Source organism: Schistocerca nitens, chromosome 3 (genome assembly GCF_023898315.1).
Source record: "Schistocerca nitens isolate TAMUIC-IGC-003100 chromosome 3, iqSchNite1.1, whole genome shotgun sequence".
Lineage (NCBI taxonomy): Eukaryota > Metazoa > Arthropoda > Insecta > Orthoptera > Acrididae > Schistocerca > Schistocerca nitens.
Genome location: NC_064616.1, coordinates 226,784,315 through 226,856,403, shown reverse-complemented (window position 1 = coordinate 226,856,403; position 72,089 = coordinate 226,784,315). Strand labels below are relative to the sequence as shown.

The window sequence follows — 72,089 nt, the reverse complement described above, 5'->3', positions numbered from 1 at the left end:
TCCAAGATTGTAGTAACTTATTTGTGACCAATGTATTGCGAACTGCCATCACAGCGTTCAATACTATCAACTAGATTTCCGCGTTTGTGTTTATCTTTTGTTAGACACTAACACGCCGTGACACCTAGGAAGGTAGTCAATTCGGCGGCATGATCACGTCACAGCACACGCGTTAAGGCTTTCTTTTCTGAATGGCGATGGCTGAACACAGCCGACTCCACAACAGTTCCGTGCATCGCGACCGGAGATTGGAGACAAATCTTATACAAACTGCACTTCATCACCCAAAATACTGCTTTCACAATCACAGAATGTCAGATATTCGAAAGGACCGTCATAACCGACAAGGCCGTCATTGGTGAATTGTACAGAAGACAACAGCCGATTTAGCGTTGAGCCATGAAAGTCAATCGGCTACTAGACAGCTATGTACATCTCTGGAGTAGCTGTCAAGTTCTTTTAAATTCCTACGTTGGTTGAGTTAGTTACTGCGTATTTCGAGACCACGTAAAAGCTGCGACAATATGGAAATATTGTTAAAAATGGTTCAAATGGCTCTGAGCACTATGGGACTCAACTGCTGAGGTCATTAGTCCCCTAGAACTTAGAATTAGTTAAACCTAACTAACCTAAGGACATCACAAACATCCATGCCCGAGGCAGGATTCGAACCTGCGACCGAAGCGGTCTTGCGGTTCCAGACTGCAGCGCCTTTAACCGCACGGCCACTTCGGCCGGCGGAAATATTGTTACAGGCTAAGTTTTCACTATCTGCGTTCATTTCGATATTACTTAATATTTAGCACAATCGCCAACTACGTCTATAGAATGTTTCATGAACCTGAATAGCAACGTGCACTGAGGCTACATCTGATTCCATCAGGGACTACGGGAAATACTAGCCCTGTAACGGACTTCTCTCCTCATAAGTCTCCCTGCAGACATCACGAACGCTCGTCTCCATCTGGGGCCAGGCAGATGTGTCAATGAATGACAGCCGTAACTGATGTGTGACCTACAGCGCGTGTAAACGTGCAGCTATGAAGCACTGAATTATTCACGAATACTAACACTTCCTGCTCAAGACGGTGGCCGCAGCAGCTCCCAAGACCTGTGATGCCACGTGCTGTGACGTACGCACCGCAGTCTGCTTCGTAGGCCTCTCGTTCCAGGCGATAACTTCCCTTGCAATACGCGACACATTGAGACGCATGGCATCACCGAGCAATAGAGACTTACAATGCACGTGAATCAGTGCCACAATAACAGTCTATTCGATGGTACTCATTACTGGAACATCACATTGACTTCACAAATTCTTAAGGGGATTGATAATATCTAAGACAAAATATCAGAATTTGATACAGTTTATGTACCCTGCTACGTTTGGGCTGTTTCACCTTCACGTTCTATCTTCACGAACATACCAACATATGGCATTCTCAGATGCCAGAGGAAGGTATTGTGACATCCGTAACTATCGACTCATTTCACAATGAAATTTCATAAATGTTTGTAGAAGGTAAAAATTTAGAATGACGTAACCTTAGCGCAAGCTGAAATTCGTAGTGGGTTCTGGCGGGTTTCTCTAGAACATGCCATTCACTGTTCTACCCGCTCTGTATTAAGACTTCGGAGTAATTGCTCACTTAGAGAATTTTATGATCGGTGATTCACTCTGCTTTTGAAATTGTAAAATTCGTTTAGAGGCACAAACTGTCTTTGGAGGCATCTACAGTAAGACGTTTTCAAAGTGCGTCTTCAGAGTGGGGACAAATTCCTACTGCCGTTTCACAGGGTTTAATAGACTACTTGTATCCTTTCTGTGTATGTACTATTTCTCTAACAGAAGTCTTTATCCCTCCTGATCCTCTAACTGTAATAGCAACAAATACAAGGCATAGAACTACACAAAGAATGAATTGTCTGTCACTGAGTTGTTCGCAATGTAGATATAACTTGCCCATTCACTTCTGTGCAGTGAAGACTCATTACCAGCGTAGTATTGGGTAAAAGAAATTAGTGAAAGAATCTAAATGTGAGGATTCTTACCAGAACTAGATAGATTATTGCACTTAAACCTATATTGTCCTTGTTAGCTCAACGTGTAATATCTGATTTTAGTAATTTAATTATGTTGTTGGCTTACTCCCCCAATTATGGATTAAGTGCATCATAAATTTGGTATGTTACGCGCTACTCATCCTTTACCTAGCACATTTGTTAAGCATATAACGAAGCAGCGAGTTTGCCTGTAACAGCATCCATAAATGTTAGGGGCAAATAGCGACGACTATTACAGGATCAGTAAAATATGCAGGTACAACGCCGTTAGCCTCTTTAGGGAAGTTCTGGCAGACAAAAACGCAACAACGCTTTAATCTTCCTTGGTTGGCATTACTTCCGTCATTTCGCATCTAGTATCGGTGTAGTGGTTTTCCATTTCTGTACATCATTATTGTGAAACATTTTAACTTCGAAACTTCCTGCCTGATTAAAACTGTGTGCCCGACCGAGACTCGAACTCGGGACCTTTGCCTTTCGCGGGCAAGTGCTCTACCAACTGAGCAACCGAAGCACGACTCACGCCCGGTACTCACAGCTTTACTTCTGCCAGTACCTCGTCGCAGGAGAGCTTCTGTAAAGTTTGGAATGTAGGAGACGAGGTTCTGGCAGAAGTAAAGCTGTGAGTACCGGGCGTGATTCGTGCTTCGGTAACTCAGTTGGTAGAGCACTTGCCCGCGAAAGGCAAAGGTCCCGGGTTCGAGTCTCGGTCGGGCACAGTTTTAATCTGCCAGGAAGTTTCATATCCGCGCACACTCCGCTGCAGAGTGAAAATCTCATTCTGGAAACATTTTAACTTCACTAAAACATTACCGTAATGGTAACTTACTAATAGTCTCATACGGAATTCTACATATCCGCAGAACAGCCAAGTATACTACGCAGAACGTACTTCACTCTTATTATTCAGTCACCAGCACTAAACAGATGGCTCAACACCACGTAACTCTGCGCTCGTTCTACATCACTGTTCATTTACTGTACCGAGCAACACCACTGCTCCTGTATCAGTAGCCTCATTTCTCTTACCATTGACAAAATTAATGCTTACTAATGCGATGTATTTGCACATGCTGAGCAGAAATGCAGTGAAAATATATTCATAGCTACAACCTCCGACATAGGCTCATTACGTCGCATTTCTACATAGTGGGGTTGTCTGGGTCAAGTGCCCTATGACGAAGGCGATGTTTTGATTTCCTTTACATGAGGCTGTTTTGCGGGAGTTCGCAGTAGGTTGCGTGTTGCTTAATATAGTAACAGCCCGTGTCTTGGTAAACCAAAATCCGGTAATCACATAGTGACTTACGTAAACGCGGAGAAAAAACCTACTCCACTGAAGAAACGAACCACGATTAAAAACCAAATCAGCATTGTTACACTGCGTTGTATCACCGTGTTGCTACCCGACAATCAAGGGAAACAGCCTTCTCTTAAGTATTACCAATCAATATTAGAATTCTAACACTATGTTTAAACTTTTAGATACTAAGTTCCCTGCGTGTTCCCGCCCTGCCAGTTACCCCAAACAGTTTCCTAAATTCAATCCATCATTTACCGTCCTATAATATCTCACGGAAGAATCTCCAGGCTCCCTCAGTTAAGTTTGATATATAGTGATACACGTTCCTCAGTTGCAAATTACCTGGGAATTGCTTTGTACGTAAGATTTTGTGGTGTTGCTGAATCTTAAATGGAAAAAGTGGAATGCCATCTCGTTAAATTTTCTATTGCCTTCTGTCCAATTTAAATTTATTGGAAAAACTTTACACAAGTAATTGTCAACCGAATAAGTATGCAGCTGTTTTAGGGAATACAAGTGAAAGACATTTTAAACCGCAACCACAGGCTAGTATCTTTGTGCAAGTCAGATTGGACACGCAGTTTCTCGGTGTTTAAACATTTCAAGAAAACGAAGTAGTTACGATTTATTCTTCTTCGGATGTAAGATTCACCCCACGGAAGCAGTTGAGTTACTATAGAAACCAGTGGCCGTGTTCGAAGAACGGAAGCTCTTCCTGTAACTATCATTTTCTTCCTAATACAGAAATGTTTGCAGAGTTCGTGAGATCGCAAAGGTCTTTCACCAACAAAAGGCTCAAATTAATGATTTAAGGAATATCGGCATTCCTGGCAACTTAACGTCCTCCAAAATGCTTCTTTTAGCAAGGAAGTAGAGCTAACCCTTCCAGCATCTACCATAATCACATTTATGAACTACCATATATTCCTAAGTATTTGTCTAGGAAACAGTTCACCAAAGGTGTTTGGCTTGGGCACCTGGAGCAGCAAAAATTTCCCAGCCGCGAAAATGCTGCGTAGATGTGTACATGCTAACCACGGCAATTAGAATACATTGTAGTGTCAGCGTATCTGGAACATGTCCTCAGTGCCAGTGCCATTGGAGAATGGGGACCGCTTATTGCTTTCCACCTAACGCGATCTTTGGCCTCTAACCAACTGATCAAATACGGGTAGCACAAGTGCTTCGAATTAGTTGACCTTTACTACATATGGCCCAAAATCCCAGTAATACAATTTATGACAATATAAGCCGAAAGTAATCAGCTTACGTAGTACAGCTGATCTAGTCTGAAATTTTCTATCCAAGATTTTCTCCCGAAGAATCTAGGAAAGGCTTGTTACTGTAACGATCGTTTTCGAAACACTGCTTCATGCAGGTAATGAAGAAAATACTGAAAAATCAGTTCACAAGGAACTAGCTATTTTGACCTGTTAAAATTGTGTACCCATTAAAAAAGTCAAGTAACTAACGTTACTAATGCTCCAATTGGGAACAGTTGCTAAAGGCCATAGCATACGAAAACTCGAGTTATCTACCACATGAAGTTCGGAAAAGAATAGCTTGAAACGTTTTAAACCTTAACTATTTCCTGAATGGTCGTGTTATCCGAGCTGCTTCACAGTATTTGTCGGCTCCGCCAACAACCAATCTTCCACCTTTGTACAACCTCTACCCCAGACTAAGATAACACCACATCCTGCATTCTAAATACAAGCGAAATTAATATTTCGTCTAATCTATTCACTTTCCAATGCCCTAAGAAAAACAATGTGAAGTTCACTTATTTGAAAGTTTACTGATAATGTTGCATCATTGCCACCTAGTTTCTCGAACCTAAATCGATTTAAGTCAACGCAACAGCTAAATCAACCAAGAAAAATTCACTGTATTACAGTTCGTGGAAAAATTCAGTTGGCACCGTTTCCTAGTACTACGGCACAAATTTTTAACACCAACTGTAGATCTCCCTCAGTTCCACTGACCACCGCTGGTCGGAAAGTGGTTACTACGCCGAGCAGAACAGCGAGTGCCGCTTTGGATCCTTCCAGCGTGAGCTGTCATTACGCTGCAGGGGGTTCTAATTTAATTTGTATTTTATTAGGACTGAAAACAGTTAAGCGAATCATTTATGAAACAGTTATGAATCAATATACGAGTTAGGCGACTCAATACAACAGTGGCCTTAATGTGGGTTTTACAGTGATTTGGGAGAGGTTAATTCAAATTTACTTACTCCACGGTTACAGTAACTTAGCGTCCATTTGTCTGGTACAACCGAGAAAAAGTCTAGTCTTGGCCAGATGAGTTTATTTACGGTCCCTTACAAATCACTGCCAACGAAACAGAACAGGCCAAGAGATTCTTGTAACTATCAAATCTTTTTCTAGAACAGACCCGTTTAGTTACAAGTAACTGAGAAAAAAACTTCTCACTACCTTTATGGAAAGCTATTACTGCAGACCCTCTTGCTGCATGCCATGCAGAAATTAGGTCTCTTCACGAAGTAGAGAAAACGAACAATGACACCTAGGAACTACACTGCTTTACTTTCACATTATCTGCAGCTTCAATGAAACTTGGAAATTGACACTACAGCGACGCCTTCCATTTCACGACCTAGGAACAACATATAAACTGATCTAAAATGCCTTTGAAATCATTCAGGGTTGTCTCAATATATGGCTTCCTTTTCTTTCTAGTATTCACAGCAATCATTGATGGAAGAAAAATCATTTTTGATTATTGTTACTGTAATACTCCCCAGCACATTAAAATTTCGTTAAATTGAACGCTGTTTTACCTCCGGTATTAAAATAAGAAATGGCTATGTTGGTTAAACATTTAACCTACGCTACTTAATATTCTTCATGACAGTTGGCACATCATGATAGGTAATGAACATTTACTATTTATTTTTCATTTAATGCTTGTTCAGATAATCCACGCAATTAAAACATATCGGCGTAAAGGGCACCATTTCCATCGTTCACCCAAATATATGGAGATTAGTTCGAGAAATAACACCGTCACTTACTGAGATACAAGTTAGTCCACAAGTACGTTCACCTCGCATTCCGAAGATATTACATAGTCTTATAATGAACAGCGAAAACTTTCTACGTGGAATAACAGTGAACCTATTTTCCTGTAAACAGGACTTACCACTACAAAAACTAACTTCCTCACGAGTAAGACGAGTCTCCAACTCCGCCTCTGTAGCAACTGACAACGTCTCCCTTGTTGACTAAAGGAAGGTATTGCCAAAGATTACCTTAACGAGGCGCCCTTGAGGCAAAGATTATAATTTGTCTTTTCAACACACTTGATTTTATAGTGTAGTTTATCTTAGGGAGTATGATCTAATTCGTAATTACAAACAACGTAACTACTGACAAACGTACATAAGTCAGATTACTTATTACTTCAATATTACGGAGTCGATAATACTCGTATTTACCACAACCACACTGATATGCCAATTTGTTATCAAAATACTTTAAAAAGTCACTGGTAATTTCAGGAAAGGTTGAAAAGCTTTAAAAACATCCAGACAGTATTTTAGATTATTTACAGAAGTCGTTCTGACATTATTTCTTATAAAGTATAGCCTTCTCTCTAGCGATGGGTGATGAAAGCTGTGCTTTCGGCCCAGAGGTGTTAGTAAGGGAGAGGGGAGGAAGGTAATGGGCACTACACACGCACTGGCCAACCGACCGACCGAAAAACGGAACGAGTGTAGGCTTTTTGACCGACTAGCCAACTGACGGACTTTCCTTAACTCCCCACTCCACGCAACAAATTGTAGTGTGTATAGATCTGTCGTGCCAAACGCCCGACAAAAATTCATCTTCTGTCCCTGCGCGCGTGATTAAATGACTGTTCTACTATAGGCCAACAGTACATGACAAGATGTGAGGCGGATGAAACTTCTAGGACAGAATTTCTGGAGAAATTTAAAGACTGCAGATGTTTGTGCGACATGTCGCGAGAGGAGTATAACAGGAGTATAACAATATAGATGCAAGATATCAAGCACTTTTTTTAAATTTTTTAGCGAATCCATAAAAGTTTCGTGTGGCACATAGAGAGAATTAAAGTCCGTTGATCTTCTGTACTTCTATTTCTACGTTTTATTTCCGATACTTACCGAAAACAAAATTTAGAAACCGAAATATCGACGTTCAATGGACATTAATTATAAAACATACTTGCTTCTCTGTTATAAGTGTTAAAAAAAGTCCAGCCTATACTAAGTCCTCTTCTAGGAGGAGCAAAGTATGGCATTTAATTACAGCTCGAACACTTGTTAAATGCTTAATTTCTTATGTATCTGTTGTTCTGTTTGTTAGATGATGTGCGCTACCACTGTGTTAGTCGTTCTGCTTCGAATCCGAAATGCATTCCTTAAACTTACAGGTCATCTTTTACGCTACATACAAAAATAAATTAGTAACGTTTACATGAATGTCTGTTTTATTTATTTTGTTTACCATGACATATTTCACAAGTGTTTTCCCCGAGGCCTGGAAACTGAGACAAATTAAGCCACTGCCTAAAAAGGACATCGCCACAGCACCCTCTGACTACCGCCCCATCTGCCTTCTTCCTGCTCTATCAAAGTCCTTAGAATATATAGCCCACGACCAGCTCACCGACTACCTAACTACTAACAACCTACTAGACGAATACCAATCAGGTTTCCGTAAAAATCGAAGCACAACATCCGCACTGATAAAGGTGACATATGACCTGAAACTTGTCATGGACAGAAAAGAAGCGACCATCATTTGCTTCTTAGATTTCAGCAAAGCATTTGATACTGTTGACTTCGACATCTTACTAGCCAAACTTAGCGGTCTAAATTTCTTACAAAGTGCAGTGCAATGGTTTCGCTCATACATGACGTCTCGTCAGCAACGAGTCCTGTCTGGGAATATAAAATCACAATGGCGGCAGGTAGTGTCAGGTGTTCCCCAAGGCTCAGTACTAGGTCCCATACCCTTGTCTCTGTATGTCAATGATGTGTCATCGGTTCTGACCTATTGCAAATATATGTATGCTGATGACCTTCAGTGGTATCTAAGTGCGAAACCAAGCAATCTTAAGAAACCTATTGAAAATTTCAATACTGATCTCGATGCACTATCAAAATGGGCACAGGACATAGGACTAAAACTAAACCCATCTAAAAGCCAAGCGGTACTTGTTGGTCACTCTAAGCCCATTAGCCCAAAACAACGGGAATCCGTACCATCTCTTATCCTAAATGGAACAAATATTAACTTCTCTCCTTCAGCAAAGAGTTTGGGAGTAATAATAGATGAAAATCTAAATTGGACAGAGCACGTAGCTGCAGTGTGCAAAAAAGCAACAGCATCCCTTCATGTCCTACAAAAATATAAAAAAAACTCTTCCCTTTCGATCTGCAAAAGAAATTAGTACAAACGCTTATACTCCCAAACATTGACTACAGCGATACTATCCTACAAGGCCTCTCTCAGGAAAATTCGCGACGTCTGGAACTGGTCATGAATGCCTGCGTCCGATACATCTGTGACGTTCGACTTTTTGATCACATTTTACCAGCATATGGAAAATTGTCCTGGCTGCGTGCAGACAAACGCAGAGATTTCCATACACTCTGTCTCATCTACTGCCTTATAAATATACACTGTCCCTCATATCTCTCCACGTCCTTAACGCTTATGTCGCAACAACATGACAGAAACACACGTTCCCATGATAATAAAATCCTCTCTGTTCCATTGCATCGCTCAGTCACCATCTCCAGGTCCTTTACAGTAGCGGGAACCCGACTCTGCAATAACCTCCCTCGTTATATTAGAGAACTTAAAAACATGTCCGGCTTCAAAAAACAGTTAATGACGTATCTACTTAAGCAACAGTAATTCCTTCCTCTGTACATGAATGTACTTCACCTCATTACTTCCCTCTTTCCCTCTCCTTAAATCTCCCTTCCCCAAAACTCGCTATACTAGTAAACATCTACTTTACACACCAAGACATTAATGTGCATCTGCAGAAATCTTCATTACTATTGCCAATTTTTCTCGTGTTTATCATTATTATTAGATTTTTTTTACTGTTACTGTTATTGCTTTTATCATAATTTGTATGTATAGCACCTGTTGTAAAAATACTGCCAGCACTTACTTTATTAGGTCTTAGTCATTACTCTTTATTCATATTGTCACTAGAGTAATCTAATTTTCTTATTTAAACTATTGTCATGATGTAACTATGATGTGTGAAATGCTGCATGTGTGAAACACTGATCCGATGTAAGAGAGGGCCTGGTGGCCCTAATCTGATCAGGTTAAATAAATAAACAAATAAAATAAAACAAATAAATATTTCCTCAATGTACTATAAATCATGTTGCAGGTTTCAGGAATCACTTTAGTTAATAATGTGGGGATACAGCTCCACTGAATTTGAGGTCCTCTTAGCTTCTGCTATCCTGATAAATGAAGAAACCGAAGGACATTTGCTGAATTCACAATATTTTATTGTGTACACGACAAGTTTCACAACACTTAAAGTTCAACCACCTGATGTAAAACATAAAATCACTTAATCACCTTAGGTCATTTTCACCCCAATGTCGTCATGGAACCAAAGGTTCTGCCAGTGGTTAGAAACCATAATGTAGCTATCAGCCTATCCTCGCAGCTTACATCCTCCGCCATGACAGCACTCTTTTTCGCTAAGAATGGTTTAATGATGTTCAGCAGCTCCGAAATGCATGATTCATCCAATCCTAGATAATTACGAAAATCGTCGGATCTCAGCTGCTTAAGTAACAGAATGTGGATCAGTTTCTTTCCTTTCATTGGCCACATATTTGCCCACAGATTACTCTCGGCATTTTTTGACCTAGGTACCTCCAGAACAGTCAAGGAAAACCCGTTTTTGTTTCTGCCTAAACGCCAAGCGGGATCTCGTGGAATATAAACACAATGAACGTAAGGCGAACAAATGACAACAGCAGGGCGGCGCTGTAATCACTGAGAAAACAGTCGGTTGGCCGGTAAACTGTAGGGGCTTTACGAGTTTAATTCCCATCGACGAAAACGTTACTAGAGATGGAGCAGACGTTCACATAGGACAATAATAGGGAAGGGAACATGTCGTCTCATTTTAATAAATTACTCCACAGAAGTCTCATTAACAGATTTAGGAATACCATGGAAAATCTAAATATGTTTGGCCACATCCGGATTTGAAATCAACTCCTCATGAATGTGATCACAGCACAACCCATTCTGCTGTCTCGTTAGCGGAAGACAGTATGGCTATTCACGGTGGAGGGAATGTCCTGCTTCCAGAGTCGAGGAATGTGTAGCTGCAGGTGGCATCTGCATTTACATATGAATCCAGTAAGGCCTTGTTTACTGCGTGGCGGAGGTACTTCGCCCCAATATTAACCAATTTCTTTCCTGTTAAACTGTCGTACGGCTCGAGGAAACATTGACCGTATGCTTCCGTATGCACCTTAATCCTCATTACCTTAACATGATTCCTATACGGAGTAATCGCTGAGGGTAGTCTGATCTGTCCACAGTGTACATCGATTAGCGGTTTTCTATTTATCATACAAATCTTCATTGTTCCTAATTTTCTCAATAAAGTTTCCCTTTTGGGTGGGCCACACTATTCTTTCATGCTACCTTTCCGGCCCTGAGTTCTTTCGACGTCATTTCGTTTTCCATTCCGTTACAATAATTCCGTGGCACTACGTTCCTGCAGACAGTAGCTTAGTCAGGCAATAATATTGGAGCGCTTCTGGCCCCAACTGAATATCCAATGTTACTTTCGTTTGCGTTGAACTTTCTCCATCCAATATAATACTCGACGTTACAGCTGTCAATAACTATAATTTTTTTTGATAATCACAGATCTTCTTATAACAGCATCTTGTTTATCAGTGACTGTCCAACATCATTCTTGTCAAAATTTTAGGAAGACCGAATCCAGCCCCCTACAGTTACTATCTGCAAGATAACGAGTTGTAACTCATCGCATTACATCTTGCTATAGCGGTGTTGGTTATGTCAGAAACACTTCTTGTCCAGGATAATTGTTCTTGTGTTCAAAGTTGATATATCCTTAGCAACAGATAAGGATATTGGAAGGTTGATTCAAGAAACATGCATTTTCATACCAAAATAGTCCAGTGACATGGGGCTAAGGGGTATTGTGTAAGTCCTTTATACACAGTGACGTTCACTTTGGACGGCCGGTGTGCCGCCACGATCAGCCCCAAAGTGATAACAAAGTGGATTACCCTGGGGTCACTTGAGACCAAGTTTTGACGACAGATTGTAAGAGGCTTACACATTTCATAAGCTGAAATCAGTTAGGTGATGTCGCTAGTTAAAGGAGGCCCCCTTAAGTGTGAAATACAGAGCTATCTTTCAAAGACCTAGAGAGTTTTTTTCCAGCAGAAATACGAAGAATCCCTAGTGAAGCACATGAACTGTTAATTCGCCTCGAATCTAAGGTATATACATTTACATGTACATGTAGTGTTTGATTTAAAGTGTTGGCTTGGTATCAAAACACCGAGAGGGCCAAATACTTAACAGTTGTGTAGGAGTGTATGGGTGCGAAATTAATTATTTTCATCTACAGCTCTCCCTTTCCAAATTGCAGACTCACGAACAGTTAGCATTGTGTTTAGCTCAGTCCTTTAAGGGCCAAGTCAAGTTTGTGTTGTGGTTGCAATATTAATATCTTCACTGGCCCTAAAAGGAGAAGAAATTTTCAGTCCGTCTAATTCAGTATGACAACTGATACAGATGGAGGGCTTTCAAACTACAATGCACAGAAACATTATCATACTCACAGATAACAAATCCATAGAAATTCTTTAGACGAAACCATTGTGTGAAAAAAAGTAACAGTCCATCACATTGTATTGTCCAAACAGTTAAAACGTAAAGCAAATAAAGCAAAAACAAACCCAAAATTGGAGTAACCAATATTTCGAGATATCAGTCCATCCACATTATGAAGGTTTAAGGGCAGTATCGAAAGGAAGACTTGGGCAGTAAGACCAAAACACAAAAAACGTCGATGGCAAATGAGAAGGAATGGAATGGGGATTCGAGATACAAATTCACCTTTGATTCTTGGGTTGGTTACATGCAGGGCATGGCAACGACGTCACAGTCCAAGGTAGCAGTAAGCCACTTCTCCCTTTCCTAAGCCAATGCCTATTTTTGGAATAGGCCAATTAGAGAGCTCCATACCCATAGATCTCCTCATCACTGTACACAATTTTGGCGGCGACTAAATGAAATACGTAATTCCATCTTAATACTTTAACTGTCACTAAAGTAAAAGAGCCAATTACAGCTCAGTTTTTTCTAGCTATTAAAACGAAACAGTGAAGCACACTGTAGCCCCAGAGCCACAGTTTAGCCATGTACATATGTGTAGCTATGATCTGAATTTAGCACCATGTGCAAAACTATTTGAACGACCTATAACATTTATCAAAAATATGTGATGGGTGTAGCGTACAGGCTAACATGCACTTGTCAATGAGCATAGTTCAATTATTGTACCACACTTGTTGTAAATACAATGGACTATCAAATTAAATATTTTCACGTATCAATTGTTCTATAAAAACAGAAACACATGCTTCTAAAAATAAAATGCTGTAGTAATTGTACACATTTGCTCCTAAGCCTAAGTAAGCTGTGATACCAGTAGCACCAAAACGATCGATTATTTATCAAAAAAGTTAAGTATACACGCAACAGTTATTCCAGTGTTATTACCAAGTCTAAAATTTCTGTATTACTGTTCTTTAAAACACATGTTCGCTAAAACAAGATGTCAGCCACAGGGAGAGTGTAGTTATGTGTAATTTACATTTGCCGCCTAAAACATGACTGTTGAATCTCAAATTACTTTTACCAATAATATTTCCACAGTTAAATTGTCCTCTAACACTAAAAAATACGTGCAGCTAAAAATAATGTGGTGCAGAAATAGTTGACACTCGCTCCTAGGCCTAAATGAGGCTATGTTACAAAAACGTATTGACTAAGGAACATTTTAGGAGGTTGGTGGAGGGGGGGGGGGGCAGAAGTTAATGCATCACAAAAAATATAATGCCAGTTGTTACCATGTACAAAATGTCAGCATTATTTTTCTCTGAATCTAATGTTAGCTAAGTAATGTGACAGCTACTGGAAGAGCGCTATTACTATATATCTTAAATTGATGCCTAAAACATTACTGTGGACTCTCAAACTAAGTGCCTTAACGTTATTTCCATTTCTTAAATTATATGTAAACGTACAAATACACATACTCTGCTAAAGTAACATGCTGCATTAATAATTTACACTTCATGTTAGGTCTAAATGAGGCTATGTTACAAAAAGGAAATCACTAAGCAACATCTTAAGGGGAAAGAGCATAACACATAAAGAGGATATTAATAATGTTTCCGATAAGCCAACATAGAAATATTTTTATTACTTTTGATCATGGATATACTTGTGGTAACATCTTTAATCTCTGATGTTATACACTCTGCCACTCTTATCACAACAAACTGTACTAAAAGTAGTGCATTTTACTGAGCACTTTCATATGTTGTATCACTTATAATACATGTTTCTGTAATACGCAAGTATAACTTCGAAATGTATCAAATATGAAATACATATACATTGTAGTCTTAGAAAAAGATGGATCAAGCTTCCACACAGAGAAGCAAGTTAGATATCTTGAAAACACTATCAGTGCACCAAAATTGAATTCTTTATTTAAATATATAATGATTTCGTGTATAAAATACATGGAGGTTGATTTTCGAATACAGAAGTCTGTCTATATTATTTATCAAAATAAAGATTTCGAGTACAATTCTGTGTGACACAGCTTATGTGTTCCATAAGATGCACATGGCTCTGATATTAACGCCACTGATGTAACTCATTGGTTAAGCTACAAATTGTGATGAGCTTATTTCAGTTTTTGTACTACATTGTAAAAGAATCAAAAAATATATGTGTTATTTATTATAATATTTAAAAATTTTATCTACAATATTAAAAGGCACACATGGCCCTACTGTCAATGTCACTTGCAGCTTAAAGTGCACTTGTGGACGAGACTAGTTCAGTCATTGGAATACACTTTAAAGTAACCACAAAACTAACTGTATTGTCGCAGAGGAAGGTGAATAGTCAGGATGCTGTGGCGGTTATGGTACTAGACTGTTGCATGGCCGGACGTGAGTTCAAAGCTCACCTAAAAAGTAAAATTTTGATTTCTATATTCGGTTCGAGTACATTCTAGAAGTATCCACAAATGTCAAGAATCATTGCACTGGAATGTTCTGTAACTGTATATATACCGTATGTGTTCCCGCCGGCCGGCCGGAGTGGCCGAGCGGTTCTAGGCGCTACAGTCTAGAACCGCGCGACTGCTACGGTCGCAGGTTCGAATCCTGCTTCGGGCATGGATGTGTGTGATGTCCTCAGGTTAGTTAGGTTTAAGTAGTTCTAAGTTCTAGGGGACTGGTGATCTCAGCCGTTAAGTCCCATAGTGCTGAGAGCCATTTGAACCATTTTGTTCTTTCCGGAGGCAGTTCGCTCCGCACTCTTGTATGTGCATATGCTGCATAAACCTTCTTTAAGTGAAGTTAGGGTTCGTCATTCATCTAATTACAGCTTCTTCTACGTGACATTATTCTGGTGGAGATGCTGGTTATTGGAACTTGTGATGGCGCACATTGTCTACTACACAGTGGCTCCCATCAGGCCGCGACACAGCCGCCGTTTACGTGGCTAGAAACCCGAGTTGGGGCCATATTCAACAGATCGCAATCCATCGGAGACAGAAGAAGAGGATGTTACGATGACAGCAACTGCCTGCCACCACATGAGACATCCTTCTGGGTTCTCTGGTGACGATGGCCAAGATCCAAACAAGTGGCTGAAGGTATATGAGCGTATAGCCAAGTTTAACGAATGGGATGACACCGTGTGTTTGGCTAACGTATTTTTCCACTTGGAGGGCACTACCAAGAAATGGTATGAGAACAACGAGAAGTTCACAAGCTCGGAAGTATTCCAGGCGGAACTGCGCAAGTATTTCGGTGACACACAACAACAGAAGTGCAAGGCTGAAGATAAATTAAAGTGCAGGGCACAGAGTCCAGGAAAAACTACAGCATCCTACATTCAAGACGTCTTGGAGCTGAGTAAATAGTGGATGCTAGAACGAAAGAGGAAGATAAGGTTGCACATTTCATGAACGGTGTTGCTGAGGACAAGTATCATGCCCTACCCCTGAAGGAGGTTTCGACAGCAGACGGCTTGATAAAATGGTGCCAGTATATCGAGACAATACCATCAAAAAAGACTTACACGCAAGACGTTTGAGGTTTGAGGGATTAAAGGGACCAGACTGCTACGGTCATCGGTCCAAGACGTTTGAACGGCTTCCAAACGTCGTACCGATGTCTGTGACGGAGGAAGGAACTGATTTCACAAGCGTTCTTCGCCAGATAGTGAGACAGGAAGTTCAGAAGGCACTTGGATTGCACGGCGAGCAAAAAAACCGAGACGCTTCAAGAGTTCATAATGGAGGAAGTGGAACAGACATTGAACCCAGTCTCCTTCATTTCCCTTTAAAACAGTGAAAAAGACGAGACCCAGGCGAAGTTACGTTCCTACAATGCCGCATGAGGAACCTGTTTGGGCACCAAGGAAGACTGACGTCTGGAAGACCCAGGATAACCAACCAGTATGTTTCCACTGTGGACGACCGGGAAACGTGGTGCGCTATTGTTGAGAAAGGCGGGGGAGTTTTGATGACGCCCGCGCCAAAAGACAGCAGACCGATCTTAGCCGACGCCAAGTCCGCGACGACGAAGATTAACAAGAAGATGTGGGTGCAGGACGACGTCAGACGCTGTTGCTACTCGAGATGTCGGGACGCGGAAGGGGACGCAAAGCTGCTGCCTTGGCGGAGTTGCTGCTCACGCTAGCAGGACCAGCCGGGAAGAAGAAGAGGAAGACTGCACCGCAGTGCTTTCGCTGCCAAAAGCTTGGCCACGTCGCCAAGCACTGCAGCGGAGCAGTCGCGTGCTTGAAGTGTGCACAAGCACACGACACACGTGACTGCAAGAAGCAGAAGGACGCCCCCTGTACCTGCGCCAACTGCGGTGGCGCACACGCGGCCAACGCCCGTTCCTGCGCCTACAGAAGAAACTGGCGCGGACCGGAGAAGAAGACGCAGAAGCAAGTGACCACCACACACGAAGAGGTGGTCACTTGCACAGAAGACGTCGTCACCAGGCGCCTTAACGACGCCGTAGAAGAAGCCATGTCCGCCTTCAAATCCGCCATGGCGGAAGAGAGGGCGGCCATGCTGGCGGAACTGGGCGAGGCTCGGCGTCAGATTGCTGTGCTGACGCAAGAGCTTCGCTCAGCCAAAGCAGCTCCCGCCAGAACAGTCGACACCGCCACCCAGGCGACTCTTCCAAGTGTGAAGTTCGCGACGGTGGCCACGCAGACCGACGCGCCTGCCGAAGGGGAGGCAACACAGCACACGACGAACACCGAAGCAGCAGCGCAAGAAGAAGAGTGGGAAGAAGTCCCATTCCTCCCGCTTCCAGACATGTACAGCGCAAGCGCTGTAACGCAGAAGATCGCTGCATCGCTTCGCGATGGCACGTACCCCCACCACGACAACCCTTATCCTTTCGTTCCACCTAACCATCCTAAACCCCAACTCCCACATCGCCCACTTGGGTACCCAGAAGGCCTTCTTGGTCTTTCTAGGGAGGAGTTCAATCTGATTGACTCCTACCCTATCTTCACAGAGTGGCAAATGCGCTGTATCATCATCGCTCTGGTCAACGGAGAATACGATAAAGCGGGATGCATTTTGCACAATATCCCAACCGAGGGTGAGCCCTCAGCAATAAGTAAGAAGAAGAAGAAAAATCGTCATATAGACAAGTACAGGAAATAGGTCACCGGCACTCCTTGCCAGTCCAGAAATACCTACCAGTACAGAAAGAAGAATCGACATTATTCCCAGGGGAGTAAAGGCCAAACGGCCACAAACTTCCAACTGAACATCCTCACAGCGAGGAAGTCACAAAAGGAGCAGCAGCAGCGCAGGACGACGTAGGTCACCATCGTCGCGAGCTAGCCGGTGGAGAGGACGCTCTCCAACACGCCGATCAAGGTCTCCATCGCCGTTTAGAAGCTCCAGCCAATCACCTAGCCACCGCAACCTGGAAAACTAAAGGGTGCGACCTTCATTGGAGGTGAGACCGCCGAAGAGAAAAATCCTCCGCTGTCGATCACTACAAAAATGACAGGAACTTACGTCGATATCCTCATGGATGGCCGACGAACCCACGCTCTTGTGGACTCTGGTGCATCATATTCAGTTATTTCGGAGAAGTATCGTCGCCAGTTGCAGAAAACCGTATTCGTCAACAGCAAAACATGTCTGCTGAAGATGGCTAATGGGAAATATGTAAAACCTACAGGGAGATGTGTCATTCGTGTGGGTATAAGTGGCCATACACAGTCCTTAGAATTCATCGTCTTACAAGAGTGTAGTCATGACGTCATTCTCGGATGGGACTTTTTGAAGTCTTCTCAGGCAGCTATAGACTGTGGTCGCTCGAAGATTATGCTAGACGAGATGAGATACTGTGGACAGGAAGATGCGCATCCGAGTGTGTGGAGACTACGTGTGCTGGATGAAGTGATCATGCCTGCAGTCAGCGCTAGAAAGGTAACTGTCATGTGTCATGTCATGCATCAACCCATGGATCTTGTAGTGGAATGTAGAGAAGCACACCACTGAAGAATAACTTCGTCATCCCAGCTTCTGTCGTCCCGTTTAAGAACGGATTCGGTGAATTGTGGATAGGTAACTGTCGCCGAGAACCGCGGATCCTTCCAAGACGCATGTGCGTAGCAAACGCTGAGCCCGTAATTGACGAACAGCTGAGCGTCATAGAAACCTCCCACGCCGAGTCTGTGGGCGAAATTGGCGCTGCCACTACGAGACAAGATCTTTTAGCTCAACTATCACCAGATCTCGCTAAGGAACAACAGAAGAAGCTATTTGCCATTCTTAAAGAGTTCTCTGAATGCCTCGATCCACAGGTGAAGAGCAAATTAGACAAATCCACTGTGAAGCACCGGATTAGCACTGGAGACCATCAACCAATAAGCCAGAGAGCATATCGTGTGTCAGCAACGGAACGTCCAATAATTCGCGACGAGGTAGGGAAATGATGAAGAATGACATCACTCAGCCTTCGCAGAGCCCACGGCCGTCACCAGTGGTTCTCGTCAGGAAGAAGGATGACAGTTGTCGCTTTTGTGTTGATTACAGGATGCTTCATATGATAACTAAAACGGACGTTTACCCCCTTCCACGAATTGACGATACACTAGATTGTCTGAAAAACGGTTCAAATGGCTCTAAGCACTATGGGACTTAACATCCGAGGTCATCAGTCCCATAGGCTTAGAACTACTTAAACCTAACTAACCCAAGGACATCACACACATCCATGCCTGAGGCAGGATTCGAACCTGCGACCGTAGCAGCAGCGGGGTTTCGGACTGAAGCGCCTAGAACCGCTCGGCCGCAAGGGCCGGCACTAGATTGTGTGAAGGGGGCTAAGTTTTTCTCAACCATGGACATGTACTCGGGATACTGGCAAATCGAAGTAGCTGAGGCTGATAGTGAGAAAACTGCATTCATCACCCCTGATGGCCTGTATGAATTTAAGGTAATGCCTTTTGGTTTGCGTAATGCACCAGCAACTATTGAACGGATGATGGATAATCTTCTAAGTCACCTGAAGTGGACGATGTGTCTTTGTTATTTAGATGATATTATAGTGTTCTCAGAGACATTTGATGAACACGTAAAAAGACTGAGGGCCGTTCTTAAGTGTCTCCAACAAGGCGGGCTGAAACTAAATCCAAAAAGCAGCTCTTTGGAGCAAAAGAAATCAGAGTACTTGGACACCTTGGGTCAGACGAAGGTGTGAGGCCAGAACTCGAAAAGGTGTGATCTATAACGGAATTTCCTATTCCCAAAAGGATTATGTTCTTATTATGACCGTGGTTTTATCAAAGACTTTTGTATCAAAGTCAGGCCACTCCAAGATTTGTTGAAAGCCGATGCTAAATGTATCTGCGGTGGTGCTCAACAAGATTCTTTCGATGTGTTGCAAAAATCTCTGTCGATTGACCCTGTACTTGATATGTATGATGAGAGAGCACTTACTAAACTACACACAGATCCCAGTGGGTATGGGATCGGTGCTGTTCTGGTGCAGATTTCGGATGGAAAAGAGAAGGTTGTAGCCTATGCTTCTAGGACACTTACAAAAGCCGAGAGAAACTACTGAACTACAGAAAGAAAATGAGTTGCTGTGATCTGGGCCATGTACAAAATTCGACAGTATCTCTATGGAAGGCCATTCACAGTTGTTACATACCATGATTTACTATGCTGGTTGACACGTCTTAAGGATCCAATAGGACGACTCGCCAGGTGGGCACTACGTCTTCGCCAGCCGATGTGGCCGAGCGTTTCTAGGCCCTTCAATCCGGAACCGCGCTGCTGCTACGTTCGCAGCCTCGAATCCTGCCTCGGGGTTGGATGTGTGTGATGTCTTTAGGTTAGTTCGGTTTAATTAGTTCTAAGTCAAGTGGACTGATGACCTCAGATGTTAAGTCCCATAGTGCTTAGAGCAATTTGAACGACTACGTCTTCAAGAGTATCATATTACCATAGTGTACGAAAGTGGAAGAAAACACCAAGATGCCGACTGTTTCTCAAGAAACCCTATGCGAGACCATCAAGGCTTCGATGAAGATAGTGACTGTCTCGCTGCACTCCTGGATCTCTCCGCTGAGCAGGAGAAGGACGCAATGATATCTCAAATTATGCTTGCCTTAATTCGGTCAGATGATGTGAAAGGATAATTTAAGGTAGTTAATGGATTACTTTGGAAGAAAAACTTTGATCCGATTGGAAAGAGGTGACTACCAGTGATTCCTAAACACATGCCCTTAGATGTTCTGCAGAAATCCAATGGCACACCTTACGCCGCATATTTAGGATTTATTAAGACATACGATAGGATCAGCATGAGATTTTTCAGCCCAGATTTACTTAGGAGTGTCGGTCACTATGTATCGCACTGCCGAGAGTGCCAGAGGAGAAAGGCAGTTCCTCAGAAACCACCTGGCGGACTCTTACCAATTTCACCAGCCAAACGCCTTTCCAGTGTGTTGAGATTGACCTCCTCGGATGATTTCCAACCTCTGCTAGTGGCAACAGATTGATTATTGTTTGCACTGATTATCTGACACGCCATGCCATTACAAAAGCCGTGAAAACAGCCGAAGCAATTGAGGTAGGATCTCCACTCCTGTTCAGAAGGTTGGTCCTTCTGAGAAGCTCCTCAGGCGCTACGTTGGACCTTATAAGATTGTAAAACAGTTGTCTAATGTTACTTATGAAGTTGAAGATTTCAACCCCAACACGACGAAAGATCACAGATACGGTCCACGTCCTTTGAATGAAACCTTATAAGGATCCTGCAACCCAGAGTAAATTCGAAGCTCCCGTGACAGGCAAAAAGCGGATAGGTGACGAAGAGCGTAGCGGCAAAGGAAGTTCTAAGAAGATCACCGCTAGGACGAACATCAGTCATTGGGAGTCAGAGTATGCAGGACCGATGACTCGTTCCCCGACTAGGACGACGTACCACCGAGACGCTGTGTTCTTAAAGCGGGAGCAATGTCGTTGAAGAATATGAATGGCACAGTCACCATGGTGTAGTGGATATGATACTAGACTGTTGCATAGAGGATCGTGAGTTCAAAACTCACCTGAAGTGTAAAGTTTTAATTTCTATATGCGGAGCGCGTACATTCTAGAAGTATCCACAAACGCCGGCCGAAGTGGCCGTGCGGTTCTAGGCGCTGCAGTCTGGAACCGCGAGACCGCTACGGTCGCAGGTTCGAATCCTGCCTCGGGCATGGATGTGTGTGATGTCCTTAGGTTAGTTAGGTTTAACTAGTTCTAAGTTCTAGGGGACTAATGACCTTAGATGTTGAGTCCCATAGTGTTCAGAGCCATTTGAACCATTTATCCACAAGCGTCAGGAATCAGTGCACTGGAATGTTCTGTAACTGTATACAGGGTGAGTCACCTAACATTACCGCTGGATATATTTCGTAAACCACATGAAATACTGACGAATCGATTCCACAGACCGAACGTGAGGAGAGGGGCTAGTGTAATTGGTTAATACAAACCATAAAAAAATGCACGGAAGTATGTTTTTTAACACAAACATACGTTTTTTTTAAATGGAAACCCGTTAGTTTTGTTAACACATCTGAATATATAAACAAACACGTAATCAGTGCCGTTTGTTGCATTGTAAAATGTTAATTACATCCGGAGATATTGTAACCTAAAGTTGACGCTTGAGTACCACTCCTCCGCTGTTCGATCGTGTGTATCGGAGAGCACCGAATTACGTAGGGATCCAAAGGGAACGGTGATGGACCTTAGGTACAGAAGAGACTGGAACGGCACATTACGTCCACATGCTAACACCTTTTTATTGGTCTTTTTCACTGACGCACATGTACATTACCATGAGGGGTGAGGCACACGTACACACGTGGTTTCCGTTTTCAATTACGGAGTGGAATAGAGTGTGTCCCGACATGTCAGGCCAATAGATGTTCAATGTGGCGACCATCATTTGCTGCACACAATTGCAATCTCTGGCGTAATGAATGTCGTACACGCCGCAGTACATCTGGTGTAATGTCGCAGCAGGCTGCCACAATACGTTGTTTCATATCCTATGGGGTTGTAGGCACATCACGGTACACATTCTCCTTTAACGTACCCCACAGAAAGAAGTCCAGAGGTGTAAGATCAGGAGAACGGGCTGACCAATTTATGCGTCCTCCACGTCCTATGAAACGCCCGTCGAACATCCTGTCAAGGGTCAGCCTAGTGTTAATTGCGGAATGTGCAGGTGCACCATCATGCTGATACCACATACGTCGACGTGTTTCCAGTGGGACATTTTCGAGCAACGTTGGCAGATCATTCTGTAGAAACGCGATGTATGTTGCAGCTGTTTGGGCCCCTGCAATGAAGTGAGGACCAATGAAGTGGTTGCCAATGATTCCGCACCATACATTTACAGTCCACGGTCGCTGTCGCTCTACCTGTCTGAGCCAGAGAGGATTGTCCACGGACCAGTAATGCATGTTCCGTAGATTCACTGCCCCGAGGTTTGTGAAATCCGCTTCATCGGTAAATAGGTAGAACTGCAACGCATTCTCTGTTAATGCCCATTGACAGAATTGCACTCGATGATTAAAGTCATCACCATGTAATTGCTGATGTAGCGACACATGAAACGGATGAAAGCGGTGACGATACAGTATGCGCATGACACTACTTTGACTCAGTCCACCGGCTCTCGCAATGTCCCGTGTACTCATGTGTGGGTTCATGGCAACAGCAGCTAACACACCAACTGCACCCGCTTCTCCTGTGACGGGCCCGTTACGGACCCGTTTGCGTGCTACGACCATACCTGTTGCATACAGTTGGCGGTAGATGTTTTGCAATGTGCGGCACGTTGGTTGCTCTCTGTCCGGGTACCGTTCTGCATACACCCTGCAGGCTTCAGCTGCATTTCGTGGATACTCGCCATAGATGAGTATCATCTCCGCCTTTCAGAGTTCGAATACACCATGGTCACAGTTCCTACAACACTACACTGTCACAGACGTCTGGTAACACGGTGTACTACAGTTGGTCTGCGTGCGGAGACGAATGCAGAATAACAATAGCAGCAAGCGCTACATGCGGACACTGCGACAGCTAGACCAAACCACAACAGTTCACTACAGCCACACTCGTAAACACGGTCGTCATGGTCAACATGTCCCTGCAGATGCTGCTCGCCGACCGTGGCCCGTGTTTGTTACAACACGCAACTGAAAGTCGGAGGTTTCAAGCGTCAACTTTAGGTTACAATATCTCGGGATGTAATTAACATTTTACAATGCAACAAACGGCACTGATTACGTATTTGTTATATGTTCTGATGTGCTAACAAAACTAACGGGGTTCCATTTAAAAAAACGTAGGTTTGTGTTAAAAAACATACTTCCGTGCATTTTTGTATGGTTTGTATTAACCAATTCCACTAGCCCCTCTCCTCACGTTCGGTCTGTGGAATCGGTTCGTCAGTATTTGATGTGGTTTACGAAATATATCCAGCGGTAACGTTAGGTGACTCACCCTGTATATGCCGTATGTGTTCTGGCCGGAGACAATTCGCTCCGCGCTCTTGTAAGTGCTGAATAAACCTTCGTTAAGTGAAGTTAGTGTTCGTCATTCATCTAATTACACCTTCTTCTACGTGACAGTATTATTTATCCAAATATGTATAGTTTTCTTCTGTGTCAGTGCAAAGGCCGGCCTTGGTAGCCGAGCGGTTCTAAGCGCTACAGTCTGGAACCGCGGGACCGCTATGGTCGCAGGGTCGAATCCTGCCTCGGGCATGGGTGTGTGTGATGTCCTTAGGTTAGTTAGGTTTAAGTAGTTCTACGTTCTATGGGACCGATGACCTCAGAAGTTAAGTCCCATAGTGCTCAGAGCCATTTTAACCATTTTGTCAGTGCAAAACACGTGGTTGCAAAATACTGTGTTTAAAGTACACTCCTGGAAATTGAAATAAGAACACCGTGAATTCATTGTCCCAGAAAGGGGAAACTTTATTGACACATTCCTGGGCTCAGATACATCACATGATCACACTGACAGAACCACAGGCACATAGACACAGGCAACAGAGCACGCACAATGTCGGCACTAGTACAGTGTATACCCACCTTTCGCAGCAATGCAGGCTGCTATTCTCCCATGGAGACGATCGTAGAGATGCTGGATGTAGTCCTGTGGAACGGCTTGCCATGCCATTTCCACCTGGCGCCTCAGTTGGACCAGCGTTCGTGCTGGACGTGCAGACCGCGTGAGACGACGCTTCATCCAGTCCCAAACATACTCAATGGGGGACAGATCCGGAGATCTTGCTGGCCAGGGTAGTTGACTTACACCTTCTAGAGCACGTTGGGTGGCACGGGATACATGCGGACGTGCATTGTCCTGTTGGAACAGCAAGTTCCCTTGCCGGTCTAGGAATGGTAGAACGATGGGTTCGATGACGGTTTGGATGTACCGTGCACTATTCAGTGTCCCCTCGACGATCACCAGTGGTGTACGGCCAGTGTAGGAGATCGCTCCCCACACCATGATGCCGGGTGTTGGCCCTGTGTGTCTCGGTCGTATGCAATCCTGATTGTGGCGCTCACCTGCACGGCGCCAAACACGCATACGACCATCATTGGCACCAAGGCAGAAGCGACTCTCATCGCTGAAGACGACACGTCTCCATTCGTCCCTCCATTCACGCCTGTCACGACACCACTGGAGGCGGGCTGCACGATGTTGGGGCGTGAGCGGAAGACGGCCTAACGGTGTGCGGGACCGTAGCCCAGCTTCATGGAGACGGTTGCGAATGGTCCTCGCCGATACCCCAGGAGCAACAGTGTCCCTAATTTGCTGGGAAGTGGCGGTGCGGTCCCCTACGGCACTGCGTAGGATCCTACGGTCTTGGCGTGCATCCGTGCGTCGCTGCGGTCCGGTCCCAGGTCGACGGGCACGTGCACCTTCCGCCGACCACTGGTGACAACATCGATGTACTGTGGAGACCTCACGCCCCACGTGTTGAGCAATTCGGCGGTACGTCCACCCGGCCTCCCGCATGCCCACTATACGCCCTCGCTCAAAGTCCGTCAACTGCACATACGGTTCACGTCCACGCTGTCGCGGCATGCTACCAGTGTTAAAGACTGCGATGGAGCTCCGTATGCCACGGCAAACTGGCTGACACTGACGGCGGCAGTGCACAAATGCTGCGCAGCTAGCGCCATTCGACGGCCAACACCGCGGTTCCTGGTGTGTCCGCTGTGCCGTGCGTGTGATCATTGCTTGTACAGCCCTCTCGCAGTGTCCGGAGCAAGTATGGTGGGTCTGACACACCGGTGTCAATGTGTTCTTTTTTCCATTTCCAGGAGTGTAATTTGTACGTGCAGATGGTCTTTTTGCAAGGGTTACTGGGAGGGGGGCAGGAAGGTTATAACAATAACAACCATCGCTATAAAAATTGTTATTCACCTTTAATTATTTTTCGTACATTCTGAATTTTTTTTTTACCAAACACACTAATAGTATCTCCTTTACACAATGCTGTTTGTAAGGTCTTGGTGTCCCAGCAAATGGAAAATGCTATATGTTCATTTCTCGGTGCTTTATCTGTATAGTGCCTCTCGAAGATTTCTTTGTATCTGGAATTCTTTCTGTAGTGCCTGGGTATCTTTAGAAACCACAGTTTTAGGAATTTCTTTCCAAGTTTTCCATATTTTCAGAGTTGGAATACCGAGCTTCAGCTTTGCAACAAGTTTGTGGACATCCTATATTAGTTGACTTCTACCAATAGTGAACCAAGTTAGGAACCAAGTTTCTAATTGATCACTAAGTACACATGATGGCGAAATCTGTCCACGAACAGGGTATGGCCACAATTTTTATACATCACAGCTGTTTTGGGAGTTCTGCACGTGGTACGAGCATGTGCCCAAGATGGTAGCTCTGCAACTACAGTGTGATTAACTGTTTTGTTTTAATGGCTCGTACAGTACTGCAGTGCAATTGGCTGTTTAGTTTCAATGGGCAGTAAAATGATAGGCTGTGATCAGGAGATCTTAACATGGATGTGAAAGCTCTCTGATTCTCTTGTTTCCAAGCAGGAGGGACAAGTGTTAGGAAAGGGGAACTTCTCTTAACGCCATTTCGGATTGTGATATTATTGCTCTGCCTCTGCAAGTAGGCAATCCAAAGGTCAAATGTGAATTTTTATCTTGAATCCACATTACATTCTTACTCAAATGTAAAATATTTTTACGAATTTCACCACTTTCTCTGATAGTTCTTCTCTACACAAGACTTTCATTACTAATAAGCAGTTTGTTTGTCCAACTAATGATTTATCGTGAGGTGCAGGGGGTAAGTTTTGTGCCATGTGGGGAAGTGTTGGTGCTGTGAAATGTATTTCGTTAGTCGGTAGACAGTGATCTTCTGTGATCAAAGAGCTGTTTTTCCATTCCAGAAAATTTTGAAAAAGTACACGTCTCTTCCTGTCCATAGGTGTGGGTACCGGCTTAGTTGAAAATGGCTCTGAGCACTATGGGACTTAACATCTGAGGTCATCAATCCCCTATAACTTAGAACTACTTAAACCTAACTAACCTAATGACATCACACACGTCCATGCCCGAGGCAGGATTCGAACCTGCGACCGTAGCGGTCGCGCGGTTCCGGACTGAAGCTCCTAGAACCGCTCGGCCACATCGGCCGGCACCGGCTTAGTAATTTTTCTGTTTTCATGGAGTGTGTTGCAGCTCACTGGGCACATGTGGGCTTTGTAGGAAGAGGTTACATACAGAGCGTGAAGCCATGAGATATCTGGGGATGTTGCTTTACAAACAAGGCAGTCTATGTGAACATAATAAATTTACTTGTTCTGTTGGGAACATGAAATGTGACGTTTTTGTATGTGTTTTCTTCTCGTTTTTGACTTTAAGGGGAGCCGAAGGTGCCTATGCTGCCCATGTTAAAATCACTAAGTTTGAGGAACATTTATGAATAAACTACCAAATAGAAAAATTTGAATTTTTTTTACATATAGAGTGTTTTAGTATTGCAGTTATGACAGAGGGATTTTGGAGTATCTTTTCTAGTTTCCTTCCAATTATTTTTTTTTATTAATGAACCAAATTTTTTTACAAATAATTGCTTTATAATTAAACTGAAATGATACTACTGAACATATTGCCAAATGGCTGTGTTACAATGTAAGTTTGACCACTAGGAGTGCTGTATAAAAATTTCATCTCTCTAGCTTGAGTGTATTTTGAGAAAATGTTCCTTATATTCGAAAAATTCTAATTTACGGGAAATGGCTATCAAAGTTTCTCAATACATTCCTGCACTATAGGAGGCATTATCAGGGTCTTCTTATTCATCATCTTCGAAAAGCTTCCTCTTCTGTCTTCTTTTCTGGCCTGTTGTTCCATCATACTTCATATGCCTTTCTCTTCTTTCTGCTCCTCTTATCCTTTCTCTGTCAATATTTCTTAGTGCTCATACAGTGTTCACCCCAGCTGTAAATCCTAATGCCTTCAGAACTTCACACTTCACACTGTTCGCTTGGTTGTAGGTTTCTTTTGCATCATAAATGCCAAAGTGCAGTGTTTTTATGCTTACAAACACCATTTTAGGAATCACTTTCCCAATCAAATTGTTTATGCTCTCATTAGGATTCTGCGTCTTTCCATGTAGACATTTGTGTAACAATTCTGGCTGTGCTAAGTCATGAAAAATTGGTTTTATTGCATTTATCACAGCTGCTGGCAAACCATGTTTGTGATCATAGTCCTTTTTTGCATTATATTTGCACCAGGAATGTTTTGGGCACAGGCTGTGTTGAGGGTATTCATTGGAAGAGGCAGTATGAAGGAACAATGCCCACACTGCTTTTCGTATATTACTAACATTACTAATATTTTGTCTTATAGCATACCCATAGTATCTCTGTAGACGTTCAATCACCTCATCAGTAAGCCTGCCTCTCCCTCCTAATTTCTTTCCATCACTGAGCTTACTTGAACCCAAAGTTTGTTTGAGCCTTCGAAGCCGTGCACCCATACGCTTTTGCACATGCCCAATGCATTCCAACTTTTCAACTACAAACTCATTTCCATATGGTTTCAGTTCCTCTACAGTCTTGAAACCTTTGGAGTCACCATCCCCAAGGTAGTATTTGTACCTAACGTTGTATCTGGGAACTGAATGTTCAAAAATTTGTTGCACTCCATCCACTTCCATTGCTCCACTTGATCCACTAAAATTTGCCTCACAGGTTCCACTGTGCTCTCATTTGATTTTATTTTTGCACCTACAATGTTTTGATAATATTGCAACATCTATCACTTTTGCACTATCACCACAAGTAGCAGTTACAACCCCATTCATGGATTTATGACCCCTCTTTTGCCAGGAACCATCTAATGCCACTACCAAATCCCTAGAACCACCGTTCATTTCTACAGACTCCTCCACTGCTTCCTTCATGGTTTTCAAAGCCACGTTTTCAACAGATGATCCTACCAGTTCACAGTAGTACACAAATTTGCTTGGAGGCGATGGCAAGTTCATAATACCACAAAACAGTTTACCAGCAGCAGACCCTTTTCCAATGGATCTAAGACCATACACAAGTCGAACATTCACATCAAACACTCTGGATCGTCCATTTTCACCAAAGAGACTGGCATGTGAATTGTAGAAAGTCACTTGATACTTGCAACATGCACAGATTATCTTCATCTCACAAGCTAAACCAAAGTGCTTTGTTATCTCTAGTCCCACTCCTACACTTGAACACATTTTGCACAGAACACTTTCTTTCGGCACAGAAGATAATAATCCAATATTCAGTACTTCGTTAATATCATCACTGTCACTAACATATTCACGAAATCTGTCACTTCCACCAGTCAGCTTCTTGCCAGAAGATGTCACAGGTCTATGGCCAGCCATGTGTTGCTTAGCAGAAGAACGCACTGCTTCAGTAATTGTAGTATTGCAACTTGGTATTAGTGTTAATTTTTTTTCCCTACGTTCTTCCTCTTCTTATATACACGCTTACTAAAACGAGGCATCGTAACCAGAACAACGCTTTACACAATAAGTATAATACTACCAAAAACAGGCGCAACACTGAACTAATTCGAATCGGTAAACAGCAAAGAGACGATGTTCCGCGCTCTTAGCGCTTCATTTGGCACAGAAAACAATGTAGCCAACCCTTGCACACTCGCTGTATGCGTAACATAAGGCGCTGTATGCGTAACAGGCCGAGAAAATCCCAAGCAGTTCGCCAGGAAGTCACGAGAGGGTGTTAGATGCATTCAGCGGCCGCCCATTTCCTCTGCAGGCGTGGGGGAAAATGGTAATAACTCCACTTTTAGGGCGAGTAGAACAATAATTCAAAGTTTACATCAAAGAAGAATGTTCCAATTAATTTTCGGTAGCAAAAAAAATCGTAATTTTTTGGATTTGACCACCTCTGGCTCCCCTTAAACTGTTGCTCTAGTTTGTTTGTGGAGATTATCAACGGGGGAGGCTAGCAACCAGTGTGAGATTGCGTCGTGACTGTTTGTGGTGCCAGTTTCCCAATCCTGTGGTTGGATCTGGGAGTCATTTGAAAATATCTGGGTTACTACAGGGCATTGATTAGTGGTATAGCAGGTCAAACGAGGTTGGGGTCACTTATTTAGCGTGACAGTATATGTGAAACTAAGCAGGGAATTGATCCAGGTACGTCAATAAATGTTTCCAGTCAGATAAGTTGAGCATCGTTTAGATTTTGGACACGTCGCAGGTACGCACTCATGCGACTTCACTTACGCTCCAAGGATGGATGTGCTAAACGTTTCGTGGTGTGATTGTTAGAGTCGTTTGCGTTGTCGTCCGCTGAAAAAGGATACAGGAACGATTTTTAATTTTTTTTATTTTATATCTCATGTTACAGTGGACCAAACTGAGGAGGAAGTCTATGGTCATTGAATGAGTCAGTACATGGAATTATAAGAGAAGATTGAAAATAGATTAGCGAAATGCATATAAATCCTATGCAGATGACAATCCATAAGTTTAAATCAGCATAATCAACAATGTAACCTAGGAACAAACTTAATTTTTAAAATTTTTCCAGGAATTTCTCGACGTAATAGAGGGGATGAACCATGAGGAAAGCCTTTAGTTTAACTTGAAAGTGCTTGGATTACTGCTTAAATTTATGAATTCTTGTAGCAGCTTATTGAAAATGGATGCTTGAGAATCCTGCACGGCTGTTGCACAAGAGTCAAGAAGGTGTGATCCAAATGTAGAATCGATTTCTGCCTAGTATTGCCTGAATAAAAGCTGCTAACTCTTGGGAATAATATGATATTGTTAACAATGAACACCATTAATAAAAATATGTATTGAGAGGCCAATGTTGGAATTTCGAGACTGCTGAACAGGGATCGACAAGAGGTTTGTGAACGTACACCACATGTTACTCAAAGTGCCCATTTTCAAGCCAAAAGTACCCTTTTTAAATCAGAGGAGTAATCAAAAGTGAATGAAAATAAACAAAGTAGAACACTTTTCATATTGAATTTTCATTTATTTCAGATACAATGGCTGTTGCTTTTCAATTTATGGATGGAAATTTTGACTTCAACGCGTCGGAATCTTGGGATCGTCGCTTCAAATCGATGCATCGGATATCTCAACGGCACATAACAAAATATGTCAACGAGAAAGACAAGAGAACTTTAGACGAGCTTCTGGAAATCGCTACGAAATATCAGCAGCGAACAAGCAATATAATCACAAGATTCAACCCTGATTATATCATAAATACAGATCAAACAGGACGTGAATATAAAATAAGCACCAGGCGCTCTTTGTCCCTCAAAGGTGAAAAAGTCACCGAAATTGCTGTGGGACAAGTAACTAAATTGACGTCCTCAGACACTGCGCAATATGCAATCACATTGTCAGGAAAACTGCTACCCAAAGTATTTGTTTGCCTCCAAGAAGTGACTGACGTCGACGGATACATGGAGAAATACCAGATGTTCACATCACATCGACAAAGTCCGGAAAAGTGCATAAACAAACGTATGAAGAGTTTTTGGATGAAGTAATTCAACCATACGTGGAAAATATTCAATTCCTCTACATCGTTGACTCGTGGGGTGGGCAAACCTCCACGGACTTGCATCAAATGAAATTCAACGATGAAGATGGCCTACCAACTTGTACTTTGTCAGTGATACCATTGCGATGTATACCGTTTTGTCAGCCATGCGATATACACTCCTGGAAATGGAAAAAAGAACACATTGACACCGGTGTGTCAGGCCCACCATACTTGCTCCGGACACTGCGAGAGGGCTGTACAAGCAATGATCACACGCACGGCACAGCGGACACACCAGGAACCGCGGTGTTGGCCGTCGAATGGCGCTAGCTGCGCAGCATTTGTGCACCGCCGCCGTCAGTGTCAGCCAGTTTTCCGTGGCATACGGAGCTCCATCGCAGTCTTTAACACTGGTAGCATGCCGCGACAGCGTGGACGTGAACTGTATGTGCAGTTGACGGACTTTGAGCGAGGGCGTATAGTGGGCATGCGGGAGGCCGGGTGGACGTACCGCCGAATTGCTCAACACGTGGGGCGTGAGGTCTCCACAGTACATCGATGTTGTCGCCAGTGGTCGGCGGAAGGTGCACGTGCCCGTCGACCTGGGACCGGACCGCAGCGACGCACGGATGCACGCCAAGACCGTAGGATCCTACGCAGTGCCGTAGGGGACCGCACCGCCACTTCCCAGCAAATTAGGGACACTGTTGCTCCTGGGGTATCGGCGAGGACCATTCGCAACCGTCTCCATGAAGCTGGGCTACGGTCCCGCACACCGTTAGGCCGTCTTCCGCTCACGCCCCAACATCGTGCAGCCCGCCTCCAGTGGTGTCGCGACAGGCGTGAATGGAGGGACGAATGGAGACGTGTCGTCTTCAGCGATGAGAGTCGCTTCTGCCTTGGTGCCAATGATGGTCGTATGCGTGTTTGGCGCCGTGCAGGTGAGCGCCACAATCAGGACTGCATACGACCGAGGCACACAGGGCCAACACCCGGCATCATGGTGTGGGGAGCGATCTCCTACACTGGCCGTACACCACTGGTGATCGTCGAGGGGACACTGAATAGTGCACGGTACATCCAAACCGTCATCGAACCCATCGTTCTACCATTCCTAGACCGGCAAGGGAACTTGCTGTTCCAACAGGACAATGCACGTCCGCATGTATCCCGTGCCACCCAACGTGCTCTAGAAGGTGTAAGTCAACTACCCTGGTCAGCAAGATCTCCGGATCTGTCCCCCATTGAGCATGTTTGGGACTGGATGAAGCGTCGTCTCACGCGGTCTGCACGTCCAGCACGAACGCTGGTCCAACTGTGGCGCCAGGTGGAAATGGCATGGCAAGCCGTTCCAAAGGACTACATCCAGCATCTCTACGATCGTCTTCATGGGAGAATAGCAGCCTGCATTGCTGCGAAAGGTGGATATACACTGTACTAGTGCCGACATTGTGCATGCTCTGTTGCCTGTGTCTATGTGCCTGTGGTTCTGTCAGTGTGATCATGTGATGTATCTGAGCCCAGGAATGTGTCAATAAAGTTTCCCCTTCCTGGGACGATGAATTCACGGTGTTCTTCTTTCAATTTCCAGGAGTGTATATTTTTATAGACAAGTCAAGAATTACATTCGCCACTTCCAAAACAATCCGAACCTTTTGCAAAACAACGTAGAAATCACATCCAGGGAGGATATGGTAAAAATCCATTCGCTGGTACATGCCCAACTGCAGGCTCCGATATATAAAAATATGATAAGGTACGTGAATAAAGCATTATTTTCAATTTTCGGATAACTTGCTTGGATTTTCAGATATACTACAAGTTCATCGTTAATATTGTTACAGATATGCCTGGCGTGCCGCTAAGCTAGATCCATCTCAAAAGGAAGTATTCCATAACGTCAATGCAGTGGCGTTAGCTGCGGACTTGAGAAAATACAGATGAGATTGCGACGAAAATGAATGTGCATTCGTAGAATGTTCGTGGTGTCGAAAGTACAAATGTTTTGACTGTTTTTATAACAAGTATCATCCGCCGTAATGTACTCGTCAAAATATAGGAAATATCGATTAACTTTCTATTAAATGAAACATTTTTAATCCCTCATTCGTTGGTATTTTTTTAATATTCCCTAATCAACGGAACAAAATTAAAAGTACAACGAATAAATTGAACAATAATAAAATATTTCAAGGAATTACATTACGCGTAATGTCCTGTTAAAATAAGAAAACGCAAAAGATTGAAACAAAATTTGACATTCAATGTTTAACTTTTGTTTATAGAGGCTTGTAATTCTTTTTAATCAATTCCTTGCGGAATTTTCATGATTAATTACAAATTAAAACGGGCGTTTGAAAGAAAGACAAAAGTAGCATAGACAGGCTCGAACCAGGGTCGTCTGGACGGGAATCTCGCTCGCTTGCCACTTTTTTTAAAAATCTCATTTTGTTCGCTTTTTGCTCGTCGCACCTGTTCGGGGCGGACGTCGTAAGACACTCTTAAGTTCTTTGTTGATCGATTAACACAGTTTTTTTTATTACAGAGGGCAGCTAGCCCTCTGACCGAACACGCTGAGCTACCGTACCGGCAAATTGAACTTTCACGCGAGGGAATACTTGAACCAAGGACCTCTCGTTCCGCAGCTGCTCACGCTAACCATGGGACCACAGCGCTCCTTCTCACTTGCCAGAATAGTGAAACTTTCCTATATATAAAGAGCTGCCCAAAGTTTAACAGGCAATATTTCAAAAACGGGGCCGCATTGGCACCTCCAATTTTAGGGTGTGATAGGTGCTTACCCACACCATAAGCAGGCGAAGTGGGAGCTCATAACGATGCACCTCCCAGAAGGTCCCCTCGTGAGCAGGCCAATAGCTATTACTGATTTCAAAATACTGAATTATATGCTGGCTGATGGACCGCATGTTGGTTGGTAGCGCTGCAACCAATACTCCATCCCCGCTCTTAGGGATTAGTGTACACGTAAGACTCAAACGATTCAGGATATTGAAAAGAGATGGTGCTGTGGTGCTTCTTTTCTTTTTCTTCTCAAATTGTAGCTCATAAATAGTCACGTATTTTGTTGCATGATAAAGACATCAAACTTTTTATCTAGTGAGATATGAAATAATTTTTATAACGGATACATGTACTTTTTAAACGGCATTTGAGAGCAAGTGAAATTAGAAGTACAGTGACATGGAACACAATATTTGCAATATTCTGTTTAGGCATGCAGAGTTTAAGCCGAAACCAATTTTCTGATCTGTCATCACATGTACTTGCTAAGTACAAAGGCTTTAATTTTACCTTAAGGATTTTGGGTCTTTGTAACATTTCGAATACTTTACAACTGTGCGTAATAACACCAACTTGCCAATTATTTTGTAGTGCATCACTTAAATATTTTTTACAGAGATGATATATAGCCTCAGTCTCTTGTACTGAAAGATTATACATTCCTGGTCGCAGCCTTGTGAAAACAAATTGACAAAGTACCAGATACAATATTCTGTGCTTAGTCTTCAATGTCCATAAGTTCTGGAGGACAATACATCATACTAGATTTAGTTGTAATGTGCAGTTCATAACCAATAAACTATCTGAAGTCTACGTCTCCAACCTGGAAATATCTTACAGTTTAAAATCAGACTCCCAAAACTCTATCCCACACACGTACCTTTCTGTCGCGATACTTAAAGTGTTAGCAATGATGAAATAATGTTCTGTGCAAAATACCCTCTGCTTTCTCGTTTCATTCCTTCCACAAGCCCATGTTCTCCTGTTGTCTTTTCCTATTGCTGCTTCCTAGCTCCAACCTCTCATCACATTTTAAATTTTTGTCTCTTACTATACGAATAATTTCTTTCACCGCACATTCTTTCAGTCTATTCATCTGTAGCGTCGGTAGGCATGTAAACTACCACTGGGGTGGATGGTTGTTGGGTATATGTCTTTCTCGGCTATGATGTTGGTGGTAATTTAGAGATCGAATTGAATATTATGACTACTTCACTGATTGTTTCCATGACGATGCCATAGTGGTTAAATTATGTGATCTTAATAAGACAGATTCTGAGGATCAACTGGCAGACATTTTTAATTATAAAAAAAGCCTACTGCATAAAAGGTTAAGTACTGTCATAGTAAACTACATTTAGATAGTGCAATACTGAAGGCTTTTACGAGAGTCACAACAGGTTTTAGATCTGGGGCGATCAGTTTTCTAAACATTATCAACTGCATAATGAGACAGGGAACATTCATGAATTTAAATTCAACAACTTATCATTTAGCTACAATATAGCAGGTCAGCAACTGGAAGCAGTTAATTCCATAAATTATCTGGGAGTACGCATTAGGAGTGATTTAAAATGGAATGATCATATAAAGTTGATCGTCGGTAAAACAGATGCCAGACAGATTCACTGGAATAAAACTTAAGGAAATGCAATGCGAAAACAAAGGAAGTAGGTTACAGTACGCTTGTTCGCCCACTGCTTGAATACTGCTCAGCAGTGTGGGATCCGTACCAGATAGGGTTGACAGGAGAGAGAGAGAGAGAGAGAGAGAGAGAGAGAGAGAGAGAGAGAGAGAGAGAGAGAGAGTCCAACGGAGAGCAGCGCGCTTCGTTAAAGGATCATTTAGAAATCGCGAAAGCGTTACGGAAATGATAAACTCCAGTGGAAGACTGCAGGAGAGACGCTCAACAGCTCGGTACGGGCTTTTGTTGAAGTTTCGAGAACATACCTTCACTGAGTCAAGCAGTATATTGCTCCCTCCTACGTATATCTCTCGAAGAGACCATGAGGATGAAAATCAGAGAGATTAGAGCCTACACAGAAGCATACCGACAATCCTCCTTTCCACGAACAATACGAGACTAATAGAAGCGAGAACCGATAGAGGTACTCAAGGTACCCTCCGCCACACACCGTCAGGTGGCTTGCGGACTATGGATGTAGATGTAGCGAGTTTGTGGTGAAATAAAAGATGTACCCTGAAATATGTGAAAGTAACAATTTGGTATATCTTCATCCTACTTCGTCTTTTTCGTATGGGTTCATGGCATAGTTAACCAAATGCTCCGCATGCTTCAGCGGGTCCCCACCCATATCTCAGCAGCAGTCCATCGTTTGTTCCCGAAAGCGTATGCCGCTTACGGGTGGGAACGCCAGCTCTGCAAGCCACCGCGTCGCTATGGGAAATGCGTGCCGTTGAAGCTGATTCGCTCCTCACAGCCATATTGTGAGAGCCGACGTTAAACCATCGATGAGCGTCAGCCTGCGAGGAGTGCGGAGCGTGGACCATCAATGTAAATGTGCAACAGGCCTCAGTGGATGTCATATCAGTAACATTCGTCTTCTACTGCCGTTCTGGCGTCACGATCAACACAAAATTGATAGCTCTGTAATGGCTGTTTATAGGCCATTGATTACTGATGAGATTTCATACTGCTGGTTGAGAGCATCCACAGGTCTATTTTCACTTGACACCATTTTCACCAGAAACACGATGGGAAACATATGGTGACGCATGTAAGTGGTAGTGTAGTGAACAGATCTTCAGTCGCTAAAGGACAGATTTTGATGTGTTGTAAGATGGTTAGATATTTTGCAGAATAAAATCAGTTAAGTATTTCTGCTTGAAGGGGGTTCCCGGAAGAATAGAAGATGAGGAGTGCAATCAGAAATCTCAAAGAGAATTTATCAACAAAAGTGAATAAAATCAAAGCTGAAGGAAATGAAGTACTGAAAGACCTGGCCTCTATCAGTATTTGTAACTAATAGCGTCATTTATGTAGAAAAAAATACTAAGGCTTGCTATAGAGGAGAGCATCTTAGTTGCTTTACACGTATGGTACATTTCTGAAATTAGAAAAGCCATTTACCCCACACAATGTCTCATCAAATTTATTGACATGGTATCTAAGAATCGTTTGGAATAAATATGTGAGGTCTGTGTTGGAGTATATGAATGATCAAGTAAAACGTATTTAATTATTGTCCTCTACAGCTTTTCCATGATAGGCTGTAGGGATTGGCTAAGTAACCGATGTGCTAAGTTAAGTTCTTACGAAATATGTCAAGTTATTTTTATGCTCGAGTTACTATATTAACCTTTTAACCGGCTCCACAGGAAGAATAAAAATGTGTCTTCTTGTGTCCTACAAATGATACAGGTGGAGTTCTTTCCAACTGAAGTCTATGGAACAAAGGCACAGTCGCAGACAATATCTCCACAGAATTTCTAGATGAAATTCTTTAAAAAAATTACGCATATCATCTGCTATGGTGTCATCCACTCCCAACAGGGGCACGCCCATGGGTGCCACCCAGCCTCACGAAAGACTACCTGGCCAGTAATCTATTGCTTGGAGTCCCCATGTGCCAGTCATGATGGGCACATACCCCTTGACAAGGGGAGGTGTCAGCTCAGAAACCAACAGTGTGACCCTGTGTGTTCAGGGGGCTACTAACACGCTGGATTTTTGGCATACCACCTTATTGGAGAGGAAGAGTGCTAGGGTGGGAAGGATGAAAATGGAACAGACACCACATTGGGCAACCTTCTGTACACGATGCACATTTCTGAAAAATTTGGAAAGTGGTGGCAGGTCAAATCCAACGATGTTTACCTTGTATTTTCTAAAGGTTTGGAGACCGCTGGAAGTGAAATGGAAAACCTGGGTCCTAAATCATGTACCAGGTCAAAGCAGAGTCTACACCAGAAACTCCATCCAGTGGAAAGGCAGAGGAGGGGGGGGGGGAGGAGGATGGATTTGGAAGTATAGGCCTCGTGGTCGACAAACACGCTCACGGAAGAGTTGTGTTCCTGGCGTAAACAATTGTAGTCATCCCCAAAAGCGGTACACTGGAAGTATGTGTGCAGAGGCGGATTATTCGTCGCTTGGCACAGTGAGTAATGAGCAATATACATTCTTGGTGGACACAGTGCGCATGTGTCGATTATCAGTCTGGACCTCTTGGGTAGGAAGAAACTAGTCTCCACAGTTATGTGCAATGGGTAAGAATGAGGTGGACTCAATGCGAACGACACAGCTCGCGTTTAGCATTGGGCCTAAGAGTTTTAAGGAATATATGGAAGTGGTGGCACACATTGGTGAGCGGTACCATGCAATTCTCGAACTTTATTTTCTGGACAACATTCAAGACTGGTGGAACTATTTCCATTGGGGATGAGAGCTGCCAGTAAGAATGTCGAAAAGGGCACCTGTCATGAAGGTGTTGCCAGCTAAATTGCGCGTAAATACACTAAACGTCAATTCGTGGGGGATACGTACTAGCAGGTCAGGAAAATTGCTCTGGGTTAATGTACTATGGGCTTACCGAGGAAATTATTGTGCATGGTGTAGCCATTGGATTACAGTGAGGGATTAGATATATCGCATTGCGTGGTGCACAGGAGAGCAATGCATATTGTGGATAAAGATGGACAGTTTATGGTTCCTGTGAGTCTGACAATTTTGGCATGGATCAAGTTACTCTACCGAAAAGCCTAAAAGTTGTCGGTTTGAGTGTCAGAGGAAGACTATACTGAATGCCTAGTGCACATCAAGACATCTAGTTCTGTATTAGATGACATTACACACTTAGAAGATAGGAAAGGCTTGAAAGCCCTATTGCTTATATTTACAGATTTGTTCAACACCACCTAGAACATAATACTGGATGCCGACAGGAAGCAACAATCTGGTGTATAAGAAGTCATACAAAGTCCCAAAAGCATTAACATCCATTGATGGAGCAATCAATAGACCAGCAATTCGCTGATGGAGTTATTGAGCATAGTGAGAGTCCCTGAAGTGAGTTATGCCCAAAAATACGTTCAGATTGTATCACGAATGTATTTACATAGCTATTACCACTACCTCAGTGCGTTCACTGTCAATGATAGCTAACCTATCCCTAACATTATGAAAACATTCGATTATTTGGGTTAGTGTAGATACTTCACAGCCACGGTTTTGATGAGTGGCTACCCCTCGGCTTGAGGCAATTCCAGAAGACCGGCTGATGACCGACTTTATCACACCAGGGATATTAACAGTACCACAGCATGCTATTTGGACTTAAGAACGCATTGGCTACGCTGCAGACTGAGTGTTTCGAGGATTGAGACCTGAAAAATGTGCCTTCTACCTTAACGACGTAACTTTTTTCAAATAACATGGATGAACACATGAAACTGGAACAAGTTCTTAATATACTTCAGACGGCACGTTTAACACTCAGTGCTGGTATGTGCCAGTTCAGTCCATGGCTACCATCAGCAGCTTGTGACTGTTCCACCGCAGACTACAAAACAGGTACAATCATTCTTAGCCCTTTGTAATAATCACAGAAAATATGAGTTACTGTGCCAGTTGCCAAGCCACTGAATCTTTTAACGAAAAATGGAAAGTAATGGACAGCAGAGTGCCAAGCTGCAGTTGCGAGATTAAAACACGCAGTGGTACGTAGTCCTGTGTTGGTATATCTTCAAGCGAGAGTTCATGCTATTCTGTGATGTGAGAAATACAGCAGTGTTGAGTCAAACTGTGGGTAACTCGACATCCAATGGCTTAATGCAGTGAGGCAAAGAAAAAAAGGCAGAGCATAATTATTCCACAACAGAGAAAGAAATCCTAGCTGTTATTTATGGTGTTGCTTTTGATGTTGTTTATACAGAGAAATGTTTAAAATTGTTATAGATCACTCTTCCCGTAAGTGGCTGTTGGAATTAAAACACCCTTCCGGTAGGGTGACACGGTGAGCATTGAAGGTGAGTGGTGTGGTGCGGTGCGTAAACTTTGGAAGAACACAAAAGCAGACACACTAAGCAGGAAGTTAGAGCTCTGTAAGCACTGCGTAGAAGCCTGTTACAGAGTGGCAGAAGGCATAAGCATCAGGCGTAGACTGTCGGGCATTCAGGTCACAGCCAGTGAGACGCACAACGTGTTGCTATGCGGAAGTGGGAAATGCGGACCTTACTTCATGGCTCCCACATCGTTTACAAACTAAGTATTATCACAAGCACTTTACCATTTGTTGGATGGCCGTGGTGGATGTACGACAGATAGGTGCATAGCTGAGAAGTTTTGGTGGAGAACCAGGAAACAAAATCTTTAACAGTATGTGAAAGACTGTACGCCATGTGCTCAAAGAGCAGATCCTAACTAGGTGTGTATTCCATTGCGAAGACTGCGAGAAGCATCGAAACTTTTTGAAATGCTCCGTTTGTGTGAAATGTTCTCATTTCCGAATATGGATAACAGTCAGCTGTACAATGAAATGACATTTGTGCAAGACGTTGACTCGAGCCCATATTTCCCGCTTGTCGGGGGCGGTCGCCTTACCATTTTTTTTTTCCTCCGCAGCTTTTAGGTATGAAGTTTATGACAGCTGTTCTAGCTGACCGTTGAATAATTCAATAAGTTTTCTTTTTCTGTATTACAGAGACCAGCCAGTACTGAAAGTCGCTTGACGATATGCTGTTCCTACGCGCATGAATACACGAAGCAATAGTGAACAAAGGGGCTGCAGTATCGTATTCCTGGATGGTGTTTTGTACTGAGACAGTCTAATAACATCGAAAATTTTAAGCAGTTGCACATTTAAATGTGTAAAAGAGCTATAAGATGATTGTCTTCATACCAAAACTTCCATATATCTGAGGAAAGAGTATACTCTTTAGGCTCAGTATGCTACACCGATTGGAAGTTCCATTCTGACAGCCTTTACAGAGCCTTGTGCTTTTTGGTACCTGAGAACTGTTCAAAGTGTTACCAATGGTCACAAGATTTTGCGCTCTTAGACTATACATTACAAAGGGTGCACGTCGTAGTGAAGTAACAGTGTTATGGGAAGATTGGCTAGTGGGCGTCACATAACCCACGGAAACGGCTCTTTCGACAGCACGCTAACTTCACTGATAGGAACATCAGCATTGTCGTGCATTTAAGTGATGTGATTGTGTACAGTTCTGCAAAGTTAAAGTACTAATTTTTAAAACCAGTGGTTTTATAGTTAATGTCGAATCCAGTCGTTTACAAACCCAAGTTATTTAAATGAGAATTTTCATTTTTTCCGATTCAGAATTTTATAAACGAATTATTTAATAATTTGTGGATAAAATTTCTTGAATGACATGCGTTGTAGCTGTAAGGGCGAAGTGTAACAACAAATTCTCAATTCATCTTGTCATGTCGTGGATAAAACATCTGACAACTACCGCCACATTGCTGGCAATATACACCTTAACAGAGTTTGATGACTAATGGAAATAGCCGGAAGATTTGGGTTAATCTGGGACGTTGAGCGAAATAGCAGTGAGTGACTGCTATACACCTGCTTTTTCTCTATCGCCCAGTCGTAATGGAGTAACTAACATCTTTTATTGTCTGTGTGAAATGACAAATTTTAACGTGGACCAGAATAAATTCACACTAAACAGCTTAAAATTCGAGACATTTTACTGTTCTAAAAACTTCGTGTTACTATAATAAAATACATTGCAGGCACTGAAATACATTTTAGGTTAATTTAATGACGAAAATAATTTTAAAATATACTAAACGAAAATATATCACATTGAATTTTTTTAAAACATTAGTTGTACATATTTTAGTTAGCCTCAAACTATAAAACAGAACAAATTTTATCATAAAATTTCACTGTTAGACAATATTCACCACTAAACTTGCCGTTTCAACAGTACTAGAAGCAGTCTGGACCTCAGTTCACTAACACATGTAAGAATCCAATATTCGGAACTTTAAACATCTTTCCATCTTATTAGGTTAGTACAGTAGTTCCACATTGGTCCAAGAGGTACGCGTTGCATAGCGTTGGTAGCTGGCCCCGGTGGTTGGAACACGTTCCATCACAGGGCGATGATTTCCCCGTTTGAAGGAGAAGCGGCATTACCTGCAGCTGCTCGGCCTGTGGTGTTTCTGTCGCTGCAAGAAAGGAGTGGATTAGTGGCGACGTAAGTGTGCGTCCAGCAGGATAATCATTTGCGTAATATTACTACATTACGACATTAAAATCAGATAGTTCTTTCAAAATATTGGCTGCTAAGGGTGGCTGTTCTCACTGCCTTTCCCAGTCGCACTCAGCCACACAGACATTTAAATTTAAATAAGCATTTCAATCTGCACTAGCACCACGAAATAATACACGCAAAAAATTATCTTATTTGTGGATGATCGCTTTAGTGATTGGCAATTGCGACTGCAGACATACCTGAAAGTGTTTATGTACATTTATCACAAGTTTCGCTGTCATCTTGACCAGAACAAATGAGTTGACATCTTATCGCAGTTGTGTAGAGGGTGCCTAGGCAAACAGTCATACAGCACACTTTCCTATGAAGCGGAGACACTTCAAATATGCCTACAACAGCCATCTAAGCTATAGCACATGCGCCACCAGCAAGATTTTGAGTATCCTCACGCGCCCTTACCACACTGGCTTCGTCGGCTATTTTATCATTATGTGAATCTTTTCATGATGGTAGTGAAAGAAGAAACTTTTGTATACATTATGTAAAAACGAAATAAATTTTCGGTTCGCTTTTAGCTTAACCCTTATAAGCAGAGGGTCTTAGAAGGCCAGAGATATAAGAATTGTTAATGTTATGGTATAAAAATCCATGGAATTCTGAGGTAATATTTACGCACGAGTCATTTTTACCTTTTGTAAGTGCAAGAAGTTGCGTTTAGTATTTAAGAACTATTTTAGGGAGAAAAAGTAAATTTCGAATGGTAAAGAACGACTAAGGCGATGTAGTAAGGGGAGAGTATATTCAAAAACCGCGCTGTGCTTTCTACGCTGTAGCTTAGGTGGCTTTCGTGGCCTATTTGAGAGTTTCCAGGCTTCGCGCCAGTTTGTGCCTCTACTGCACCTACAACACTGTGCTACATTATAGTTACTGTGTACCCCACTGTGGTCTACTAATACCCACGTGGAAGATTGCGAACGTTATTCTACACATTTGCAAATCGTGGAAAAGGCTGTTCACGGACATCAACGATGTTAAGTTTTGAGAAATGCTCTAACATGAAAATTTCATGTACACCTGTGCTTCTCCCTCTTGAAAAATGAAATATTAGATGTCTTTTCGTAGTAGTCGTGTGAGGGAAACACTATAAACCCCATACATGCTGGACGGTACACAAGCCCTCATCTTTAGAACGCCGAGCGAAATGGATCTGGAGTGCGCTCTTTCCGAATCCCGAAAGCGGTGTTCTAATGCGCTCGGCTATCCGGATGGGCCTGAGGAAACTAGCATTTAAACTATAATACGCCTGAAATTTTCAGTAACAGGACGTTTCTGGTTATATCTGTAGATTTTGCTATCTACGCAGCGAACAATTTAACTTTTGAACTGCGTTTGTTTGCTGTCTACTTAGAGAGGCGGCCGTGTCTTTCTCGCGCAACACCTGCATTCTCGCCAGCAGGGAACACGAGGTCTTCAGGAGCCGCCAGTTTACTTCCCTGTCACCCGATTCTTCGCGATTTTTCTGTCTAACATAAAATTTTTTGCCAGAAAATTGTTCAGAGGCAACAGACAATCCCTCTACTGTCAGCTTACAGCAGCAGCAGTAGTAGTAGTAGTAGTAGTAGTAGTAGTAGAAGATGCCGAGTCAGTGTAAGGGAGTGCTAGCGCACTTAGCTATGCTAACATGTGAGACAACTGAGGATGCTCAGATACTATTTACACTTTATGTGAATTAAGTTGCGGTATTTTGCACTAACATAGTTTCAAATCTTCAAATGTGTGTGAAATCTTATGGGACTTAACTCCTAAGGGCATCAGTGCCTAAGCTTGCACACTACTTAAATTATCCTAGGGACACACACACACCCCCATGCCCGAGGGAGGACTAACCTCCGCCGGGACCAGCCGCAAAGTCCATGACTGCAGCGCCTGAGACCGCTCGGCTAATCCCGCGCGGCATCGTCAGTTTCCTTCCTGCTGCTTTAATAACTGTACTAATCCATGTAGTGTCCAAATTGGCCACGTTTCAATTCAGGTTGGATGGAAGGATACAGGAAACGGGAGAAATTGTTACGTCAGTAAATCTCCAGAGTTGACAGTTTAATGCCGTGTTGAGCTTCAGCCGCTGGAGAATTCTAAGCTGAGCGGAAAAGAGACTGCGTCTTTTACCTAATTTACCGTCCTCGCAAACAACTTCAACAGCTACGACACAAATCAGTTAACAGGAAAATCAACATTCTTTATTAAATACAACGAAATCAAAGATGCCAAAGATGGAAAGATGGAAAGAAGAAACTTACCGCTGAAAGGAACTTTACGACACAAAAAATTGGGCTCAAATCGATGCCGAGGGCAAATGGCATGGTCCTAGGGGAAACAACCACACAAAATAGTTTAAGGAAGAGCTAAACACAAAAATAACATTTGCTGTGAATCACGGATGGAGTGTATGATGTGTCCAATGATTAGACAGCTCGTACTAGCTTAACCCGTGGAAGTACATGCGAAACAAGGAATCTGAAGAAAATATTCAAGGGGGTTTTGCACCTGTCCCCGAGAGAAAATCCATATTAAGCACGTAAGGGGGAGTACCCTCTCGTTCATAAGCTTTTGTAGAAAAATTTGGAAGTCCTCTCCCCCTGTAAAGATCAACGATTACTTTGGTGAGCCAACAATGTAGATACAGTGACTCAGGCCACAACACGAAGTTGTGCAATTCCGAGCAGCGATGATGTTTGTGTGTTTAAAAGGTATGAAGTACTGGATCATCAGTCGCTCCTTATGAGAAAAATACACAGAAATGTGAAAGTAAAAAATGACTTGGCTGCTCCTACCATGTAAGCAATTTAAAAGGGCGTGACAACGATCTATCAAGATAAATAGAAGAAAACCGAACCCAAGCAGCATCTTGCACAAGAGGGTCTAAGCACGCAACAAAGTTAAGGGGGAATAAAGTAACATGCAGTCGCACTGGGTGTACCCGCCAGAGGGAGGCCGCCCCCTCCTTCCCCAAAAGTGGCCCTAACACTGCAAGTTTAGTAGTAGTAGTAGTAGTAGTAGTAGTAGTAGTAGAGGATAGTGTTGAATCCACTCTCCTTCAGGTAATATCACACTGGTAGTGGCTGTCTTGGCATCCGCAAGTACCTGAGGAAATGAGGTGGGCAGATTGAGAGCGTGCCCCAAATCGGCCAGCAGGAGGCACTCAAGAACCTGCTCAATAGTCAGTAGGCTACCACAGCTGCAGAGGCGGCTCTTCCCGACGCAGAAGGAATACGTGGGTGAGTTGCATGTGGCCCATGTATAGTCGGCACAACACAATGGCATCTTTCCGAGAGGCCTGGAAAGATGCATGCCACGCCTTAGTTTATCTTTATTCGCTCTCAAATTATTGTGTGTCCTAGAAGCCTGTCATTCCAATTCCCTGGGCCTCAAAATATTGCGTTGAATTTACAGTCTTAAGTCTGTTCAGTATTCCGACAATAGGTTCATCTCCTGTAGTCGCGTCTTTAGCTATCTGGTCAGCATGTTCATTTCCTGGAATTCCTACGTGGCTCAGTATCCAGATGCAGGTAATTGTCTTTCAAGAGCTGTAGAGGTCAACCAGTAGATACTGGATGTTGGCGACCAAGATTTTTGGGATAGCACAGGACTACGCATTTTAAGGAACTCACTACAGATCAAGAAGTTAGCCTTGGCCTGGGATTTGACATACTGCAAAGCCTGAGATATGGCAATCAACTCTGCAGTGTATACACTGCAAGCACTTTGCACATAGAGCTTCTTGTGGCCCCTTGCATGTGCAAAAGCGTAACCGACCCTGTCGTTTACTTTCGATCTGTCTATGTAGATGCATATCGAATCAATCATCGTGGAGGATCAATAGGAATAGGTGTCTGAGAATGGTAGGATCAGCATCCCTCTTGGTGCCACATAAGAGATCCAGTCGTATCACAGGACAGTGTACAGACCACAGGTGTCTAGAGGGAGCTCTGGGAACATTAATGGAGCCTGCTGTAGGTCGTTCAGTAGTATATCGAGTCAGAACCCAGCTGGTCTACCCAGTTTTGGGCGGTGCACAAACTGGTCTGAACAGTTGGGGTCGTGGAACATAGTTGAACAACATGGGTGAGTAGGCATCTGACAGATTGTGACTGCATAACTTAACAGAAGCTGCTGTCTTCAACCTGTGGCAGTGGGACACTGGCTTCGCCAGGAGGCTGTCAACAGAGCCCGTATAGAAGGCTCGATTGCCAGTCGCATGCCAGTGTGATGAACAGGGTTTAGCAAGCTCAGTACAGACAGTGCCGCCCACCCATAGGCAACACATCCGTGGAGTACGAAAGTGGGATAAAATCAGCACTTCGTAAAATCTCTTAAGAGCTTCGGTGTTCGCAGCCCAAGAGGAGTGACTACGAAAATGGAGACCATTCAGCTTTTCAGCTTCTTAACGTAAGTTGGCTTGAGCTGCCAGATATGCAGCAGCCAAGTGAGCTTGTTAACAAGACATAAGAACTGAAAAGTTTCAACGACTTCAAGTAACAGGTCACGAAGATAAACTTCCAAGTGCAGGTGCACAGTCCATAGTCGACAGAAACACTTAACTCGTGATTTTGCAGGAGAAAATTCATAGGTGAGTCAGGTTTTTTTTTGTTGGGGTTTAAGGGCGCTCAACTACCGAGGTCATTAGCGCCCAGTCACAATTGTTAGAGCACATAGAATCTAGTAAAACTCAAGGTGAGGGGGGGGGGGGGGGGCACCAGAATGTCCTTACAAAGATGCAGATAAAATAAGTGAAAGCGTTAGATGTCTTTGGACAAGCCAGTCAAAATTATAAATCTAAGAACACGAGAGCTGCTCGAGCGTCATCAGCTAAAATATCCGGTAAAGTAGATGGCAAGGGCAGGACAACACGAGATTGACTAAAGCGGGGACACGACAATAAAACATGGCGCACTGTTAATGCTTGACCACAAGGGCACTACAGGGCTGGGTCACCGGAGAGCAGGTAGCGGTGGCTAAACCGGCAATGCCCAATCCGCAACCTGGTCAGAAGGACCTCTTCTCGCCGAGATGATCGGGAGGAGTTTGTTCAAGCAGTTGGGAGCGGTTTTACTGCCCGGAGCTTGTTACCTTGAAGAGATGACCAAGTATCCCACCACAAAGACAAGCCTCTTACAAACCACCCCACGAACGTCAGATGACGGGACAAAATGGGAGGCTGGCCGAGGCAGGAGAAATGCAGCCTTGGCTGCAGCATCAGCAGCCTCATTCCCAGGCACTCCTACATGGCCGGGAACCCACAGCAAGCTGATAGGAGAGCCACCCTCAGCGAAAGAATGGAGGGACTGCTGGATCCGTTGCCCAAGGGATGGACCAGTTATGGAGCTCCAAGGCACTGAAGAGCACTGAGGGAATCAATCAGAATCAGAATACGATGAATGGCGGTGAGCATACTGAACGGCCTGATGGAGAGCAAAAAGCTCGGCCGTAAAGCTGGAACATTGGTCGAGGTGACGGCCCCGACGACAAAGGCACAGCCGACGACAAAGGCACAGCCGACGACAAAGGCACAGCCGACGACAAAGGCACAGCCGACGACAAAGGCACAGCCGACGACAAAGGCACAGCCGACGACAAAGGCACAGCCGACGACAAAGGCACAGCCGACGACAAAGGCACAGCCGACGACAAAGGCACAGCCGACGACAAAGGCACAGCCGACGACAAAGGCACAGCCGACGACAAAGGCACAGCCGACGACAAAGGCACAGCCGACGACAAAGGCACAGCCGACGACAAAGGCACAGCCGACGACAAAGGCACAGCCGACGACAAAGGCACAGCCGACGACAAAGGCACAGCCGACGACAAAGGCACAGCCGACGACAAAGGCACAGCCGACGACAAAGGCACAGCCGACGACAAAGGCACAGCCGACGACAAAGGCACAGCCGACGACAAAGGCACAGCCGACGACAAAGGCACAGCCGACGACAAAGGCACAGCCGACGACAAAGGCACAGCCGACGACAAAGGCACAGCCGACGACAAAGGCACAGCCGACGACAAAGGCACAGCCGACGACAAAGGCACAGCCGACGACAAAGGCACAGCCGACGACAAAGGCACAGCCGACGACAAAGGCACAGCCGACGACAAAGGCACAGCCGACGACAAAGGCACAGCCGACGACAAAGGCACAGCCGACGACAAAGGCACAGCCGACGACAAAGGCACAGCCGACGACAAAGGCACAGCCGACGACAAAGGCACAGCCGACGACAAAGGCACAGCCGACGACAAAGGCACAGCCGACGACAAAGGCACAGCCGACGACAAAGGCACAGCCGACGACAAAGGCACAGCCGACGACAAAGGCACAGCCGACGACAAAGGCACAGCCGACGACAAAGGCACAGCCGACGACAAAGGCACAGCCGACGACAAAGGCACAGCCGACGACAAAGGCACAGCCGACGACAAAGGCACAGCCGACGACAAAGGCACAGCCGACGACAAAGGCACAGCCGACGACAAAGGCACAGCCGACGACAAAGGCACAGCCGACGACAAAGGCACAGCCGACGACAAAGGCACAGCCGACGACAAAGGCACAGCCGACGACAAAGGCACAGCCGACGACAAAGGCACAGCCGACGACAAAGGCACAGCCGACGACAAAGGCACAGCCGACGACAAAGGCACAGCCGACGACAAAGGCACAGCCGACGACAAAGGCACAGCCGACGACAAAGGCACAGCCGACGACAAAGGCACAGCCGACGACAAAGGCACAGCCGACGACAAAGGCACAGCCGACGACAAAGGCACAGCCGACGACAAAGGCACAGCCGACGACAAAGGCACAGCCGACGACAAAGGCACAGCCGACGACAAAGGCACAGCCGACGACAAAGGCACAGCCGACGACAAAGGCACAGCCGACGACAAAGGCACAGCCGACGACAAAGGCACAGCCGACGACAAAGGCACAGCCGACGACAAAGGCACAGCCGACGACAAAGGCACAGCCGACGACAAAGGCACAGCCGACGACAAAGGCACAGCCGACGACAAAGGCACAGCCGACGACAAAGGCACAGCCGACGACAAAGGCACAGCCGACGACAAAGGCACAGCCGACGACAAAGGCACAGCCGACGACAAAGGCACAGCCGACGACAAAGGCACAGCCGACGACAAAGGCACAGCCGACGACAAAGGCACAGCCGACGACAAAGGCACAGCCGACGACAAAGGCACAGCCGACGACAAAGGCACAGCCGACGACAAAGGCACAGCCGACGACAAAGGCACAGCCGACGACAAAGGCACAGCCGACGACAAAGGCACAGCCGACGACAAAGGCACAGCCGACGACAAAGGCACAGCCGACGACAAAGGCACAGCCGACGACAAAGGCACAGCCGACGACAAAGGCACAGCCGACGACAAAGGCACAGCCGACGACAAAGGCACAGCCGACGACAAAGGCACAGCCGACGACAAAGGCACAGCCGACGACAAAGGCACAGCCGACGACAAAGGCACAGCCGACGACAAAGGCACAGCCGACGACAAAGGCACAGCCGACGACAAAGGCACAGCCGACGACAAAGGCACAGCCGACGACAAAGGCACAGCCGACGACAAAGGCACAGCCGACGACAAAGGCACAGCCGACGACAAAGGCACAGCCGACGACAAAGGCACAGCCGACGACAAAGGCACAGCCGACGACAAAGGCACAGCCGACGACAAAGGCACAGCCGACGACAAAGGCACAGCCGACGACAAAGGCACAGCCGACGACAAAGGCACAGCCGACGACAAAGGCACAGCCGACGACAAAGGCACAGCCGACGACAAAGGCACAGCCGACGACAAAGGCACAGCCGACGACAAAGGCACAGCCGACGACAAAGGCACAGCCGACGACAAAGGCACAGCCGACGACAAAGGCACAGCCGACGACAAAGGCACAGCCGACGACAAAGGCACAGCCGACGACAAAGGCACAGCCGACGACAAAGGCACAGCCGACGACAAAGGCACAGCCGACGACAAAGGCACAGCCGACGACAAAGGCACAGCCGACGACAAAGGCACAGCCGACGACAAAGGCACAGCCGACGACAAAGGCACAGCCGACGACAAAGGCACAGCCGACGACAAAGGCACAGCCGACGACAAAGGCACAGCCGACGACAAAGGCACAGCCGACGACAAAGGCACAGCCGACGACAAAGGCACAGCCGACGACAAAGGCACAGCCGACGACAAAGGCACAGCCGACGACAAAGGCACAGCCGACGACAAAGGCACAGCCGACGACAAAGGCACAGCCGACGACAAAGGCACAGCCGACGACAAAGGCACAGCCGACGACAAAGGCACAGCCGACGACAAAGGCACAGCCGACGACAAAGGCACAGCCGACGACAAAGGCACAGCCGACGACAGCCTCGTTCCACCAGGGGACGGAAACGCGACGTGAAGAAGAGGTAGTATGAGGAATGGAACGTTCAGCAGCATTGACGATAACAGCCGTGAGGTATTCGACCTGTCACAACTGAGAAAATCGTAGTCCGGAAAGGTCGCCAGTCAGCTTTCGGTATGTTCCAGCTCGAAGGACGTGGGGATGGGGTGTGGTGCAGGAGACGAACGACACAGGGGAAGTGGTCGCTCGAAAGGTGTCAGAAAGGACATACTACTTGAACCGATGGGCAAGAGTGGTAGAACAGATCGAAAGGTCCAAGTGGGAGTAGGTATGAGGAGAGTCCGAGAGGAAAGTCGGGGCGCCAGTATCGAGGCAGACAAGATTGAGATGGTTGAAGACATCCGCCAAGAGTGAGCCTGACAGGATGCAGGAGAGCCCCAAAGGGGATGATGGGCATTGAAGTCGCCAAACAAAAACGGCGGGGGAAGCTGAACAATCAGGTGCATCATGTCAGCCCAACTAACTGCGGATGACGATGGAGTGTAGACGGTACAAACTGAAAAAGTAAAGGCAGAAAGAGTAATACGGACAGCTATTGCTTGGAGTGGGGTGGTCAATGGGATGGAATGGTAATAGACATCGTCCCGAACGAGCAACATGACCCCACCATGAGCTGGAATACCGTCCACAGGGGTGAGGTCATACCGCTCCGAGGTATAGTGGGTAAAGGCAGTACGGTCAGTTGGGCGCAACTTGGTTTCCTGGAGACCAAGGACGAGCGGACAGTGCAGGAGGTGAGTCAGTGTCCAGTCATGGACTGTCCAGAGGCCCCTGACATTGGCACTGAGTGGTGCACGGTGATGCACAAGCATAGTAAAGGCAAAGACCATCCATGTACATTGATGGAGACACTAGGGTTCACCACTCATGATGGCGAACAGTTACACTCAGAACCTATCCCTGATTAATGCCAGTTTCCTCTACATATTGATTGCTGCCAGTCTAACACACCTGAACCTGAGAGAGATAGGAAATTCTGCATAAAAAAGTTGCTTGTGCCGTTGAAGCACCCAGCAGTCTTTCCTGGTAACTTACTATCTTCAGACCACCGTGGCACTGGCGGTCGTCGCTGTGAGCTGGAGAAGTATTATCTCGTTCATGCTGCAGCATGAGTAATAACATCAGTAACGTCCTGTACCAATTTTTCGATATCCATCACAGGACTGGCTGCAAAAATGGATATAGAGGAAGAAGACTGCCAGTCAGATTTGTGAAGCTATCAACATGGAGCGTGTTCCCAATGTGAGTGGAGAGGGAGACAACGATAAGGTAATGATTGCTGTCACAAAGATCGTTATGGACGCGCCACTGAAGCAGAGTAAGATACTCTGGCTGTCAACTGCGAGGTAAATAGTGGGAAGCGTTCCATGGGCCACACTGAAGTGGGCTGCAGCTCCAGTGTTGATGTTTCGCTTGCGGGGCACTCAACTGCATGGTCACCAGAACCTGTACAAAGTCTCAATTTTTACACAGTCCAATATTAACTCAATCCTGTCTAGCCACTTTCACGAATGATTATGAAATGATAACACAAACAGTCCCAAGACAGAGAAAACCCCAGCCCAGCCAGGAATCGAACCCGGGACCCTGTGATCTAGAGGCAGCCATGCTAGCCGTTAGACCACAAGCTGTGGGCAGCTCCAGTGTTGAGTAGGCAGATGTCCAATTCTGGAAGGAGGTGATCTAGTACTCTGCCTCTGTGACAGTGTCGCCACCCCTCACCAGACTCAAGATTGACATGATTGGTGCAGTATGTTTTGTAGTTTTTTCAGAGCAGGGAGGTGTGTTGCCATAAACAATGTTTCTTTAAGTACTATGCCTATTACAGAGTAAGTAGCCATTAAATAATTGAGTTCAGTCGAATACTGATGGTAGCTGTTATCATTCCATTGAAGGAGTGTTTGTGTGAGGTCAGAGTGGCGAACGGAAAAAATGGGTGTGATTACTTTGCTACCAAGTCGTAATCCAACTGAATGCCTGATCCGTCATCTGTGTGCAAAGGCTGTACTGCTGCAGGGAGGGCGGAGGAGTGGAACATCTGAAGCCTCACTAATTTACCTTACTACATATCTTTCAGACTTCGATTTCTGGGAAGATTTCCACAGTTTATCTTCCAGGAGCGAAGAGTACCGTACTTTTCTTAAGACCACAGCTTCTGGCTGCTGGTCGTTGTCTTTAGAGGAGGGTAACCTTAAGGTGTCTTCATTCCTGCCGCCAGAGGGTGACTAGGCATCTCTGGCCGCACCACCCGTCTTGGAACCACCGGTGCTATAGCTGTAGGGGACGAGGGAGCTGAAATTCCCTCGCCAAACTTTGAGGCAGGCCCTGGAATACGACCCGGGCACAGAGGTGGTGTGTGAGACATTGTCATTGTGTGAGGTGTGGACTGTGGCGGAATTCGCATAATTAGAAACGATATTAGTTGGATGACGTCTCAAAATTTTTTCCTTGCATCTTGATAAGACAGTCAAGCGTTTTATTGCCTTTAATTTTAATCCCCTCTAACTCTGAGCATTGCAGTGAACGAGGACGGTGGAGTTCTGGATAGTGCACACATTTAGGTGGTTGGTCGTCTATATGCCTGACATAGCTTCATTAGAACAGGGGGAGGAGCTTTGTCAGAACGTTTAGCACAGAGTATCTCATCACAGGAGAAAAATGAGGCCTGACATCACACCTATAAAACATGACAACCTTCTCAGGCAAAATGTTGCCGTCGAATGCTAGTATAAAAAAATCCAGAGTCCAATCTATTATCCTTGTGTCCGTTCTGGATGCAATGAACAAAATGGACTCCACGGCATGTCAGGTTAGTACGCAGCTCATCAGTTTCTAGCTTCGGGGCCTTACGTTTATTGAGCTTGTTATGGGGAGGAATGGTGACGGGTATATCTAGCGTGACAGACTTAAAGTACCCATGATTGACTTGCGAGGCTTTCATCAGGGAAGATCCATTTCCCATATTTTCTATTGCTGCTATATCCCCAACCTCATCAGTATTTTCAACGAGGAACTAACTGCGATGTCAGGGGCTACCACCGAGAGGGTACATGAAAACCATCTCAGCAGACTGACTACCGCGATGGGTTTCATGTTCAGAGGTTCAAATGGTTCAAATGGCTCTGAGCACTATGGGACTCAACTGCTGAGGTCATTAGTCCCCTAGAACTTAGAACTAGTTAAACCTAACTAACCTAAGGACATCACAAACATCCATGCCCGAGGCAGGATTCGAACCTGCGACCGTAGCGGTCTTGCGGTTCCAGACTGCAGCGCCTTTAACCGCACGGCCACTTCGGCCGGCCTGTTCAGAGGTAGATCCACTTTACTGGTAGGTGTAAAACGAGAACTTTAATGCACCCCAGTAAGGCGTCCTTCCCCAAACGGCCGGCACTTCAATAAATCTTTGAAGTGGAGGTCAAACCTAAAACAGGGACCAAAATTTAAAAGCAAAAAAAGATGTGGGGGGGGGGGGGGGCGGGGGAAAGCACTCAAAAAGCTGAAATAGCGAAATCCTTCAGAAGTCGAAAGAATAGTAGAAACACGAAAAACCGTGAGCAAATATCTTATTAGTCACGTCTTGCGAAGGCAACGAAGGGCCGTGGGTCTATTATAGCTCTCGACATCGCAAGAGGGGGTGTCATCTTGGAAGACAGCATCACCATTGGGAAACATTGTATCATGAGATGGACCTGATCAGCAAAAATCGTCCCATTTTATCTTTGGCTGTAGTGCGACCTCGCTGAGTAATAATGGGGCTCATGGAGCACAACAGTACAGCTCCCTTTATCATTAAAACCGTCACTTCTCAAACTCTGCTAGAAGTTGGGAAAAAGAGTGAAACACCCGATCAAATATTCTTCCATTTGCTCCCTGAACCACGTTCTCCTGTCAAGGACATTTACATCACTAATGTGTTTTTAATTCCAGCTCTCACTGCAGTTCACAGCTAATCGAGCTCCATTGTTTTGATGCTGACGGGATTCGCGAGTCCGACATTAAGTTCTGCAGTGTATTTTTCAGGTGTCGTCCCCGTATTTTGTAGTCACATGTTTTTCAATGACCGTCCCTTAACGATCACTCAACACACCTTCGTCCACGTGGTGACTTAACGGATGTTTCTCCCGTTTTTCCTGTATGTGGAATGCATCTTCGATATGGTGCTTCTCAACACTAAATGTTTGAGCTACCTTTGTTACGGAAGAATCCACAATACGAGCATCAGCAATTCACTCCCGTTCGGATCCACTTTTCTCCAACAAAATTTACTCAACTGCACAGAACAATGCGATGTATTGAGAACTCTGCACGAGTGCCGCTCCTGGTCAAATACAACAGCACAATGGCAGACTTGGCTAGCATTGGCTTTTACGTTCGAGTATGCATTCGTCACGGTGTTTCCGTATTTTGTTGTCCAACGCATGTAGCATTACATTTTAGTGCTGTAAATCGTGCTTTGCTAAAATCGCTGAACTTGCATGACTGGATGCACAATTTGAATATTTCTTACAGCATCCTTGTTCCATACCCCTTCACCAACGTGACATACATTAACTCTCCAAGCAGAAAATCTGATATCAAATACTAGCGTGTAATCCCTGTGTGGCTATGTATGTGGCCACGTAGGACGGGAAGTTCCCACGTTTTATATTAATCCACGTGACAGCACTATATCGCCTATTAATAGGGGTCATTTTCTTATAGTGGTGCGACAATACATGCTGAAAGAGCAATTTTTCTAGCAATATTAGTCTCCAGTACACACATCACCGACGGTGCCGGTACAATTCACATCCTGCCACTCACATCTACCTCCGCCTTATCACTGAGTGTGATTTCGAGGTCTTAAGGTCAGAGTGACGGCAGGTTTCCTTTTACATCGCGCGCGCGATCTAAATTCGATGCTAATAAGCAAGAATGCTCATACAATAGTTTGCTTGTGGTGAGGGCAAACCAAATGGGTGAAATATTTTCAGTAATTTTTTTTTTTGTGGGGTTTAAGGGCGCTCAACTACTGAGGTCATTAGCGCCCAGTCACTGTTGTTAGAGCACATGGAATCTAGTAAAACTCAAGGGGAGGGGGGACACCAGAAAGACCTGACAAAGATGCAGACAAAATAAGTAAAAAGTTAGATGTCTTTGGACAAGCCAGTCAAAGTTATAAAACGCAGAACACGAGCAGCTGCTCGAGCATCATCAGCTAAAATATCCGGTAAAGTAGATGGCAGGGACAGGACAACACGAAATTGACTAAAACGGGGACACGACAATAAAACATGGCGCACTGTTAATGCCTGACCACAAGGGCACTGCGGGGCTGGGTCACCGGAGAGCAGCTAGCGGTGGCTAAACCGGCAATGCCCAATCCGCAACCTGGTCAGAAGGACCTCCTCTCGCCGAGATGGTCGGGAGGAGGTTGTCCAAGCAGTTGGGAGCGGTTTTACTGCCCGGAGCTTGTTTCCATGGAGGGATGACCAAGCATCCCACCACAACGACACAAGCCTCTTACATACATCCCCACGAACGTCAGATGACGGGACACAATGGGAGGCTGGCCGAGGCAGGAGGACTGCAGCCTTGGCTGCAGCATCCGCAGCCTCACTCCCAGGCACTCCTACATGTCCGGGAACACACAGAAAGCTGACAGGAGAACCATTATCAGCGAAAGAATGGAGGGACTGCTGGATCCGTTGCACCAAGGGATGGACAGGATGGGGAGCTCCAAGGCTCTGAAGAGCACTGAGGGAATCAGAGCAGAGTACATACGATAAATGGCGGCGGGCATACTGAACGGCCTGATGGAGAGCAAAAAGCTCGGCCGTAAAGCTCGAACATTGGTCGAGGAGCCGGTATTTAAACGTGGCGGCCCCAACGACAAAGGCACAGCTGACACCATCGTCAGTTTTGGAGCCATCGGTGTAAATAAAGGTGTGACTGTCAAGTCGAGCACGAAGTTCGACAAACCGTGAGCAATTCACTGCAGCCGGAGTACCCTCCTTCGGGAGCGAGCTGAGGTCGAGATAAATATGAACCGGAGCCTGGAGCCAGGGTGGTGTCGGGCTCTCACCCTCTCTGAAGGTGGTAGGGAGGGCAAAATCCTATTAAAGCAGGCGACGGAAGCGGACCCCAGGGGGCAGCAGGGCAGACACATACAACCCGTACTGATGGTCGAGAGAATCGGCGAAGAAGGACTGATAAGAGGGGTGGTCGGGCATTGACAACAGCCGGCAGGCATACCGACACAGCAGTACGTCGCGCCGGTGGGTCAATGGTAATTCGGCAGCTTCAGCATAAAGACTCGACAGGACTAGTGTAGAAGGCTCCGGTCGCAAGACGTATCCCCCGATGGTGGATGGAGTTGAGCCGGCGTAAGAGGGATGGCCGAGTAGACGAAGCTCCCATAATCCAGCTTCGATCGGACTATGGACCGATACAAGGGAAGCAGGACAGTGCGATCCGCTCCCCAAGATGAACCGCTAATAACTCTGAGGACATTAAGGGAACGTGTACAACAGGCCGCCAAATAAGAGACCTGTGGAGACCAACACAGTTTCCTGTCCAACGTGAGCCCTAGAAACTTAGTTGTTTCCACGAATGGGAGAACAACGGGACCGATATTTAAGGATGGCGGAAGGAACGCTTTATATCGCCAAAAGTTGATACAAACCGTCTTCTCTTCGGAGAACCGGAAGCCATTTGCCACGCTCCATGAGTAGAGGCTGTCTAGACAACGCTGAAGGCAGCGCTCCAGGAGGCATGTTCTCTGGGCACTGCGGTAGATCGCGAAGTCATCGACAAAGAGAGAGCCTGAGACATTAGGTGGAATACAATCCATAACTGGATTGATCGCGATGGCAAAAAGGGCTACGCTCAAGACAGAGCCCCGAGGCACTCCGTTCTCCTGGAGGAAGACGTCAGACAATACGGAACCCACACGTACCCTAAACTTTCGATCCGTTAAAAAGGAATCAATAAAAAGGGGCAGGCGACCGCGTAGGCCCCACCTGTGCATAGTGCGGACGATACCTCATCTTCAACATGTATCATAAGCCTTCTCCAAATCGAAGAACACTGCTACCGTTTGGCGCCTTCGCAAAAAGTTGTTCATGATTAATGTCGACAAGGTCACAAGGTGGTCAACAGCGAAGCGGCGGCGACGAAAGCCGCATTGGACATTGGAAAGTAGCCGTCGAGATTCAAGAATCCAGACTAACCGAGCATAGTAAAGGGGGCATTGTAAGTTTCCAGATTCAGCGAGTGGAAGGAAGGTCGCCGAGCCTCTTCTGCCTCTTTCCTGGGAAGGAAGGCAGGGTGGTAATGTGCGGTCTTGAAACCTCCGCGAAAAAGCGGCCAAAGGCGTTGGAGACAGCCACAGGATCAACAAGGGCCTCATGACCTGAGGTCAGGCCATGTACCAAGGAGTGGGCCTTAATGCCCGACAGCCGGCGCAGGCCACCCCCAAACGACGGAAGAGGGAGTAAAACTGTTAAAGGAGCTGGTGAAAGAGGCCCATCAAGTTTTGCTGTCTTTGATGACTCTACGGCATTGCGCTCGGAATCGTTTCTATTCAATACAATTCGCCAACGTAGGATGGCGGCGAAAGGTGCGTAAAGCACGTCGTCGAGCACAGATAGCGTCCCTATAAGCCTCGTTCCACCAGGGGACGGAAACGCGACGTGAAGAAGAGGTAGTATGAGGAATGGAACGTTCGGCAGCATTGACGATAACAGCCGTGAGGTATTCGACCTGTCACAACTGAGAAAATCGTAGTCCTGAAAGGTCGCGAGTCAGCTTTCGGTATGTTCCAGCTCGAAGGACGTGGGGATGGGGTGTGGTGCAGGAGACTAACGACACAGGGGAAGTGGTCGCTCGAAAGGTGTCAGAAAGAACATACCGCTCGAACCGACGGGCAAGAGTGGTAGAACAGACCGAAAGGTCCAAGTGGGAGTAGGTATGAGGAGAGTCCGAGAGGAAAGTCGGGGCGCCGGTATTGAGGCAGACAAGATTGAAATGGTTGAAGATATCCACCAAGAGTGAGCCTCTGACAGGATGCAGGAGAGCCCCAAAGGGGATGATGGGCATTGAAGTCGCCAAACAATAAAAACGGCGGGGGAAGCTGAACGATCAGGTGCATCATGTCAGCCCGACTAACAGCAGATGACGATGGAGTGTAGATGGTACAAACTGAAAAGTAAAAGCAGAAAGAGTAATACGGACAGCTATTGCTTGGACTGGGGTGGTCAATGGGATGGGATGGGATGGTAATAGACATCGCTCCGAACGATCAACATGACCCCACCATGAGCTGGGATACCGTCCACACGGGTGAGGTCATACCGCTCCGAGGTATAGTGGGTAAAGGCAATATGGTGAGTTGGGCGCAACTTGGTTTCCTTTTTTTTTTTTTGTGGTTTTCGGGCGCACAACTTCAATGGTCATTAGCGCCCTGACTACTCTAAGAATGCACCGCGAGGCACAAGTTGACAACAACAACTAAAAGGGAAAACACAATAAAAGACAGACTGACAGGCATAGGATTAAAAAACATCATCAAATGTCCTTAGCGAGGTTTGTCAAATTGATAAAATGAAGAACACGAGCAGCTGCTCGTGGGTCATCCGCTAAAATGGCATCTAAAGTAGTAGGCAGGTTAAGATCGAGGCGCAGTGTTTTAAGATCGGGACAGGACATTAAAATGTGACTAACCGTCAGCAAGTGCCCACATGGGCAGAACGGCGCCGGCGCAGCCGTCAGCAGATGGCGATGGCTGAACCGGCAGTGTCCAATGCTTAACCTTGCTAAAACGACCTCCTCCCGCCGAGAAGGGCGTGAGGAGGACGTCCAAGCCACGGGAAGAGGTTTTAAGGCCCGAAGCTTGTTGTCGGTAAGTGCAGCCCAATCGGCATGCCACAGCGACACAACGCGCCGACAAATGACCCTGCTAAAATCGGACGAAGGGACACAACAAGAAGCTGTCCGAGGCTGGAGGACCGCAGCCTTGGCCGCGGCATCTGCAGCTTCGTTCCCAGGGATACCGACATGGCCAGGAACCCACATAAAGCTAACCGGCGTACCGACGTCCACCAGCTGCTGAAGAGAGCGTTGGATCCGGTGTACGAAAGGGTGAACCGGGTACGGATCACTGAGGCTCTGGATGGCGCTCAGGTAATCTGAGCAGATGACATAAGCAGAATGTCGGTGGCGGCAGATGTACAGAACAGCCTGGTAGAGGGCAAAGAGCTCAGCTGTGAAGACCGAACAATGGCCATGGAGCCGGTATTGGAAACTTTGTGCCCCGACAATAAAGGAACACCCGACCCCGTCATTGGTCTTAGAGCCATCTGTATAAATGAAAGTCATGTTGTTGAACTTCGAACGAAGTTCCAAAAAACGGGAGTGGTAGACCGAACCGGGGGTGACCTCTTTTGGGAGCGAGCTGAGGTCGAGGTGAACGCGGACCTGAGCCTGGAGCCAAGGTGGCGTGCGGCTCTCGCCCACTCGAAAGGTTGCAGGGAGTGAAAAATGAAGGTGTTGAAGGAGGCGACGAAAGCGAACTCCAGGGGGTAGCAAGGCAGAGACATACAACCCGTATTGAAAGTCAAGAGAGTCGTCAAAAAAGGAACGATAAGAAGGATGGTCGGGCATTGACAGTAGCCGACAGGCATACCGACAAAGCAGTATATCGCGCCGGTAGGTGAGTGGCAATTCGCCAGCGTCAGCATGAAGACTCTCTACGGGACTGGTATAAAATGCTCCGATCGCAAGTCGTAAACCCCGATGTTGTATGGAGTTGAGGCGGCGTAAGATGGATGGCCGTGCAGAGGAGTATACGAAGCTCCCATAATCCAGCTTGGAGCGGACGATCTACCGATATAGACGAAGTAGGACGGTTCGATCCGCTCCCCACGACATACCACTGAGAACACGGAGGACATTTAAAGAACGGGTACAACGGGCGGCCAAATATGACACATGTGGAGACCAGCTAAGTTTCCTGTCAAAGGTAAGGCCTAAAAATTGGATTGTCTCCACGAGTGGGAGAGCAACGGGACCGAGTCGTAAGGACGGTGGGAGAAACTCTTTGTAGCGCCAGAAGTTAATACAGACCGTCTTCTCGGCAGAAAAACGGAAGCCATTGGCGACACTCCAAGAGTAAAGACGGTCAAGAGAACGCTGAAGACAGCGCTCCAGGACACGTGGACACTGCGCGCTGCAATAGATGGTAAAATCGTCCACGAAAAGGGAGCCTGATACATCAGCTGGGAGGCAATCCATTATTGGATTGATCGCGATGGCGAAGAGAGCGACGCTCAAAACTGAGCCCTGTGGCACCCCATTCTCCTGGCGAAAGGTGTCGGACAGGACAGAACCCACACGCACCCGAAACTGTCTATCCATTAAAAAGGAACGAATAAAAAGAGGGAGGCGACCGCGAAAGCCCCACGTATGCATGGTGCGGAGAATGCCCGCCCTCCAACAGGTGTCGTAAGCCTTCTCCAAATCAAAGAACACAGCCGCGGTCGGGCGCTTCCGCAAGAAGTTATTCATGATGAAGGTCGACAAGGTAACCAGATGGTCGACAGCAGAGCGGCGCCTTCGAAATCCACATTGTACATTGGTAAGTAGGCGTCGAGACTCGAGCAGCCAAACCAATCGAGAGTTAACCATTCGCTCCATCACTTTACAGACACAGCTGGTAAGCGAGATAGGTCGATAACTGGAAGGCAAGTGCTTGTCCTTCCCCGGCTTAGGAATCGGGACAACAATAGACTCGCGCCAGCATGCGGGAACATGTCCCTCAATCCAGATGCGATTGTAAGTACGAAGAAGAAAACCTTTACCCGCAGGAGAAAGGTTCTTCAGCATCTGGATATGAATAGAATCAGGCCCTGGAGCGGAGGACCGTGATCGGCCAAGTGCGTTTTCCAGTTCCCGCATGGTGAATGGGGCATTATAACCTTCACGATTCGAGGAGCGGAAGTTAGGTGGCCTCGCCTCCTCTGCCTGTTTGCGGGGGAGGAAGGCAGGGTGGTAATGAGCGGAGCTCGAAACCTCGGCGAAAAAGCGGCCGAAGGCATTGGAGACAGCCTCAGGGGCCACAAGGACTTCATTCGCGACCTTCAAGCCAGAAACTGGGGAGTGGACCTTAGTGCCAGATAGCCGGCGCAGGCTACCCCAGACAACAGAAGGAGTAGAACTGTTGAAGGTGCTGGTGAAAGCAGCCCAGCTGGCTTTCTTGCTTTCTTTAATAATACGACGACACTGAGCACGTAATCGTTTATAATTAATGCAATTCGCCACTGTAGGGTGGCGTTTAAAGGTGCGTAAAGCACGTCGACGAGCACGTAAAGCGTCCCTACATGCTGCGGTCCACCAGGGGACCGGTACGCGACGTGGAGAAGAAGTAGGGTGAGGGATGGAATATTCAGCAGCAGCGAGAATGACTTCCGTGAGGTGTGCGACCTGACGATCGCAGCTTGTGAAGGTTTGATCCTGAAAGGTCGCCCTGGAAGAGAAGAGCCCCCAGTCTGCCTTGGAGATGGTCCAACGAGAGGAGCACGGAGAGGGAGTATGCTGCAGGAGATGGATAACTCACGGGAAGTGGTCGCTCGAATATGCATCAGCAAGTGCATACCACTCAAACCGGCGTGCAAGTTGGGGAGTACATATAGAGAGGTCTAAATGGGAATAGGTATGAGATGTGTCCGAAAGAAAAGTAGGGGCGCCAGTATTGAGGCAGACAAGATTGAGCTGGTTGAAAAGGTCTGCTAACAAGGAGCCCCTCGGGCAGGATGCTGGAGAGCCCCAAAGAGGATGGAGGGCATTGAAGTCTCCAGTTAACAAAAATGGTGCAGGTAGCTGAGTAATAAGTTGCGTCATGTCTGCCCTGGTAACGGCAGATGACGATGGAGCGTAAACGGTACAAAAGGAAAACGTGAAAGTGGGGAGAGTAATGCGGATGGCTACTGCCTGCAGGCCGGTGTGCAACGTGATGGGATCGTAGTAAATATCATCCCGGACCAGCAACATAACCCCTCCATGAGCTGGGATACCTACCACAGGGGGTAGGTCAAAACGCACAGAGGTGTAGTGTGCCAAGGCAATTTGATCACATGGGCGTAGCTTCGTTTCCTGGAGGGCTACGACGAGCGGACGATGCGAGCGGAGCAGCAACTTCAAGTCCTCTCGGTTGGAGCGAATGCTGCGAATATTCCAGTTAATAAGTGCCATCGTAAGAAAAGGAAGATGAGAGAAGGGGTCACCTCGAAGGCCGCTTAGGGCCTGGCTTCGAGCGAGCACTGCCGCCGCTAGCAGGAGGCAGACAGTCATCGTCCATGGGGTCTATAGGGTCATCGGCCATCTCAGGAGGATGGCCGGGAGGGGGAGCTTCCTCCGCCGGTGAACGGCCAGATGTTCGGCTACCAGCGGTGCGGCCAGGCGAAACGGATGACGGCCTGGGGCGGCAACCGCTGGGTGGCGCAGGAGAAGAAAGGCGCCGCGGCGGAGAAGGAGAACTGTGCTTCCTATGCGCCTTTTTAGAAGGACGTTTGGTGGAAGTACCGGTCGAAGGCTGGGAGGTCGAGGAACGGAGGAAGTCTGCACGGGATGGTTCCTTCTTGAAGGCCCGTGCATCTGACTTCGGGGTCTTCGACTGAGCAGAAGCTGAGGAAGTGGCTGGTGTCGGTGGGGTGATGGGAGGAAGAGGAGACGTCGACCGCGCGATCTTAGCACTGGCCGAACGGACGACCGTGGTGCTGAAGGTCAGATCGCATGTCTGGGTTGCTACCTCCCGGGTAGTCCGAGGAGAGGCGAGGACAGTGCTGTATTTCCCCGCTGGGAGCAGCGTGGGCTTCCTACTAGCCAATAGCTTGCGAGCAGCCGAGGTGGACACTTTCTCTTTGACTCGAATTTCCTGGATACAGCGTTCTTCCTTATAGACAGGACAGTCGCGGGAGGATGCGGCATGGTCACCCTGACAGTTCACACAACGAGGAGACGGAGGTGGACAGTCACCCCCATGGGCATCCCTGCCACAAGTGACATTTAGCCGCATTGGAACAAGACTGTCGAGTGTGATTGAAACGCTGACACTGGTAGCAGCGCGTAGGTGTCGGGACATAGGGGCGAACTGAAATGACCTCGTAGCCCGCCTTGATGCGCGATGGCAGCTTAACACTATCGAAGGTTAAGAAAAGTGTCCGGGTCGGTACAAGGTCACTGTTGACCTTTTTCATGACCCTATGGACAGCCGTCACGCCCTGCTCAGCGAGGAAAGATTGAATCTCCTCGTCAGTCAAGCCGTCGAGGGATCTAGTATAGACCACACCACGAGACGAATTCAAAGTTCGGTGAGCCTCCACCCGTACAGGGAATGTGTAAAGGAGTGTGGCCCGAAGCAGTTTTTGTGCCTGAAAGGCGCTCTCAGTTTCGAGTAATAGGGTACCGTTACGCAATCTGGTACAAGATTTGACAGATCCAGCTATGGCATCGACGCCCTTCTGGATAACGAAAGGGTTGACAGAGGAAAAATCCTTTCCTTCCTCAGATCGAGAAACGACGAGGAACTGTGGGGCAGGCGGTAGTATTTTTGTCACTGTTGGCTGGTCACGTTTCCGTTTGTGGGTCGAAGTCGAAAGCGATGGAGTAGAATCCATTGCGGAGGAATCCCCCATGATTGCCAGCGTCTCCGATGGCGCGCTCCTTCCTTGTGGGGACCCTCTCAGAGGGCACTCCCGCCTTAGGTGAATGTTTACACCTCAGGTCACACCTCCCGAGAAACAGACGGAGGGACCAATCGGCATGGTCAGAAGGTATCAGCTCAGGCAATCACCCCTCCCCGGGCCTGGCCTTTACCAGGGGGTACGCGCGTGCCTTACTTGTCTACCCAGGGCGGGGACTTACGCGTTACCCCGTCACCGGCTACGCGTGCGAACGCGTGGGTCGGCCTTCAGACACGCACAGGGAGGAAGGAAGAAGAGGAAAAAGAAGAGAGGGAGAAAGAGGACAGACTGTCTCAAACGCCGAGGCGGAGACCAGAGAAGGCAAGGAGAAGAAGGCAATGAGAAAGCAAGGAGAAGGAGGCAAGGAGAAGAAGGCAATGAGAAGGCAAGGAGAAAAAGGCAATGAGAAGGCAAGGAGAAGTCAAGGGAAAGAGTAAGGAAGACAGTGAAGTGGAGAAGAGCAAAGAAAGGAACCAACAAAAGGAATGAAGAAACGAGAAGTGAAAAACCAAAAAGACCACGATTATAGGTCGGGAAACCGTCCGTCTCCGGACGCAGGCGCTAACTACCCCCGTGAGGGGGATGGTCTCCTTTTAGTCGCCTCTTACGACAGGCAGGAATACCTCGGGCCTATTCTAATCCCCGGACCCGCAGGGGGGAACTTGGTTTCCTGGAGTCCAAGGACGAGCGGACAGTGCAGGTGGAGGAGCAGTTGTAATTCCTCCCGATTAGATCGAATACCTCTTATGTTCCAATGTACCAAGGCCATCGCTAGTCAAAAAAGAGGGGGAACAAGACGGGGGAAGAGCTGGTCACCTCGACGGCCGTGGAGAGCCAGGTTTCGAGGGAACAACGCTACAACCGGCTGGAGGCGGATCCGGTTCCATCGAGTCGTCGCCAACTGCGGCCGCATTCCCTGGTTGTGTAGGAGGGGCAGCATCATTTGCCGACGAGAGGCCAGCTGAGCGCCTGGCAGCAGAGCGTCCCGGCGAAACTGAGGACGGCCGGGAGCAGCGACTCACGGATGGAGTGTCAGACGAAATGCGCCGGGGTGGAGAGGGGAATAGAGACTACTTCTTGGAGGCCTTTTTGGAAGGCCGAGGCGGCACAGGGATGGTGGGCTGGACCCGAAGAAGGTCCTCACGCGCGGGGTCCGTTTTGGAACGCCGGACCTCGGAATCTGGGGTCCGGAACGTTTCCCCGATGGATGCCTGAGAAGAGGATCGCTTCACAGGTGGCGGGGGGAGAGGAGGAGGAGGAGGAGGAGGAGGAGGAGGAGGAAGGGTGGCCCCTGGGGCAGAGGGGGCGGGGGCCACGGGGAGTGAGGATTTGGAAGGGAGGGATTTGGGAGGCGGAGGCAGAGCCCCCTGATGGGCGGAGGGGGGACACTATAGGGGTGAGGATACCGCGGAAGGAGTGGACACAACTGAGGCAAACAAAGTGGTCAACTGCACGGGATGGAGGCGGTCATACTTCTTCCTGGCCTCAGAATAAGAGAGCCGATCCAAAGTTTTGAGTTCTTGTATCTTCTTCTCCTTCTGATATGCGGGGCAGTCTGAGGATCTAAGCGAGTGGATGCCAGGACAATGTACTGAGGTGGTGGGGTGCATGTATGTTCCTCACGAAGAGGACGTCCACAATCGCCACAAAGGGGCTTAGCCTCACACCGTGACGACAAGTGCCCAAAGCGCAAACACCGAAAACAGCGCATAGGAGGCGGGACGTAGGGTCGCACGTCGCACCGGTAGCACATCACCTTTACCTTCTCCGGGAAAACGTCCACCTCGAAGGCGAGGATAAAGGCCCCAGTGTCGATGCAACGGTCTTTGGGGCCGCGCTGGACGCGCCGGACGAAATGCACGCCTCGGCGCTCCAGGTTGGCCGTGAGCTCCTCATCAGATTGTAGCAGGAGGTCACGATGAAAAATAACCCCCTGCGTCCTATTTAGTGCCAGATGCGGGACAATGGACACTGGGATGTCCCCTAGGCGGTCGCACGCCTGGAGCGCCGCCGACTGTGTGGCAGAGGTGGTCTTGATAAGAACGGACCCTGAACGCATCTTGCTGAGAGCCTCGATTTCCCCGAAGATGTCCTCAATGTGGGCTTGGAGGTGGCGAACGTCCCTCCATCGGTTCGAGAACAGACCAAATAGCGGGGGAAGTACTTCGCCCCAAGCCGGCGGGCCTGTCCCTCCTCCCAGGGAGTGGCCAAGGGGGAAAGGGCAGGAGAACCAGAACCAGAGACAGTACCTTTCTTTTTAAAAGACTCGGCCGCAGAGCGACCTGATACGTGTTGACGTTTCATCTGCGAAACGTCCGCCCCGATACCACCCACTCCGACCAGGGGCTCTCCCCACGGGCGCCACCCAGCCTCAGCAAGGGCCACCTGGCAGGATGACCGTTGCCGGGAGTCCTGATGCCCAAGGGAGACGGGCATCTACTCCTTGGCCGACGTGGGGAGGGTGCAGCTCAGGTATCGGCAGTACGATCCCTGTGTTGTCAGGGGGCTACAACCTAGAGGGTACATGACGACCCCACCACAACGGGCTGGCTACCGAGCTGGATTTCTGGTGCCATGGAAAGTCCATCATGATCGTAGGTGCAGATGGGGACGCACTATGGGCGTAACTTGTACAACCCATCAGTCGTTTAGGCCCAATTTGAGGAATAGTGTGTATGGTTACAACGCCGGTACAATGCTGAGTGCCAAGGTCTTAGTGCACTGAGGACCAGTGGTACACCACGTAAGGCGTCCTTCCCGAAAAAGCTCTTCTGTAGAATTTTGAAAAATGGAGGCCAAACCCCAAGGGGGACCATCACATGGAAGGCCGAAACGGTTGAAACTCCTTTTAGTCGCCTCTTACAACAGGCAGGAATACCTCGGGCCTATTCTTACCCCGGACCCGCAGGGGGATTTTCAGTAATGAAGACCCTACTAAAAAATGTGCGTTAGTATATTCTTAAATCATTTTCTTGGAAGAAAAACTCTTATATACAATTTTTTACCTATTCCTGAGAGCTAGTGGGGCTCGCAGCCCCCTTTGCCTCCGGTATGGGCGCCCTTGCTATCAAGAATTTCATTCTTCAGTCGCACTATCACGACCAATATTTACGTAACATGCTATCATACCTATCCTGACTAAGTTAAAATTTCATCTCCTTCCACTATTTGTACAGTCGTTCGTATTTTCCATTACAATTGGAGAATTTACTTATGTATCGTGACTCACTTTTGCTGCTATTCTGTTGAGACACTCTCAGCTTCTCTTCGTGGTACACCTTAATCTATGCGAATTCCTACCAACCTCGCGATCCTGGTGGGTATCTCGAGAGGAGATTATAATGTTCCTTGTTACATTTTTCTGTAGTTACGCCGAACACCTCGAAATCAAAGACGTCGTGCGGAGTACTTACGAGCATTGTTTTGGGACAATGGATTCTCGCAATTTCGAATCCGGCCAGCACAGGTTGATGTCTTACGTGATAACATTTCAGCAGAGCTGAACCAACGTATGGAGCTTATGAAACGCTATTGACATTACTCCCAGAGCAGGCATGAATACTTGAAATTTATTATGATAGTAAAGGAACTTGCTCTTCGTGTGACATGAGATAGCTAATGGATCAAGTTGCGTTAGTGCATTTTTGTCAGACAATAGCGCCTTATCTATCAGTCACGTCCTTCGTCAGCATATTTTACTAGTGAAGGCTTACGAACCATTTTACCGAATATTTTACCATGAAGAGAGCTCAGTTCTAGGGACTGCAGAGCACGTTAGCCACTTCGTATGTGTGCTTTCCTAGTGTTCCAGTATGTTCAGGCAATTTATACGTACCTCATCTCAAAACATTGCTCTCAATCAAGCCCTCCCTACTGAAAGAGGACGCTGATCTCCAAACGAGGCAACAGTGAATATTACCATAACAAGTTTGGGATTGAGTCGAGTGTCGTGGATTTAGATATTCGTTTATGTTATCAGGCGAGTGATTACCACCATTTTACTGCTCATACTGGCCCGTCTATGCAGATCATTTTGAAAACTAGAACCAAGTAACTGACCAAAGCTGGAGGAAGGTTATCAGATCAGTTGGCGATGGGGCTGTCAGTAGCAATTATAAACTAAAGCTGTTCAAATCTCATGATAATCACATATAATATAAGCTTCATTTGACAGCCTGAAAAACGCACGAGCCCACACGGTGGCAGAGGTTGTGCGTTCGTAACTACGAAATTTACCTAGACCAATTAGCTAGAATAACGAAGTGAAACTTCCTACTTCAAGTTTACACTTCTAATGGAAGCCACCTTCAGGTACAACGTTGTCACTTATCACACTAATTGTGGAACTCTGTAATGGCTGCAGAAGAGCCAACTTTAGCTATTGCAACTTCTCCACTGGAACAAATCTGCACAGAACCCAAATTTTTGCTGTGGAAAACAGCAAAAACTTGGGTATGTGCAGATCTGGCAGCCAGCTAATACCCCATTACGATACATGTGGACCTAGAAGTGACTTCACAATGCAATAACTACAAGAGAATCATTCTTGTGAGTCCCATCTGCTGGGCCGAGAAGGTTTCATGCTGCACTCTTGAGTAGCAGACACTGGTAATACATGTCAACCATCATTTAGTGACACCTTAGAAGTAAAGACAATTACTAAACATTTAAAATTTATTACCACCAGAAAACTGCAGGTGCTGCAGAAGTTACAACCATCGACGACGTGGAATCAGTGCAATTGGCGAAATAGGCGTGTTCGGCGTGGTCGGACAGATAGGTGAGAGCAGAGATGGGCACTGTTGGATTGACATCTCTTGGTATTCTGCAGCCAGCAAATCGCTCTCTATTGTTATCAATGGACGCTGTGGGCTCGGATTTGGAACCTGTAAATGCAATGTATGTGATGCTGGTTTGAAGCTGCTCTGATATTTCGTAGGACTGCGCTGCGGCGACAGCGCAGGAACCTTCGTGGAGTCGCGCTGCGGCGACAGCGCAGGAACCTTCGTGGAGTCGCGCTGCGGCGACAGCGCAGGAACCTTCGTGGAGTCGCGCTGCGGCGACAGCGCAGGAACCTTCGTGGAGTCGCGCTGCGGCGACAGCGCAGGAACCTTCGTGGAGTCGCGCTGCGGCGACAGCGCAGGAACCTTCGTGGAGTCGCGCTGCGGCGACAGCGCAGGAACCTTCGTGGAGTCGCGCTGCGGCGACAGCGCAGGAACCTTCGTGGAGTCGCGCTGCGGCGACAGCGCAGGAACCTTCGTGGAGTCGCGCTGCGGCGACAGCGCAGGAACCTTCGTGGAGTCGCGCTGCGGCGACAGCGCAGGAACCTTCGTGGAGTCGCGCTGCGGCGACAGCGCAGGAACCTTCGTGGAGTCGCGCTGCGGCGACAGCGCAGGAACCTTCGTGGAGTCGCGCTGCGGCGACAGCGCAGGAACCTTCGTGGAGTCGCGCTGCGGCGACAGCGCAGGAACCTTCGTGGAGTCGCGCTGCGGCGACAGCGCAGGAACCTTCGTGGAGTCGCGCTGCGGCGACAGCGCAGGAACCTTCGTGGAGTCGCGCTGCGGCGACAGCGCAGGAACCTTCGTGGAGTCGCGCTGCGGCGACAGCGCAGGAACCTTCGTGGAGTCGCGCTGCGGCGACAGCGCAGGAACCTTCGTGGAGTCGCGCTGCGGCGACAGCGCAGGAACCTTCGTGGAGTCGCGCTGCGGCGACAGCGCAGGAACCTTCGTGGAGTCGCGCTGCGGCGACAGCGCAGGAACCTTCGTGGAGTCGCGCTGCGGCGACAGCGCAGGAACCTTCGTGGAGTCGCGCTGCGGCGACAGCGCAGGAACCTTCGTGGAGTCGCGCTGCGGCGACAGCGCAGGAACCTTCGTGGAGTCGCGCTGCGGCGACAGCGCAGGAACCTTCGTGGAGTCGCGCTGCGGCGACAGCGCAGGAACCTTCGTGGAGTCGCGCTGCGGCGACAGCGCAGGAACCTTCGTGGAGTCGCGCTGCGGCGACAGCGCAGGAACCTTCGTGGAGTCGCGCTGCGGCGACAGCGCAGGAACCTTCGTGGAGTCGCGCTGCGGCGACAGCGCAGGAACCTTCGTGGAGTCGCGCTGCGGCGACAGCGCAGGAACCTTCGTGGAGTCGCGCTGCGGCGACAGCGCAGGAACCTTCGTGGAGTCGCGCTGCGGCGACAGCGCAGGAACCTTCGTGGAGTCGCGCTGCGGCGACAGCGCAGGAACCTTCGTGGAGTCGCGCTGCGGCGACAGCGCAGGAACCTTCGTGGAGTCGCGCTGCGGCGACAGCGCAGGAACCTTCGTGGAGTCGCGCTGCGGCGACAGCGCAGGAACCTTCGTGGAGTCGCGCTGCGGCGACAGCGCAGGAACCTTCGTGGAGTCGCGCTGCGGCGACAGCGCAGGAACCTTCATGGAGTCACACTGGCAGAACCATTCTGTGTCATAATCACACAGTGGGCATAGGAAGTCCGGTTCTATCTCCTCATGTAACAGATTACTAGAGGCTGCAGGCAGGATATTCGACATCCTGTAGTGTCAGACGCCTCGTAATGCTGTGGATTTAGAAAGAATGCTACCATTACTTCATTTTTACATATAATAGAAGTAACACGCTGCTATGGCGAGTACCCTAGATTTATTTTAACAACACTGGGTAAATGTTTGCGTAAGAAAAATCAATTATAATGTGCTCAATGCCTTTGTTATCAGCGACTTTGATGGGTATTTTTTTTTGTGGTTTTAGGGCGCACAACGTCAACGGTCATTAGCACCCAGACTACTTTAGGAATGCACCGCGAGTCAAGTTTAAAACAGCAACGAAACGGAAAACACGATGAAAGACATACTGACAGGCATAGGATTAAAAAAGAAAACAGCATAATCAAATGTCCTTTGAGAGGGTTGTCAAATTGATAAAATGAAGAACGCGAGCAGCTGCTCGTGGGTCATCCGCTAAAATGGCTTCTACAGTACATGGCAGGCCAAGATCGAGACGCAGGGTGTTAAAATCCGGACACGACGTTAAAATGTGGCGAACCGGCAGCAATTGCCCACATGAGCAGAACGGCGCCGGCGCAGCCGTCAGCAGATGGCGATGGCTGAACCGGCAGTGGCTAATTCGCAACCGGGCTAAAACTACCTCCTCCCGCAGAGAAGGGCGTGAGGAGGACGTCCAAAACACGGAAAGAGCTTTCAAGGCCCGAAGCTTGTTGTCTGGAAGTGCAGCCCAATCGGCATGCCACAGCGATACAATGCGCCGACAAATTACCCTGCTACAATCTGACGGAGGGACACAACAAGAAGCTGTCCGAGGCTGGAGGACCGCAGCCTTGGCCGCGGCATCTGCAGCTTCGTTCCCAGGGATACCGACATGGCCAGGAACCCACATAAAGCTAACCGGAGAACCGACGTCCACCAGCTGCTGAAGAGAGCGTTGGATCCGGTGCACGAAAGGGTGAACCGGGTACTGATCACCGAGGCTCTGGATAGCGCTCAGGGAATCGGAGCAGATGACATATGC

At 46.7% G+C, this 72,089-nt stretch overlaps 2 protein-coding genes across 2 annotated transcripts; one reads left to right on the top strand and one right to left on the bottom strand.

Moving 5' to 3' along the window:
- The first annotated feature begins 16,351 nt into the window (after positions 1-16,351).
- Positions 16,352-55,435, top strand: LOC126249157 (uncharacterized). The gene is made up of 3 exons (XM_049950813.1): positions 16,352-17,053; positions 47,897-50,814; positions 55,360-55,435. The coding sequence occupies exons 1-3, from the start codon at positions 16,352-16,354 to the stop codon at positions 55,433-55,435; spliced, it is 3,696 nt and encodes a 1,231-aa protein (XP_049806770.1).
- Positions 55,436-69,277: 13,842 nt separating this feature from the next.
- LOC126249156 (neurofilament heavy polypeptide-like) lies at positions 69,278-71,095 on the bottom strand. Its single transcript, XM_049950812.1, has one exon. It carries the CDS (start codon positions 71,093-71,095, stop codon positions 69,278-69,280), a length of 1,818 nt encoding a protein of 605 aa, XP_049806769.1.
- Positions 71,096-72,089: the final 994 nt, after the last annotated feature.

Excerpts from the sequence above, each read along its gene's own strand:
- LOC126249157 (XM_049950813.1), top strand. The coding sequence starts at position 16,352 with ATGTCGGGACGCGGAAGGGGACGCAAAGCTGCTGCCTTGGCGGAGTTG. Across the intron at positions 17,054-47,896 it reads CGCTTCCAGACATGTACAGC|GCACAGCCGACGACAAAGGC; the intron begins GCAAGCGCTGTA and ends CCGACGACAAAG. Across the intron at positions 50,815-55,359 it reads GCACAGCCGACGACAGCCTC|CATCCTTGTTCCATACCCCT; the intron begins GTTCCACCAGGG and ends TATTTCTTACAG.
- LOC126249156 (XM_049950812.1), bottom strand. The coding sequence starts at position 71,095 with ATGTCGAATATCCTGCCTGCAGCCTCTAGTAATCTGTTACATGAGGAG.